Source organism: Odontesthes bonariensis, chromosome 11 (genome assembly GCF_027942865.1).
Source record: "Odontesthes bonariensis isolate fOdoBon6 chromosome 11, fOdoBon6.hap1, whole genome shotgun sequence".
NCBI classification, from domain to species: Eukaryota; Metazoa; Chordata; class Actinopteri; order Atheriniformes; family Atherinopsidae; genus Odontesthes; species Odontesthes bonariensis.
Window position 1 is genome coordinate 27,548,862 of NC_134516.1, and position 61,837 is coordinate 27,610,698.

Sequence of the window (61,837 nt, forward strand, 5' to 3'; positions counted from 1 at the left end):
TTTTGTCTCTGGGTATCCCTATACTAGCGCTGTCAAATGATTGAATATTCCTTCTAAAACGATGTATACAGACCTCTGTATTAGCACATGTCAATGACACGCATGTTGCCAGGCAATGGCAGCTTTACATCAATAACTGACAGTTTTCAAAAGTGTTTCATAAAACACATTCTGGTGTGCCAGTCAGGTATCCCTCCTGACAAATAGGATCATTTAATTGCAATACTTTTCCTTATATTATACGGCCACATAAGGAGCAAACACACAAAGGTGTTGACCTTTAATTGGTTAAATGACACAAAAGAACAAGTCCTTAGAGAGGAAAAAAAAAACGTCTTTACGTGTCCTAAGGAGGTACAGGCTCTTGCACAACTCTCTTCCACTCCACAGCAAGAGCTGCAGAACAACAACAAAAAAACCATCAGGCTACATAAGCCACACACCTTCATATTTACAGAGAAGAGAAATATATAAACACTTGCAGTGTAGAATTCAGATGATAGGTATGGAAATATGAGATGGTTCCTCCGTTTCTGTGCTGGATGAACATCATTTTCAAAATAAATACAGAGCGTAATAAATATCACTTATGAAAGTTGAAAGATGTCGCCATATGCAACGGACCTACTGGAGTTTCAGTGGTGAGGGATTGAACAGCCTCAGCGCTGTGCCAAAAATCAGAGTTTTTATCTGGAATGTCCGCTTGTGACAGTAAGTATGTTTGTCCGCCTCGCGCGTCAAAAGTAAACTGCCATTTAAAAAGAAAAATGAGGCGTCAACTTGAACACGGACCACTCAGGTGAGTACACGACCATGTTTGGGGCGTGTTCGTAATGGCAATAAAAAAAAAAGAAAACAATAAGAGAAACGAAAACTGGGCAACATAGCTCCAGAACTGAGCGGGTTGTCACAACGGGACAAACCGACTTCACTACTTGTATAGGTAGTTTATTCAAGTTTAAACATTTAACAATTTGTTTCATGTTATGCCAAGTCCATTTGGGTGAACATTTTCAAGAATTAACCTCATGTTGCTGATGGTCGAATGATAAGCTAACTGTAGCTTGTATGCAACTTTGTCTCAAGGCTCAAATTTTTCCATCAACTGACCAAAATCTGAAGTATTTCCAGGCGGGGCTTTATATATTTTGGGGGTTAAAATCACTTTCTTTGCACCTGTGGTCGAGTTAGGCCCTGAACTTTCTGCCATCTTCATGTGAATCAACTTTCAGCAGTGACGCTTTACCAGACAGTGTGACCTGTCCCTGACCCCGTCATGCAGTGTGCCGACTCAAGGCAGACGGCGGCTGCGCAGATGTTTTTCCACATTCGAATATTCATTTTCACCTTTGTCTTTTTTTTTTTTTTTTTAAACCTATTCAAATTTAGAATATTCTTTGACCACCCTACCCAGTACCACTCTTCTGTGCTTTAATAGGCAACTTGTTGCCTTTCCACTCTGTAATGGCAGGTTCTGCAGTTGTGCCAGAACATGCCTATTGATGTTGCATCCTCTGAATTTACAACTTCTAAATGGGAAGTCAAATTTCCTTGTTGGTATCCTGGTAAGCTTTATCAAGTGCTTGTACAGTTGGAAGTGTACATGGTTTACTGAGTAAACGTGAGATCTTTCATTTGCTATTCTGCTCTAACTCACTGAGCAAAGTATTGGTAGAACTAACGGTGCTCTCCCAGTACCCAGCTCCTTATCTAGCTTTCAAATTTCTATCCAGCAGTTTTTGCTCATAAATGGTCCAGGAAAGATGTTGGCGCAACTCTAAGCGAGAGGATGTGTTGCTAATGCATTTAACAAAAATAAATTTGATTTGAAGACTGGTTTGTCTATGAAAATATAAAAACAATCTTTTGAATTTTAATCCTCCATAGATTCCTCAATTGGCCTATTGGCCTTGTTTTAATGTGCTCTTTTCATGTCTTGTACACGGTTTGTTTTTATTGCTGAGTTAATATTTTACTGTTTTCTGCAAATGCTTTTATTGGTGTGGTCATTTTCCAATCCTTGTATTTTGTTTCATTCCATGTTTGTCCTTTTTAATTGCTATATCAAACATTGAGTTACATTTTGCTTGAAAAATGCTCTAAAGTCACAAGCCCTGCAAATCCCTGAGATGCTCAGAAAATCTTAAATTGGACATATATGGTAAAATAACTTGTTTTTCGAGCATGATTTGGTTGTATGAAGTCTTCAGAGCTTTATGTGAGAAGAATCTTAAATTTTATTCTGAATTTAACAGGGAGCCAATCAAGCTAAGTGTCAAGTGTGACGGTGGTTTAAGCTGGCTGCGTTGCCAGGTTTAACAGAGCCCCCTTTAGGAAACACCATTAAGCCTTAATACTGTGGAGTATTCGCTGTATGTTATTTGAAAAAATTTGTTACCATATTGTTATAAGCTACTATGCGAGTGTGAGCCACCAATTAAAGCTTGAGGAGCCGCATAATGAGTATCTCTGCTTTAGCCTATCCCTGCTGCCAATTGAAAGAGTCAGGGTACACCCTGGACAGCTCTCCAGTCCACTCTGCAAAAGCTCTAATAATTTCCACACTTCCATTCACTGAGACTCTGCTAGAACTGTTTGGAGACCTTTTCTAGAGGGCCGTATCGGAGAGCCTACTGTGGGAGAAAACTTTGAAAGTTTCATTGTGACAACTATTGCAAGTATAATAGCAAGTGATCTGAATCGAAGGAGTTAAAAAATATTTTGCAAATTGATCATGTAGCTTTGCACGAGGGAATTTGAAAAGGCATCTTCCACATGTGGTAGAATCATGAAAACAAAAGCAGAGGAGATATTCAAGTCTTGTGTAGGATGAAAACCAACATGGGAAGATGTGATGCCACGTTAAGGACCGAGTCTGTATGAAGCACAGTGGCCGCACACACACACACAGGGCAAGTCGAGACAGTTGGTTAAGAGGGATGTATGGCTCTGATGAGGCACACAGAAGACACCAAGTGTTGCCAAGCAGAGGGGCAAGGCTACGTAGCATAGGCTAATGAGTCACATGCAATTAAAGCTTTCTAAAGGCCAGCGAGTGCAGATTTAACTGAAACACCTTCATGGTGCAAGGTCAAGCAGGGCCACTGTATTGAGCTTCATCAAGTTATTTTGGTCTGGGTTTGTGCAATGCAACCATGAGGAGAAGGAAACATGTAGTGGTGGAATTTAAAGCAGAAGTATTCAGTTTGCCCTTCAAAAGCAGAGTCAGCCTCAGTGGGTGTGGTGAAGACTCAAAGCCTCTATGAAGTGAAAACAAACCTTGAGTTAAAGTATTCAATACACAGACCATATATTATTGGTCAAGTTTATTTTGCCAGAGTTCAGCCACATGTTGGAATCTCCATGGAAGTGTCCATGAGAGTCACCTGCAGAAAACAGAAGGGGTCAGTATTGATACAAGAGTCTCAATACTTCAGACACTAGTCCAGCTTTACCTTAGTACAACTTCTGCCCTTTAGACCCAGTCTTGGCATCAGCGTGGTCAAAAGCATCCTGGGAGTATTTGGCGTACGAACTGGAGTCGCGGGCTCGTTGGTAGCCATTGCTGGACTGGACGACGTGGGATGAAGGGTATACAGTGCGCATCTCAGATGTGTCCTTAGGGACCTGGTCGGAGGTCCAGGCAGACTGTGGGAAAGAACTGTCGATCTTCAAGTTCATTAGGGCAGCAAGGAAACGAGCAAAGTCTGCGTCCTGCGCAGTAAAGCCAGCATTAGACCCAGAGGAGCCGCTGCCGGAGCCAGACCCAGAGGAGCCGCTGCCGTAGCCAGAGCCAGACCCAGAGGAGCCGCTGCCGTAGCCAGAGACAGAGGAGCCGCTGCCGGAGCCAGACCCAGAGGAGCCGCTGCCGGAGCCAGACCCAGAGGAGCCGCTGCCGGAGCCAGAGACAGAGGAGCCGCTGCCGTAGCCAGACCCAGAGGAGCCGCTGCCGTAGCCAGAGACAGAGGAGCCGCTGCCGGAGCCAGACCCAGAGGAGCCGCTGCCGGAGCCAGACCCAGAGGAGCCGCTGCCGTAGCCAGAGACAGAGGAGCCGCTGCCATAGCCAGACCCAGAGGAGCCGCTGCCAGACGTGCTACTACCAGAGCCAGAGGAGCCACTGTTTTGACCTGAGCCCAGAAATTAGTTGAAGCAAAGTATGACAGCATGGTTAGTCATGCTGTCAGTAGCCTCTGTATCACTGCCAATATGTTTAGTAAACAATATACAAAGCTAAAGGAGTATTTGCAGTTCAAGTGGGTCATTAAACCTGAAGTCTAATATATTGTAAGATTTGGTGCTGCATGATTAATATAGTTGCAGACCCTCTTCCCTCTCATTCCTACCAACATCATGGGTTGAGCATGTCCAGACTAAACAACTTCCCATGTTGGCTGCCTTTATATAAACTGCACCTAAATGTTGATATACTTGCTTTTCTGGGGGGGATAACATGTTCCAATGCTGAAGAGCAGGACACAAAGCCAGGAAATCCTGTTTGGATTTCAAAAGAAAAGAAAGAAACTTTAGTATATAGGAGAACAAAAACCTAAACCATTAAACATGAAGACTCACCTGAAGAAAACCTTACACAACATGTTGAACAAGACAAAACAGAAGAAACACAATTCAGATAAAACTGGTCCAAAACAGCAATCTAGTGACTGCTGTTGAGAGAAGATTTGTGCTGTAACTCATCTGAGGCTGCAGCTGACTTTATATTGGTGCTCTACCTGCTCTAATTACACTCATAAACCTCACCTGGGACCCAGTCAGATCGTGCTGCATTCAATTCAGCTCTGAAAATGAACACTTCTGACATTTAAAAAGGTTTGTTGCAACATGTGAGGAATGAACATGGGATGTTTTAAAGAAGGTGAACTACTCTTGGTCAGATACGGTGTTAAACATCTGGACCAAAGTCCTGCAGATCACTGTGGGCCCCTAATCTCTGGCTGGGGAGTGTGAGGGGAGTGACAGAGATTTGGTCTGAAGGACTCCAGGTTATAACCTCGGTTCTAATACGTCACAAAGTCGTCACAGCCATGAAATTGGGGTCCAACACATCACTTGTCCACTTCACTAGTGGGAGCTGCTAGTTGGGTTTCAAGGGGAAAAAAGTGAGCTCAGCGTGACATAAGACTGGAGTCTTAGTAAGTTAAGCTGCTGAGTTCTGGAAATAACTCTAACATAATGTTGACTCCTTGGCAGGAATAAGGAGCTGTAGCGTTACCGGGTATTTATATACCTATTAAATATAAGGATTTATGAGATGTTCTTACAATCTCAAATAAACCTAACCTCGAATTCAGGGCACCACCTACCTAGGTTTTGACTTAATTTAAGTCACAGTCAGGTAGGAAAACTGTTCGAAATCTTACGATCCTGGTGTTAAATTAATATTCAATTAATATTCAGTCTCATATCTCGCTACTTTCGTGAAGTTCTCGTTTGGTTGGACAGACATTACGTAAAGAAAGCATACGACACAATCTGTGATTATAACATATATATAGATATATGAGCTGTTTATTACAAATATATGATCTTAGACATGAACCTTTAAACAAACAGGAGATGCATTGAATATGGGTGATTATATAAAACACTTAGTGAATGGAAAATAAAATATGGGGAATGGGGAAATACTGGATGTATTCAAATAGTTTGGGTTGGCTGACTATTTGAAGCTAAATACTGACATTTCGGATTAATTTATCATTCTGTGAAAGCCTCGAGACATCCATCAAACCCACTTTAAGGTGAAAACGGGTCGGTCTTACTGTGCTTAGCCGGTTCGGACCACGGCAGCGGCCACGTGGGTCCGAGGGGATTTCTCTTCCGCTCTCTGGGCCTTCCTGGCTGTGGTGGCTGACTTTAGCGGACTTCTCAGTTGCTTCTTTCACCGGGAAACCGAAACGATGGTGCCGAGGACTGGGGTTAGATGGTCGAATCTTCTTAGTGTCAGTGGGTCCGTTGCTTCTCTGATGAAGTGAACTTAAGTTCACAGAAGATTAATAAAAGGTTGCTTGGAGTTGGCTTCTTGGTAGGAAAAGGTGATGATGGCGTGAAACAGCGGAGGTTAGGACGTGCGACGTAGAAGGACGTGGATGGCGAGGGACGAACAAAAACACGTAAAACGTGCATCTTCAGAGTATTTCAATCTGTTTCTTTGTTCGGGTCTTTCTTTCTCGTCTCCGGGGTCTCACTGGGTTCTGGAGGGTCTCCTCCGGTCGTCCGCTGCATCGTTATCCACACGTCCTTCCGCTCTCTCCTGAGATTATGGGAAAACTCCCAAACTCCGGCGAGCTCTTCTCTTCTGCTTAAACCATCTCTAAAAGTCTCTGAGCAGCTGTTCTCTGCTCAAATGTCCTTCTGAAACTCTGGGTTGGAACTCTTCTGGAACAAGAGGCAAGAAGCAAGAGAGCAGACGCCTCAAGCGAGCCAGCAAACGAGAGAACTAGAGAGAGACAGAGAGCGTGTGTTTTCCGCGGGTTCCGGGTTTTGACTCTCGGAGGCGGGGCTTACACTACTTTTTCAGCCAATGACATGCTTGAACTGTGTGCATGTCTCTGTAAGGTGATCTGTGCTATAGGGGGATTTCTGGATGAGACAAAGAACTCTGTGTTTCTCCATTACTCCCATCTCATAGAACATTTGTCTCGGTGATTCTGAAAACACCACATCTTGTTAAGATATGCAGATTAAAGATATAACATAGACTTGTAATATAAAGACATCAAAATAACACACATGATAAAGACAATTATGACTTTCAAAATTCAGATGAATATCTATGAAATCGTGACATATGAATAGTGAGTCACACAATGCTAATTTCTGTGTTAACAATGGGGACACTAAACAAATACCAAATAGATACCGAAGGGACATCGTTAAAAGTTAAATTGTTGCATATACATTGTCCATTTTACTGAGTCCTCTGGGATTTAAATGTTCAACTAATCAACACTGCAGACCACTAGGGGGCAATGTGGTTCCATCAGGCAGGTTGGGCATTTTCCACCAAAATCAGTTCTTTGTCAATATTTAAGCCAGAATCGTACAAATTGTCTCTATATGCGTCTTGTGATCAAGCTGGAAACCTGAAAGAAATTGTACACGGTTATCAAACACATTTAATATAGTTTTAAGATTCGACTAAAAGTGAGTCTTCTCAGTTCGTGTGTAGCCATCTGGTCGGTTTGCTGGTGAAAAGGGGTGTTAAAGTGTCAACTTTCGAGTTATGGTCTAGATAAGATAGTAAGTGTCCCACTTTTCCAAGAGTGAGTTCTTTGTTCATTCGAGTTTTCCAATTTTAATGGCAAGTGTCTGTTGGAGTTCGACTCCCCAAAAGCTCTTAAGAGAGTTGTAAATTAGGCAGTTTCTGTCTCTTTTTCCTTTGTGGAAAGAAAATGAAGATCTGGTTTATATCCACATACGTAAACATCCCCCACAGGAATGTTGGTTTTGTCAAAGTTTGAAAAACTCTTAATCCACACGGCACTGTGACTGCTACAGAGCTCTGCAGCTCTCTCATCCAGAGGATCTAGAAGCATGGATGTGTTTGGAACATAGCAGAGGGTGTATTCTTCCTAAAGTCACGCTAACTGCCTTCTGCGCACTCTGAGATGTTTAAAGCTCAGATTAATATCCGAGCTGAGATGTAGAAACGTGAGACAACATGATGCAGAGCTGCTCTTTTATTAAGTGATATGGAGGAGATCTTAGATTTATTTCAGATGAACTTGATTAAACAGGACATAACGGAGGTTAAATGTTTAAAGCACCTTGTGCCATCATTTTGTTCATATCTGGAAGTGTTTCTCAAATGTGTCTTGATGATTTCTGTGGATTTCCATCATTCCTCCTGAAAACTTGTTGCCTTGTGAGAACAACCAAAGACTCCCACAGACTCCCTGTGACACAGCAAACTTCCAACATGGGAAATGTGACATTTGAGCACTTTATAGTCTGTAGGCGACTGTTTTCTGTTCTTTGTACTGTGGAGGCTTTACCAGCCATCAGTGAGGTGGAACTGTACTGAAAATACACTGAAGTTAAAGCTACATTTTTAACTCATTTAAAAGGGAAAATGTGTCTATTTGAATAATGCTCTTTTTTAATATGGGTCTAAGTTTTTTTTACTGTAAAATGTTGACTCAGTCTCCACGAGGTGTATGACAAATTACCAAAAACGAGCCAACGAGATGCTGCGGCGAAGCTTGGCATTCCTCAGGCTACCTTGTGTAGTCTAATTAAGCAACGAGAGACAGTCATGAATGCTAACGACGGAGAAAAAAAACGACTGCGCCCAGGAAAAAGCACCTGCGGTCGAGGCCGCCCTGGTGAAGTGGATTGATAATGCCCGGTCTCGCAACGCCCCGCTGAGCGAACCCTTGGTCAGGGAGAAGGCCGAGGCATTAGCAGCAAGCCTCGGAGAGGATGGTTTCAAAGTTTCTGTCAGCTGGTTTGAGCAATTTAAAAAGAGGGAGAACATTGTGTTTAAGAAGCTGCACGGGGAGGCTGCTGAGGCTGACACCGTGTCACGCGATGAGTGGTTCGAGCAACAATGAGTCAGGATGAGACAGGAGTACAGTAATACAAATTCGGTTTTAGTAATCAACCGCTTATAGTGTTCAAATGGGCTCTGGACCAACGTGATCACTATAAGCGATCACAATAAGTTTCCACTGTATTTGGTTTACTGAGTTAGACTTGACACAAATTTCAAGCATTTTCAAGCACTTCACAAAAAATTCAAGCATTTTCACAACCTTGAAAACACTCGATTGAAATTCAAGCATTTTCAAGGAATTCAAGCACCCGTGGGAACCCTGTGACTGACACACCTGAACTTCATATTTATATATGAAAATAAGAATATTTATATCCCCAGGTTGTTTTAATTCTGAAAACTAACATTTGTTACAGTAGTTCACATCATCTGTCCTCATAATTACTTTCATAAAATCCAACAAAGACCAGACTTTATCATGTTCATATTTAAACTGCAACCTGCAGGTTAACAATGTGAGTGACTTAAAGTGTGGGAACAAGTCCACAGAAGTTTTTCTTTTAATTATATGTCAGTATATGTCGACTATGTGCAAGTAGTCCCCACAGGCAGTGTCCTTGCTGTAGGGACAACCAGGTAAGACAGCTGATTCTCACATATAGATGGAACATTTGATGTTGCATTAGGCCCAGTATTAATCAGACATGTTTGTTCATGTTCCAGACAGGATAGTGAATGCTTTTGTGCACAGTCCACTGTGTGGTTGTACAGCTCACGACTTATCTGAATATTTTCCAACACCTGGCTCGCCTTCCTGCATCCAAATGAAGAACAAAATAGATGTTTGATCTGTAAAATCTGATGTAATGAACAGAATCCATGAGAGTTGTTTGATTTATTCATTTATTCTAACCCTCCCTGGGCTCTGGGGAGGACTCATCCCTCCATCAGACCTGTTGCCACTGATTTTCAGTCCACTTCTTGTGTCCTTTGGCATAGCTCAGCCTTTTCTCCCCGTTTCCCCTCCTTAAGAACGGCTTCTTGACAGCCACCCTTCCATGGAGACCATTTCTGATGAGGCTTCACTGAACAGCTGAAGGTCCAGATGCATCTCTGGGAATCACCTGTTTTCTGCAAAAATGCCATTTCATGCATGTTAAACTGTTATTTTATAGATGCAACCAAAGAAATGGGAACAGATGACAAATGCTTCCCATCCCTGAATTTTAGCTTGAGCAGCTACTGATGATGCAGCCCTTTTGGCCACCTGGTACCTGCTTCAGGTCAACCTCCTGAACCCAACACAAAAGGCCTTTTTCTTCAGCTTTAATTTTTCCCTACATGCTAATATTCACAAGCAGGTCCTATGCTGCTTTCATGATAGGCAATGATGACCTTCTGGCCACAACTCTGCTATTGAAGCCGAGAGGCTCCTTTCAGTTTCTATGACCAAACCTCAATAGTAATGTATAGATTTAACAAAAATACTCGGCTTTGGGTTTCAGATGTCATGAACAGGGTCCTCCACTCGATGTTTGCCCCCACCACCTGATCCAACTTACTTCCAGGTAGTGAGTAAGTGACAACATTGAGCCAATAAATTTTGTTCCAAAGTCACTAGATGCAAGTAGCTGCCACATCTTTTGATTTGTGCAGCACAAGCTTCATTACAAGTATTCAAAGTAACAGACCTTTGCAACCCCAGAAGATAGTTATGAAGCCATCCTTGGTCACTGACTTGCAGAAACTACTGTCCAGGTTTCACATGGCCCCAGCATCTGATGGGTCTGCCCTTACCCAGAGCTGTAGGGTGAGGATTGCTACAGAGTGTAAAGGTTTCCCCCTCAGCACAATATGCAGCAGTGGAATCTTCTGATAGAGCTCAAGGCCACACCTTTACCCACTGCTGTCAGAGAGCTGCAGTTGGCTTTTCAGCCAGTTTTAGTTGGGAATGCATGCCAAGCTGAAGCCGTCAAGACCCTCACAAGCTCACCTTTGAGCAGAAACTGTCCTTAAGTTAATGCAAACGCCTTATTTTTAGGATTAAGTCATGTCAACCTGTCAGGCCCTCAATTATCCCCTCCAACCCACAACTGGATGACCCAGAGACAGCTAGGAGCCATTTGATGGAGCAACAAGGTATTCAAGTTAAAGCCATTTATTCAAGCGGTAGCAGCAGCGATGCCTCTAGAATATGCAGATCTGCAAGACAAAGAAAGTCAGTCACCTACCAGCAGCTACAGAGAGCACACATGCAGAGTAAAATGAGCCTCACCAGAAAGATCCTCAGAAGCCGCTCTGAACTGGAACCTTGTGCTGAGATGTTTTGCCGTGGTCTGGCTCAGATTCTGTTGGGGTGTAGCGGAACTGGCTGAACAGCACACGCTTCTGGTTGTAGCGGGACCGAGATTTGTAAGCGTAGACTTGATCCTCGTCGGTCACAGGAGTGAAGACTGGCTCGTCCTCGCCGCTGGTGTCAGATGAAAGGCTCCAGCTCCCATCTTCAAACTGGTAATTGCTGCCAGGAGCTCCAGACTGACCTCCCTGAGCGCCATGCTGCTGTGCTGCAGAACCACTGGTTCCAGCTGCTTTCTGATACGTTGGCTTAGATAGAGCTTGCCCATAAACTGAATACATGGGTGAGGAAACGGAGAATTAAGATCAGCCTTCCATTTACACAGTCAATTTAAACTGCTTTTAGTTGCTGAGCTTTGATTGGGATCAGCTTACCGCTTTGTGCAGGAATGCAGGTGATGCTTCCAATCAGCACACAAGAAATCCACAAAACCCTGCAGAAACAGGGACATCTCATATGAAGTTTTGAGTACATTTAGAGACCAGTGGGGTCCAACCACCACCTCCCCTCAACATGCACAGTCCTGTTGAGCTTAATTGCATATTCATAGTGTAATGCTGCCACCAAATGAGGTTCTGCTTGCCTCAGACATTTAAGGCAGCAGAGGTTCAGTGCCACCACTTAGAAGCACTGGGATAGACTAGAAGTTACTCACCTCATTCTGCTGCAATATAATTAAAGCTTGCCTGGGACCTGCTGCTGCCAAACTGCACTAACACAAAGTTCAGAGCCCTGTGACACTAACCTGAAGCTGCAGGAGCTGCTTTCATATGATCCTCAGTGCAGAGGGAACTGATTGCTCAGCGGTAACAGCTGCTGCTGAAAGATGCGAGGCTGCAGTTAACTGGCAACAATGGACTAACATATGGAGCATCTCAGTGTTATGTCCATAAATTGATAATAATCAGGAACTCTTGTGAGTATTATGTATTTTATTTACATGTATAAATATTAAATTATAAAAATAAATGATCAAATATTCTGAACTGCTGATATTCGTGATAATAATAACAATAACAATGGTAGCTGCTCTCAACACGTGAAATCTCTCTCATAGTTCATCATTAGTCGGCTAATTGATGAATAAACATCCTGCTGCTGAATATGTGTATAAAAGATAAATAAATCAGAAGGAAACATGCAGAAGAAAGTCTTCTAACAGCTGTCTCTCTGTGTTTATTGGCATACAGCACGGTTAGTGAGATCCAGATCCATGTGGGCACTCAGGACGGATTTAAATAGCGACTCTGAATGGACGGTAAACCCGCACTGAAGGCCCAGTGAGCCAAAGCACGGCCGCCACTGATAAATATATTTGAAACCTGTCAATATGCTAACTTTGCGTGTTTCCCTCTATAACTGATGTTATATGTAAAACAGAGCACATGGTCAATTAGCTTTTTAAAAATCTTTATTTTAAAGAAAACCATCAAGTTTTTCTGGAAGAGATTTAAATAAGTTCTGAATATGCACTGAAGAGAGGTTACATTTGAGTCTATTTTCTTTGTACAAAACTTAAAACAAAAACCTAAAGTCTGCACACTGAGGAAAACTGGTTTTGAGGATATTTATGAAATTTCCTCCTAATAACCAACTTGGGTCGGTGTCCCCAGTGGAACATTTTATGTGTAGTCTGCAGGTTTCATGTTTTCAGCTGGAGATGGATGCTTTTTGTTCTGTATGTTACATATTTTTATCTTGATCAGGACATTCAGAACGCTTGCATGCACAGGTAAGTCCAGCTTCAGTTCCAGGTGTACTCGTCCATTTAACTGGACCACCATGTTGTCCCAGCGTACATGCACGGGATAGACTGTGTAGGAAACCTTCATGGCATTCTGCTGCCTCTAACTTTCTCTGTGGGACATCACGCTGCATGTAAGTGCAGCTGAAATCGCTGCCAACATGTTGTCTTTAAGTCACCTGAAGGGGGATTTTCTCAGATGAGGCTGCGGTTACAAAATCAGGATTTTATTAGAGCAGAGCGACAGTCTGGACATGCTTTAAGTGACCACGAGTTGACACGTAGTCTTAATGGGCTGATTTTCAGTTTAGCCGTCTGACAGAAGAAACAGAAAAATATGTGGATGAGAGCTAACCTGGAAAACCAGCGCCAACTGCTGGACGGCAAAATGTTTTGCCTGCGGTTGGGTCTGGCCTCGATCCACTTGTCATTTTGAAAATACTGCCCTGAATCTGGCAGATGGCAACTAAACCAATCACAACGCAGAGATGTGTTTTGAATCAACGCGGGCGGGCCAGAGGGTTCTGGTGCGGGGTTTTGAGGGAGTGACGACAGAGCAGTGCGACGTTGGGCAGTGGAAGCGAACATAGACAAGCGAAAGCACAACAAGAAAGATGGCGGCGGCAATGGAACAGTGCTCGTTTGATTCAGCCTTGGCACACAGCCATTATAACGAACAGCCTTGCCACTCTGTATTAAGCCCCATTGTACCGGCTTTTTGGCTGCAGTTCCACCAGAATTCCACTGGGAGCGTCGGTGGAGACCAGAATGAATGGGGCCCTATGGAGCTAGATGCTACAAATGGTCAGTTTCACCTAAGTCTCCTCAAGAGCTCTCAGATTTGAATGTAGTTTCTGAGAGCTCAACATGGGTTTCAAGTAAAAAATCTACTGAACGAGTACATATATCGCTTTGATTTCTTACTGGTTGGCTTCTTGTTGTCCACAACGCGCTAGCATTGTGCTAATGACAGCTGGTCGACCCGCTATGTATGACGTCATATACACTTCAAATCGTTTTTTTAAGCAAATGAGTGGCTCTAAAAATCTAAAACTCAGCCTTGGGTATTTTCTAAACACCCTTTTTTGAAAACAACATTCGAATTACTAGAGAAAAAATTATATCTTGAGATAAGGGCACGAAAGGGCGTATAGCTCCATAGGACTCCATTCATTCTGGTCTCCAAAATTGGGCGCCCCACGTGGAAAGAGGGTGGAACTGCAACCAAAATCGCCTCGTTGGAAACCGGAAATGCACCGTGAGTGGCGTATCTGTCCTATTATAGAATCTGTGCTTGGCATCAGTTTTGGAAGAGTCCCCTCCCACCAAAGCTTTCTGTCGCGCTTACTACGTCACAGTCAGTTGCGCTGATTGGTCAGAGCGTTGGCCTATAGGCACAGACGCGGTTTGAAAGACAACGGGTTGTGCTAATCAACAATGTTCCGTTGTATCCATTGATCTGTGCCAGACTAAATTAGACATCCAATCCATTTAGGCTGGTTTATCAGGCTAGATGAGAGCAGCTTTATTGGGAATTTGGCTGGAAATATACACTCATTCTTTCCTGTTTTTACTAAAAGATGCAGAAATATTAAACTCTGTAACATGTGTTTAGTGCACCAACCCATGCCAACTCAATTAGCATATATACAGTTATAGGAATAGTTTACTGAATGTCCCATCTTGTAGACAGCCTCAGTGTTGCATTTCCAGTCCAGTCTGCTGTCCAGGGGAACCCTCAGGTATCTGTAATCCTCAACCACCTCTTCACCGAGGATGGAGACGCTGTTCAGCTGACTGCTGCTCCTCCTAAAATCCACAATCATCTCTTTTGTTTGTATCCAGATGAGGCGATAGTTTATTTTCCTATAGATGTGATAGTTTCATGTAGATGTGCTGAGGTGTGACAGGGAAGCTGTTGGTACATGGAGGATGTGAGGTCTGTAGCAGGAGGCAGCAGCATGCTGAGTTTGTCTGAACTCTTCCATCTGTCTGATCCCACATTATCCCAAAGCCTGTGAGCTTTTCCATTCCTGACCACACATCCCTCACACTGTTCTGCTGCAGATAGTTTCCCACCGACTTGCTCTCTTCCTTTTTTCTTCACACTCCTCCTTAACTCCCTGTTTCCCTCCATGAAGGCCTTCGTCTTTATGCTCAGTGGCTGCAACACAAGTTCACATCAACCAGGCGTTTGTTCAGAAAACAGCGTCACAGCTTTGGACTCAGGAAGTGTTTCAGATGTCAGCTGTCACTCAGACACACTCTCATAGGGCCTGGATAGCTCAGTTGGTAGAGCATCAGACTTTTAATCTGAGGGTCCAGCGTTCAAGTCCCTGTTCAGGTGTAGAAATGTAATCTACCACTTAACCTGTACTTCCCTCTATGCCTGCACTCTGTTTCTACACTGTCACCTCTGACAGAGCCTGGCTGATGCTTTCCCTTCTATGTAGCTTTGCTGTTAGCTGCATCGTTATATCCTCATTTGTAAGTTATATAAACTATAGAATAATTCTATAGAAACTATAGAAATCACCTTAAATACACCAGCTGCAGAGTGTTGATCACATTCACTGAAACTACAACAGGTTAAGAGCATTTATCATGAATAGTTCTGCTTTATATCAGGGCTTCTTTTCACTTCAATTCAATTCAATTCATTTTTATTTATATAGCGCCAAATACAACAAATGTCATCTCAAGGCACTTAGATAGTAAGTCCAATTCAAGCCAATTGGAATTCAATTAATTAATAATAATCATAATTAATAAAATAATCCAATTCGTTCATATAGAGCCAATTCAAAAACAATTTCCTAGCTAAGAAAACCAACAGATTGCACTGAAAACTTTTTGTTTTTCGGTCCAATCTCCCGGCCTGAGCGTGCCTGAGGCGACTGTGGAAAGGAACGACTCCCTTTTAACAGGAAGAAACCTCTGGCAGAACCAGACTCAGGAAGGGTGGCCATCTGCCTCGACCAGCTGGGGTTTGAGAAGACAGAAAAGGGGGGGGGGGAGGGGGAGGGGGAGGGGGGCAGGGGGCCACCACGACGGCGGCACTGTAACACCATTCAAAGGATATCTGTTGGAACAGGGAAACACGAGTTAATGACCATAATAATATCACATATACATAAAGAGAGTAAAGTGAGGAAAGGTGTGTCAGATGAGGCCCCCCAGCAGTCTAGGCCTATAGCAGCTTAACTATGGGATGTTTCAGGATCACCTGAGCCATCCCTAACTATAAGCTTTATCAAAAAGGAAAGTTTTAAGCCTGGTCTTAAAAGTGGAAAGGGTGTCTGCTTTCCGGACATTTACTGGCAGCTTATTCCACAAGAGAGGGGCCTGATAACTGAAGGCTCTGCCTCCCATTCTACTTTTAGAAACTCTGGGAACCTCAAGTAAACCTGCAGTTTGGGAACGAAGTGCTCTGTTAGAAAAATATCTTACAATGAGATCTTTAAGATATGATGGAGCTCGGTCATTAAGAGCTTTATATGTAAGGAGAAGAATCTTAAATTCTATTCTGAATTTAACAGGGAGCCAATGAAGAGAAGCTAAAACTGGATAAATATGATCTCTCCTGTTAGTTCTCCTCAAAACTCTGGCTGCAGCATTTTGGATCAGCTGGAGGCTTTTCAGAGAATATGTGGGACAGCCCAATAATAAAGAATTACAGTAGTCCAATCTTGAAGTAACAAATGCATGAATTAGTTTTTCTGCATCACTCTGAGACAGGATGTTCCTGATTTTAACAATATTACGAAGGTGAAAGAAGGCAGTCCTAGAAACCTGTTTTATATGCGAGTCAAATGATAAGTTCTGGTCAAAAATAACTCCAAGGTTCCTCACTGTAGAACTAGAAGCCAAGGAAATACCATCTAGAGTAACTATATAGCTAGACAATTTCTCCCTGAAACGCTCAGGTCCAAAGATAACGACTTCAGTTTTGTCTGAATTTAGCAGCAGACAGTTCTGAGTCATCCAGGTCTTTATGTCTTTAAGACATGCTTGTAGTCTGACCAACCTATTGGTTTCATCTGGTTTTATAGATAAGTACAGCTGAGTATCATCAGCATAGCAATGGAAATTTATGCCATGCTGTCTAATAATATTACCTAATGGAAGCATGTATAAAGTAAAAAGAATCGGTCCAAGCACAGAACCCTGGGGAACTCCATGACTTACTCTGGTGTGTGAGGAAGATTCTTCATTTACAAGAAAAAACTTAAATCTATCAGATAAATATGATTTAAACCAGCCTAATGCAGTTCCTTTAATCCCAATAACATGTTCAAGTCTGTGTAATAAGATACTGTGATCGACCGTATCAAATGCAGCACTGAGATCCAACAGGACAAGCGCAGACACAAGTCCGCTATCAGAGGCTAAGAGGAGATCATTGGTAACTTTCAGCAGTGCTGTTTCTGTGCTATGATGCACTCTGAATCCTGACTGAAACTCTTCAAACAGATTATTTCTGTGGAAATGATCACAAAGCTGAGCTGCAACTATTTTTTCAAGAACTTTAGACATAAAAGGGAGATTGGATATAGGTCTATAATGAGCCAACACTTCTGAATCAAGAGTAGGTTTTTTAAGTAAAGGTTTAATTACAGCAACCTTAAAAGTCTGAGGTACATATCCTGTCAACAAAGACAGATTGATCAAATCCAATATGGAAGTGTCAATTAATGGGAAAACCTCCTTGAACAGTCTGGTTGGGATTGGGTCTAAAACACAAGTTAATGGTTTAGAAGAGACTATTGCTGTTGTTAGTTCAGAGAGATCAACTGGGCAGAAGCCGTCTAAATACAAATCAGGTTCTAAAGATACTTCTAAAGCTGCTGTACTTGATGATACATCACTGATAATAGTGGGAAGGACTCCATCAATCTTCTCTCTGATAGAAACAATTTTATTAATAAAGAAGCTCATGAAATCATCACTGCTGAGAGTTAAAGGAATAACTGGCTCAGCAGAGCTCGGACTCTTAGTCAGACTGGCTACAGTGCTGAAAAGAAACCTGGGATTATTCTTATTCTCTTCTATCAATGATGAATAATAAGCAGTTCTAGCTTTACGAAGGGCTTTCTTATACATTGTTAAACTATCTTTCCAGACTAACTGAGACTCTTCTAAATTAGAGGAACGCCACTGTCTCTCCAGCTTTCTTGCAGTCTGCTTTAAAGCACGCAGCTGTGAATTATACCAAGGAGCCAACCTCTTCTGACTGATTACCTTCCTTTTCAGAGGGGCAACATTGTCCAGTGCTGTACGCATTGAAACTATAGTGCTGTCAACAAGAGAGTCAAGTGTTGCTGGAGTAAAGTCTAGGTAGTCGTCCTCTGTCATATCTGCACATGGCAGTGAAGAAAAGGATGATAGAATTAATTCTTTAAATCTGGTTACAGCATCCTCTGATAGACACCTTCTATACGTAAATTTCTTCTCAGAAACTGTATAGTCAAGTAATGTAAACTCAAAGGTTATCAGAAAATGGTCAGATAAGACAGGGTTATGAGGGAACACTGTTAACTGTTCACTCTCAATGCCATAAGTCAGCACAAGATCAAGGGTGTGATTAAGGCAGTGAGTCGGTCAGTGAACACTCTGAGAAAATCCAATAGAGTCTAATATAGAATTAAAGTTCATATTCAGGCTGTCATTTTCAACATCTACATGAATATTAAAGTCACCCACTACAATGACTTTATCTGTACTCAGCACTAACTGGGATAAAAACTCTGAGAATTCAGACAGAAACTCAGAATAAGGGCCAGGTGGACGATACACAACAACAAACACAAGAGGTTTCTGGGATTTCCACTTTGGGTGGGAAAAACTGAGAATCAGAGATTCAAAAGAGCTCAAACTAATCTTGGGTCTGGGACTGATTAGTAACCCTGATCTGAAAATAGCTGCCACTCCTCCTCCTCTGCCTGTGGTTCGAGGAACGTGAACATTTAAACAGTCACAGGGAGTTGCTTCATTAATGCTAACATGATCCTCCTGCTGCAGCCAGGTTTCTGTAAAGGCTGATTCATACTCGGCGCGACCTCGCTCATACTAGCTGGTCGCAAATGGCGCAAACGGTCACGTGTCCCAAAATTCCGCCACGCCCCCCTTCGCAAGCTAGAAAATCCTCGCGCGGCGCAAGGGCGCGCACACAACTTTTTTTCTGACTTCGCGCGCTCAACCGGAAACAGCTGACCAAGAAAAAGAAAAAATGAACACTGCAGAGACCGCGGTGACCGAGAGGGTGCGCCTCTACAAACATCTGTACGACACGTCTATGAAGTTACACTGGGACAACGTTTGACAAAGTTCGTCTTGTTGCAAAGGACGAACATCCCACCTTCTCTTCTGTTTTTGCCGCAGCCGCTTAGCTCTGAGATACATATACAGTTCTACACCCAGAGTAAATTCATTCCGCATCAGATGTGCCAGCCTCTGCTGACGTGACACCACAGGTGGCATTGTGTATGCTTTCTTCCTATGCTTTTCAGCTTGTTTCCTCAACAGTGACGCTCGCTGGTCTGGACAGAACTGCAAATGTGACGCATACTCGGCGCAAACTGCGCTTATGAGCTGAAGGAACTGTGAAGGGGCTGGCGCTTTCGATGACGTCATTAATGGTTCTCGAGCCAGAACAGTTGCGCGTTTGCGCCGAGTATGAATCAGCCTTAAGACACAATATATCAATATGATGATCACAAATCAACTCATTCACTAACAGAGACTTCGAAAGGAGAGATCTGATATTCAGCAAACCGCATTTAATAGTTTGATGTTTTTGTTCAGTTAAAGTTTTTGTTTTAATAATTTCTTTTTGCACAAGAGGATTTGCTCCTTTTGTGTTAATCGATTGGGTGGGTAGCAGCAGGTGGGAAGCTGCAGAGAAGTGTGTAAGACTACAACTCTGCATCCTGGTCTGAGCCCTGGGTTGTCATGTTTTAGGGTGGCAAATAAATTCATCCATATTTCTAGAAATGAGAGCTGCTCCTTCCAAAGTGGGATGGATGCCGTCTCTCCTCATCAGACCAGGATTTCTCCAGAAAGATTGTCAATTATCTATGTAGCCCACGTTGTTTGCTGGACACCATCTAGACAACCAGCGATTGTAGGACGACATGCGGCTAAACATGTCATCGCTGGTCAGATTTGGCAGGGGTCCAGAGAAAACTACGGAGTCCGACATTGTTTTGGCAAAATCACACACCGATGCAACATTAATTTTAGTGACCTCCGATTGGCGTAACCGGGTGTCATTAACGCCAACGTGAATAACTATTTTACCATATTTACGTTTATCCTTAGCCAGCAGTTTTAAATAGGATTCTATGTCGCCCGCTCTGGCCCCTGGAATGCATTTAACTATGGCCGCTGGTGCCTCTAATGCCACGTTTCTGACTATGGAGCTGCCAGTTACCAGGGTTTTGTCCTCAGCGGGTGTGTCGCTGAGTGGGGAAAATCTGTTTGAAGCGTGGACAGGTCGATGGTGAACAACGGGCTTGACTTTAGAGCTATGCCTCTTCCTGACAGTCACCCAGCCACTTTGTAATCCTGGCTGCTCAGGTTCTGCTAGGGGGAGGCTAATGGAGCTAGCTACGCTAGGTGGCTCCACACTGGCTAAAGGGACCGGGCTCGCTATCGGTTGATTTTCAACAGTGCAGAGCCGAGCTTCCAATTCAGATAACCTCGCCTCCAAAACTACAAAAAGACAACATTTGTTACATGTACCATTATCACTAAAGGAGGCAGAGGAGTAACTAAACATCTGACACACGGAGCAGGTGAAAGCAGGAGAAGGAGGAAGAGAACCGGTAGCCATGCTACGCTAGAGAACCAGACACACCGCTAAAAAGTGAGAATAAAGATTAAAGATCTGTAGGAGTGTGTTAGAACAGAACGGTAAGCTATAGAGTTTAACTATGCAAAATTGTGTAAGTTATAGATCGAAATAAAGTGATTATCAGTACTCCAAGCGGAGCAAGAAATTCCACAGTGCACGAGCAAGGTAACAGGAAGTGATGCAACACGTCTTACCGCAAAGCGTCACAGCGTCAGCAAAGCCTTCAAAGAATTACATTCTTTAGAATGAAAATTGAATGAATCTTATCATTAAGAGCTTATGTGTTTACTTATTTCATAGAATCCTGGAACAATATGAGGAAAATAAATAAATAATGGTGTAAAGGTGTAATATTAACTGATTGGCAAATTATGCAAAAAATAACAAAAAATAATTAAAAATTATTACAATAAATTATGCTACCTAGACAAATATACCTCAGTCCTATGGACTTTTATGGTACTTATGGACATAACGGGGGGAAATTGCAGAGTCACTTTGGTTATTTGGCAGACCAAATAACCCCTCGACTCTGCGTTGTGTTTATTTAAGGAAGACAATGAGTTTCTGGACGATTGGACATTTTATTTCCTGCGTGGGAACATAACAGGTTTGCATCAGTGCAATCAGTTCAGCTTCGCACAGCACACTCTGATGCAGCTTTCACAGACTGGAAATTGCACTACAGTGGAAACCGCTTATAGTGATCACGTTGGTCCAGAGCCAATTTGAACACTATAAGCGGTTGATTACTAAAACCGAATTTGTATTATTTTATTTTTTTTGCTATTTTATATTTTACTCCCTTGATTCCTTTCTGGACGTCTGCTTCTGCCCTATGCTTCTGCCTCGCTAGCTAACGTAACGAGTTGACACCGGGCAGCAAGCCGAGATGCAGCGGCGAAGCTTGGCATTCCTCAGGCTACCTTGTGTAGTCTAATTAAGCAACGAGAGACAGTCATGAATGCTAACGACGGAGAAAGAAAACGACGGCGCCCGGGAAAAGCACCTGAGGAATGCCAAGCTTCGCCGCAGCATCTCGTTGGCTCGTTTTTGGTAATTTGTCATACGCCTCGAGGAGACTATGTTTTTCATTCAGAGAAAATGACTTCCTTTTTCCAGCCATGATTCGCATGATTTGCTGTCCGGGGTCAACTCGTTACGTTAGCTAGCGAGGCAGAAGCAGACGTCCAGAAAGGAATCAAGGGAGTAAAAAATGAAATAGCTACACGTAGTTTTAAAATTATTTTTGCACGTTTACATTCATAAAATGGCCAAAAATGAACATTATGGATTTCTTGATTACTATAAACAAATTATTTAAACAGCATTTGTATAGAAATGATTCTGTCCCAAGCCTTTTGATCTATATAAGCGGTTTATTACTATATCCGTGACCACTATAAGCGGTTTCCACTGTACCTAAAAAAAATGTCAGGAGCCGCCACTGTTCAACTCTAAGAGCTTGAATTAGAGAAACTAGACATTTATTACAGAAATACTACAAAGTCATTGAAAAGTTTTGATCCTTTATTTAAATAATTGGATTTATCTATCACTTTCACAAATTCTACGTTACAGGTTCTTAAAGCCTAAATTTTCCTCCAATACTGGAACAATCCAACTACTATACAACTCTCCAGAGTCTCCAGTACAACATAAAAGTATAACATAAAAGAATGGTAAAATGGATAATATCAAATTAAACATTTTGAATTTATATTTTCTTTATTTATTATCATTGTGTTGAATAATTGATTGCATTTTTATTTGATCACAAACTTTCAATCCAAAGCAAGTGTTGTCAACTTTTAAAGTCCACATTGTTTGTAAAGGATAATTTCGGTTCTCTTTTCCAACATCCTGGAAGAATGGCAGCTTCCATCTTTAAAGGACTGGAAGTGGAAGAAGGTTCCAAGGAATCATTTAGAAGAGTTTCAAACAGAAACTGACTGAATCCATGAATCTGAAAAGCTGTTTCTGAGTGAAAGAGACAGACATGTACATGTGACAGACATGACAGACATGTACAGAGACAGACAGACATGTTCAACACAGAGACACTGAGGAAAAAGACTTGAACCAGACAACAAATCCGGGATGCAGAGGTTCTTCAGTGAATGTGGTGCTGAAGGTGTGGAGGTGGATCAGTGTGTCAGAGGAGACTCTGTAGAAGGACAGAGTGCCAGCAGGACGGTCCACATACACTGCTGCTCTGTTACAGACAGAGGAGGAGGAGGAGGAGGAGGAGGAGGAGGAGGAGGAGATGATTGTTTCTTTCTTATTGTGACAGACGGAGTAACCTCCATCAGAGCACCTCAGACTCCAGGACTGATCATTCGATCCAAACACACAGTTATCACTGTCTCTTTTCCTTCTGACTCCTCTGTAACTCACTGATATATAAACTTCTCCTCTCCACTCGACCTCCCAGTAACAGCGACCAATCAGAACATTGCTACACAGCAGCTGAGGCCACCAGTCAAATCTGTCTGGATGATCAGGATATGACTGAACCTCCTTCAGATGGGTCACCTTCCTGTTGTTGTCAGACAGTTTCAGTTCTCTGTGCACTGTGTTTGTGTCGATTGTGAGTTGACAGGAATCTGATGGAAAGAACAAACACAATCCAGCTGCAGTTATTGATCCATCATCTGTTCACTTTGATCAAGGAGTGATGTGACAGTGTGAAGATGGTTGGATGTCATGAATCAGATGAAGAACACACTTACACTTCCTCAGACCTGGTGTCAACCATCGTTCTCCAGCAGGCTCCACCCTGAAAGGGGGGCAGAGCAGCACACATTGACATTACATGGCTCTCACACACACCAAGGGCATAAGTTTGCAAAGGGACCATAGGGACAAGTCACAACCAAAGTTTTGGGAAGACAGAGTTGTCCCTACCAATATTTTGGATATATTCTAATATAACATATTTTTTTTACATAATGCATTAAATATAATATTTTTCACAAAGTCATTCGTAGTATTAAGCATTTATAAAAAACTACTTTTCCAACGGGCCCTCTCATCGCAATGTTCAGTGTGACTTGCATGGCAACAAGGTTAGATATGCTGCCTAAAATTTCATTGGCTAAAGGTCAGTCCCTCTCGTCACCGCTCCCAACAAGGAGACGCGCTGTGTGGCAGAGTTGCTCTAAGACGCTGGATTGATTGGTAAAATATCAGACTGGCTGTTGCAAACAGGCTTGATGCCACAAAATCATGAAAGTAAATCCTCACATTAATATTTTGTTTGGTCTCAAAAGTTTTGCTCGTATTTCTGTTTTATAAATAGAAAATGTAAGTAGTAGTTAACTACACACTCTATGCTAGCCTTCAAGGCTAACGTAAACCCTCATTCTACTATGGAAAAGTGTTATTAAGGCGTTATGGTGTAAATGTAAAGGCCTCGGTATGCTACTCCGTAGCTATCGGCCAATCCGACTCCGTGGTCACGCAGAGGCTATTAAACCTTTCGAAGTTCTCCATCGGGATGTCGGATATGCAAAGCAATTCACCTCCCGATCAGTAGGTGTCGCTACGCAAGACGACCTAATCTCGTGACGTCTATCGTGAAAGTCGTTGATTAATTGTTTACCTTCCGGATCCGTTCCACTGCTCACAGTGAACGATGGCGACCGAGAGAGGAAGACTTTTGTTGGAGTTGGAGCTTATTGATATTGAAATGCAAATAATTTTGACCAAATGTTGACCGGCACACAGTAAAATGAAGGAAATTGTGTTGTTAGCCGACCAATCACAACCCTTGCGGTCTCCGCGAGTCTCCGTCTCCTTGACGGATAGTTAGGAATTTTGGCCAACGCACGTAAGCAACAGAGAGCGTCTCCGGGAGGGTTTCCGATGTTCCTGGACGACTGTAAATCGCTAGGAGGCTAGTTTTTTATTTTTTATTAGCATTTTTTTTTAAGCAGGAGATGTTTTTTTCGCTCTATTTTTTAATTATAAAGTTGAATTATGAGTTGGTTTCATAAAGCCTAAATCTTGGCTATTTCTGTAATATTCAAAAGTTTTTTCTAATAAGTTTGAAAAGTGTAATGCATATAGTCATCATAAAAGGTCTACATTTTATTCATTGGTGCATTATTTTGAAACTCAGAGATCCAGTACAGATGTGCAGGTTGTGGAAACAGCAGCTGGACCGTCAGTGCTTCAATTGATCAAGTATTTTCTTGTTCAGCATAATTCAGTGACTATTTTCTTGACACGTCCACTGGGATGGAGCACAGTTGAAAATGACTCTTTTCATTTAATCTTGACTGAATGTAACAAAGTGTGTGAGATCTCATCTACTCACCACTTTTCCCTGACACATCTTATCCATTAACCTTTGTTTTACATGTGCTCATGTTGTTTTAGTTTAGCACTGCCACTGTAACTTTGCCATATTTACTATCCCAGGTTTGCTTGTGTTGGCATTTTATTATAGTTTTTATCTAAACATTTAAGTGGGATTAGAACAAATATGCAGTCATGAGTTAATGATGTCTCTGATGTCTCTCAATAGATCCAAATTTTTGGATTAGTCATCAATCCACACAAATGTCACATCGCCAAGACTGAGGTGGAGTACCTTGGTTATGTAATTGTACACATCCACCCTCAAGTAAGTAATATCAATACTTTAAGAATCATACAAATCCTCAACAAAAGGCACCTCAGGACAATTTACAGGGGAAATTAATGTTAACAGTTTTAGTAGTCAAATATAACAGTTCAGTGTTTTCAATATAGATGTTCCTACTTTCAAGATATTTTCAAGTGGTGAGAAAGTTTGGTTCTGTATCTGTGCAAGACATAGTAACAATATGCTGCAGCAGGCCTCTCCATACTTGGGTTTTTGTGGATCATTCATTGCAGCCGTCAGCAGCTTCACTCCTGAGTCTCCTGGATGGTTGTAGCTCAGGTCCAGGTCTCTTAGATGGGAGGGGTTGGAGGTCACAGCTTCAGCCAGAGAGGCACAGCCTTCCTCTGTGATCAGACAGCCTGACACGCTGCAGACACACAGAACGACATACATGGCTGAAACTCTGAAGCTGTTTTCACATGAGATACACAGCATTAACAGCTTCATCAATCTGTTAAAGGGACAGTGTTAAACCATTCACACATGGGTCACTTTTATATTCATGTTCCTCATGAATATTTCAGATATGGCTGTTAAAGTGACAGACAGAGCCCTGGTTCAATATATATTTGATATTTGCACAAAATTAAACAGTACACCCCATCCTTTCTAACCTTCGTAGGGTCTCCTATGGCAAATTAGTCTCAGGGGAGGGATCAGACGAAGGGCGATTCAAAGACCTCAATGGAACAGTTAAAGTTAATTCAGAGGTTTGAGACATGGAATCAGAATGGTACATGTTCAGGACCTACATTGCAGATGCAGCTTCCAAGAGCTATTACCTTAAGGCTGTTGGTGCCTGTTGTGGCTGTAACCGGAAGACCCGTGGATGCAAGTGTTGAGGGCACCCATCAAGCTGAAGAAGAGGGTCTTTCGGGCTTGGTTGTCCTGGGGGTACTGAGTGGCTAAAAGGGCTGCAGCATTGGTGGTTGCTGAAGCTAAAACTCGGATGTGGAAATAATTTGGAGAGACTACGGAGAAGAATTCCATCACATCTGAAAGATCTATTTGGATATTTTTCCAACAGAGCACTTTGCTCTCAGAGTTTCTAAAAGTAGAATCGGAGGCAGAGCCTTCAGTTATCAGGCCCCTCTCAGTGGAACCAGCACAGGACACCAACTTATTCAGTTGCCACTAGATTCATGGAAGAAGATTAATTGAAAGGAGTTTAGAGTTACTGAAGAGTTACTGTTTGTGATGGACAATCCATGGCTTGCATAGTCCAAAAACAAGACACAAATGGGGTTCAGATCAGGGATGCCGTTCCTCCCAATCACATCACTCCAACTTATGCCATGTCATTGCCAACATGGGCATTAGTCTTGGAGCCGCAGTGAGGCGACCCTCTCGCTCACCGGGGGGGGGACTCAAGCGTATAGGCGTTCAGCCGGTGGCGTGTGAGTATCCCACAGCCGCCTGATGCCTCTCTCCATGGGAACTATTAGAGAGTCCAGACCTTCTGCAGGGGTTTGGTTCCAGAGCCAAAGCTCTGTGTGGAGGTGAGCCCAACTATATCTAGTTGGTACCGCTCCATCTCACACACCAGCTCAAGCTCTTTTGCTGCCAACGAGGTGACATTCTACATCCCTAGAGCCAGTTTGCCGGGGATTGGCACACCCAGTTCCCCGCCTTCGCCTGCTGCCCAGATCAAATTGCACCTTACCTCAAATTTCCTCCGTGCGAGTGGTAGGTCCACGTGGAGGTGGCTTCCTGATTCTTCTTTGGGCTAAGCCCGACCGAACCCCAGGAGCCAAGGCTCGGCCACCAGTTTTCCTCTGGTGCCACTCCATCAAGGTCTTTGAATCACTTAGTCTAACCCCTCCCCTGGGACCAAATTCCCATGGGAGGCTCTACCAGGGGCTAACACCCCTGACAACATAGTTCTCAGGATCATAGGGCTACTCAAACTCATCCATGTTAAGGTGGTCTTCAGAGCGGACAAGAAATTTTGTTCAATAAAAAGTTAGATGGATTACCAGAGCCCTGTTTTCACCCTGAGGACATGACACAAAATCTATCAAAAATCATTGAATGACTCCAGTGGAACTTAAATGATTGGTTTGAAAGTGAAAAAATAATTACAATATATATTCAAAAACATTTCCCAAGTAGAAAACAATTGCTACGGTTTTGGGGAGGGAAATTCATTGGTTCAGCTATATTAAGCAGCAGGACAGCTAATTATTCACTGATGTAAACCAAAATTACAATATTCATAAGTTGTACAATTTGATGATGAAGTCTGACCTGAGAGATTTCAGTTTACAACGTGTACTCTTTAGTCCAACAGACAGCTGCTTCACTCCTGAATCCTGCAGGTCATTGTTACTCAGGTCCAGTTCTGCCAGACTGGAGAACTGGGAGCTGAGAACTGAGGACAGAGCTTCACAGCTTCTCTCTGAGAGGTTACAGTCACTCAATCTGCATAAACAATCATAATCAGAGAATGGTAAACATATGGTCCAAACATTTGCTATTATTTAAACATTTATTCAGCACGTTTGATCAGTCACATGCCCCTTCTCCAGTAGGATCAACCATACTGCAGCTCCTGTCATCTAACCCACCCCACCTCCAACTCAACAATCTTCTCAACAACAGTCGGCTTTAAACCCCCTCTGCTACCCATTTAATCCAGCTGACACACACACAGAGTGAAGAAATGGTCAGAGGAGGCTGAAATGCTAGCTAAGCTATGATCATGCCTGGACAATGTTTCTCAACCCAGAAATGACATCAAGACAACACTAAAATGCCCAATTACTGACAGGCTGCTGAAAGGTAAATGGTTTAATGTGTTTCTATTTTATTCTGTCTGGATATTTTTCTCATTTAAACTTTATTTTCATCTTTTATAACACCATCAGCTGGTATAATGTAGAATCAGACAGTCGCAAAGCATCCTAACCTGAGAGATTCCAGTTCACAGTGTGGACTCTTTAATCCAACGCACAGCTGCTTCACTCCTGAATCTCTACAGTCGTTCTTACTCAGGTCCAGCTCTTTCAGATCGGAAGACGGGGAGATGAGAATTGCAGACAAAGTTTTAAAGCTTCTCTCTGACAGCTTACAGCCACTCAGCCTGAACAAATAATAACAAAGTGACAAGTAATATATTATTTATTTCTCCTGTTAAAAAGATAGCTGTGTTTTTGAATTGTGGTAACTTACAGAGCTTTGTTTGAGGCTTTGACCACTGGCAGCAGCCTCAGAAGAGCCTCCTCTGAAGCAGAGTATTTCTTCAGGTCAAACACATCCAGATCTTTTCCTGATGACAGTAAGATGAAGACCAGAGCTGACCACTGAGCAGGAGACAGTTTATCTGTGGAGAGACTTCCTGAACTCAGGTGACGTTGGATCTCCTCCACCAGAGAACGATCATTCAGTTCATTCAGACAGTGGAACAGATTGATGCTTCTCTCTGCAGACACATTCTCACTGATCTTCTTCTTGATGTAATCGACTGTTTCCTGATTGGTCTGTGAGCTACTTCCTGTCTGTGTCAGCAGGCCTCGTAGGAGCCTCTGATTGGTCTGCAGTGAAAGACCCAGGAGGAAGCGGAGGAACAGGTCCAGGTGTCCATTTGGACTCTCTAAGGCCTTGTTCACAGCACTCTGGTGGAGCTGTATTAGTTTTGGTTTCATAAGAAATAAAGGTCTCTTGGATCGTTCATCTTCTTCCATCAGGTTGACTCCAGAGTTGATGAAGGTCAGATGCACATGAAGAGCAGCCAGAAACTCCTGAACACTCAGATGGATGAAGCAGAACACCTTCTCCTGGTGCAGCCCTCTCTCCTCTCTAAAGATCTGTGTGAACACTCCTGAGTACACTGAGGCTGCTGAGATATCGATGCCACACTCTGTCAGGTCTGATTCATAGAAGATCAGGTTTCCTTTCTGCAGCTGCTCAAAAGCCAGTTTTCCCAGAGACTCAATCATCTTCCTGCTCTCTGGACTCCAGTGTGGATCTGTCTCAGCTCCTCCATCATACTTGACCTTCTTCAATTTGTCCTGAACCACCAGGAAGTGGATGTACATCTCAGTCAGGGTGTTGGGCAGCTCTGCTCCCTCTCTGGTTTCCAACACATCCTCCAGAACTGTAGCAGTGATCCAGCAGAAGACTGGGATGTGGCACATGATGTGGAGGCTTCGGGAAGTCTGGATGTGGGAGATGATCCTGCTGGCCTGCTTCTTATCTCTGAATCTCTTCCTGAAGTACTCCTCCTTCTGTGGGTCAGTGAACCCTCTGACCTCTGTCACCATGCCAACACAGCTAGAAGGGATCTGATTGGCTGCTGCAGGTCGTGTGGTTATCCAGAGGCGAGCAGAGGGAAGCAGCTTCCCCCTGATGAGGCTTGTCAGCAGCACATCCACTGAGGTGGGCTCTGTAGCATCAGTCAGGGGCTCCTTGCTGTGGAAGTCCAGAGGAAGTCGACACTCATCCAGACCGTCAAAGATGAACACAACCTGGAACTGTTCAAAGCTGCAGATTCCTGCTTCTTTGGTTTCAGTAAAGAAGTGATGAACAAGTTCCACCAAGCTGAACTTTCTCTCTTTCAGCACATTCAGCTCTCTGAAAGTGAATGGAAACATGAGCTGGATGTCCTGGTTGGCTTTGCCTTCAGCCCAGTCCAGAGTGAACTTCTGTGTTAAGACTGTTTTCCCAATGCCAGCCACTCCCTTTGTCATCACTGTTCTGATTGGTTCATCTCTTCCAGGTGGGACTTTAAAGATGTCTTCATGTCTGATGGTTGTTTCTGCTCTGCCTGCTTTCCTGGATGCTGTTTCAATCTGTCTGACCTCATGTTCATCATTGACCTCTCCGGTCCCTCCCTCTGTGATGTAGAGTTCTGTGTAGATCTGATTCAGAAGGGTTGGCTTTCCTGCTTTAGGAATCCCCTCAAACACACACTGGAACTTCTTCTTCAGAGCAGATTTAAGTTTACGTCCACAAAGTTCTGAATGAGGACAGTAAATAATATAAGTCAATAAACATGTAAACCCTGTAAAGAGTGAGTATCTGAACATCTGCTGTTCTGTGTGCTGAGACATCAGTAAATGTGTCCTTTATCCAGCAGGTTAAATCTTTAGAGGAATCCTCTTACTGCTCTGCAGACGGTCAGCCAGCTCCTCCTGCTTCATTCTCCTCAGGAAGTGAACTGTGATCTTCACTAATGCCTCTCTGCTGCTCCTCTGCTCTTCATCCTCACCTTCCCTCGGACTCTCTAAGCATTCTGGGTAATCTGGACTCAGAACCTTCTGGATCTTCTTCAGCTCCTCCTTCACAAAAGTGAGCATGTTGTTCTCCAGCAGCTGGAACAGAAAACTATATGAATGAGCCAATCAGACTGAAACCATGGAGCCAAACATCAGATCCATGTTGGACACACTGACAACCCACTGGTCTACAAAGTGCAGCATGGAGAGGACTGTGAACAGAACAGGTGGAAAAGTAGTTGTTGTACATGTACAGACCATAAATATGGAGTCCAGCTGTGTTTGATGCTGCTGGGCAGACGGACCACTGGGACCCTCTGAGCTCTGCTGGTCCACTCTGTGGAGGAATCATGAAGAATGAGCTCACATTCTGTCTGTCCACACAGAGACCAACACAAGGTGAAGCTCCTATTAGTTAGATTGTTGATTACAACTCTGTCAAAGATGGTTCTCACAACTATTAACAGAGTGAAATATAATTTATGTCTGTATTTCAGTGGAGCTTCAGTAGCTTCCATTTTATTGTGTTGGTTTATCAGCCTGACTAATTAAGTTCTTCCATCTTTTATTGACCTTTTTAATGCTGCAGACAACCAAGATACTCTCACAAGTTGTCATCAGTCATTCAAAATGTGCATGACTTTCTTATTTTGTTTTAAATAGAGCTTGAATATGTCACTAGATTTAGACAATTCCACAGGACCATTGTTAATATAACCATATTTTAATGCATTAGACAATATTCTGATATGGTAAAAGAGCACAGTCGCTGTGGGTACACCCACTATGTTGTCATGTCTTACATGTGATGGACACAACAGGTCCAGCAGTAAAACCCATTCATCCCTCTCTCCAACGACTCTCTCCAGCTCCTCCTGGGGATCCTGGAGGTGTCCCCTGGCCAGATGGAATATATAATCCCTCCAGTTTGTTCTGAGTCCCCCTTGTTGTTAGGTCTGCTAACAACAATAGCTTCTTCTAAATCATCAACTTGAATTTTAGACCCAATCCCAACCAGACTGTTCACGATTTCCCTCTTAACCAACACTTCCATATTGGATTTGATCTGTCTGTCTTTGTTGACAGGATATGTACCTCGGAGTTTTGACAACATGCTGAAGGATGCAAATCTTTTACAATTTTCTGGACTGACTGGGAGGCAGAACAGGCCTTTGTGTAACAGCAACATATTTAAGGCTCACCAGTGATCAACCTTCCTTCCAGTTGAAGAACACATGAACAAAGGCCCTGGGGTGGAGCTGGTCGGTGTCTGATTGTATAAGACTAACTGTAGTGAGCACAGATGTGTTGCGTTGTGAAGGTTTTACATATAAAGAGCTTTTGGGGGAAAATTCTCTAAATTAATCTGATGCAGCACTTTGTTATGATTTTAATAATCTTTCTTACCTCTGTGCTACCTGTTGGTATCCATATCTGTCAGATATGGGAGGATTCTTCATGGAGACCCCGCTGGGTTCAGCACTCTCCAGCTTCCTCCTGATTAAAAAACATAGATTATAATCTGCACTGCGCCCAGAACACAGTCAGGAGGTACGTTTACTTCATATATCTGAACAAGCAAATACCCAATCCTGTTTAAAACTCAGAAGGTGATCAACACAAAATGTCCCATGTTGAATTTAATCTAAACCATTTAAACTAAATATCTGGAACTAAAACTAATAAATAGATTTAAAATACACTGAGGACAGTATATGAACATAAATAATAAGCAAAGATCACAAACCCTCTGTCTTGTTTTGTAAAGTAACAGAAGAAGAGATCATTTCTATGGAAACAAACTAAGGTGAGGTGTTCCGGGCCTGTCCCACTGGGAGGAGGCCCCGGGGAAGACCCAGGACACGTTGGAGAGACTATGTTTCTCGGCTGGCCTGGGAACGCCTCGGGGTCCCCCCAGAAGAGCTGGAGGAAGTGGCCGGGGACAGGGACGTCTGGGTTTCTCTGCTGCCCCCGCGACCCGATCCCCGGAGAAGCGGAAGATGATGGATGGATGGAAACAAACTAAGTCCTACATCCATCAAACACATATGTTCAAATCCATCAAACTAGAGTCGGGGTTCCAGGTTTGGTGCCAAGTATTAGAACCTTTATATCTACAGACAGGAGAAGCTATCTTATTCAAACCTCTGTCTGCGGTTCTCTTTGCTGTCGAAGTGTGTGTTGTCATAAAAGGCCATCAGAAGAAAAGGTTGTGGAGGTCCAGAATTTTGTTAAGAACTCAAAATGAAGCCCGAATATCTTCAACTGAATCATACACGTATTAGTTTCATTACCGGGGTATCAGTTTATTAGCAAATGTGAATAAATGATCACAGCATCTACTGCTACAGACTGTACAACAGTTCATTTCCAGCACAAAGTGGACTCATTACTTAGATTTTCTTATGTATGACAGACAGAATTATATTTCATGATTATTATAATGAGCAAAGTTTAACCGTGGAAACAGTTGATGGAGGACTGGGAACATAATCTGTCTGTCCTCCTCCATCCAGCAGCACCTGCCACCTGAGTGGAAGTTCCTACCTACACTGTGTTAGAGCCAAAGCACAAAGGTGATCCCTGCTGGACCAGCTGCTGTCCTATAGACACTCAGAAACACCTCCTCCAACATCCATTCTAAATTTCTCTTACTTTTTTCGTAAGAAGGTCTCGTACGAACACGCCACGTCAGATTCAACAAACGCTCTTAACTTCGGAAAAAGTGTGTAAACGACCTTCGTAAATGATGAATCCCACTCCTGCGTATCTAAGTGCACGTGCACGAGGATAGTAGATTTGCATACTCCACGCCCAAAATGATACCATATTAGGAGCTGTGCTTCCTCGCTGCTGTGCCAGGAAGTGTTGAGTGTTGAGTCATGAGAATGGCATCAAGGCGCAAAAAGAACAACTTTACAGGCTCTGAGACTGAAGTTCTGCTTTCAGGGATCCAAAAAGGAAAATCTGTCATTTTTAGCAGTGTCAGCAGTGGAATTATGGGACCTGCTAAAGCGAAGAAATGGAAAGTTATTACGAGTGCTGTTAATTCTGTGTCACCTGTAGTTCGTAATGTCACCGAAATAAAAAAGAAATGGTTTGATATGAAAATAGCTTAAAAAAAACGTCTCGCCATGGGCAGGCGATCGATGACTGCAACTAAAGCCGTGCAATCAGTTGTTGCCTCATCATGGTGGCACTTTGATGGGGGGGTTAATGAGGGGGTCTTCTGGCACCACAGCTTCTGGTCTGCCTGGGCTGGTTCAGGTGGAGACCCTCGTTCATGGCAATATTGTGCAAATCTGACATGCCTTCTCTGGGCTACAGAGCAGTTTGCCCCCCAGCTGTATCGAGACACAACCACCTGGCCTTCAGCTCAGTGTGCTCCACGACAGCACGGGTGCTTTGATGCGTATGTGTCTCGTTCTTCCAATGAAAGAATCGATCTAACAATTGGCAGTCCAGCCACGGCATGAAAGTCCCTCTTAATTTGTACTTGTTGGACAGCGGTGTATGCGAATTTGATGTACCATGGGTGATAAACTGATGAGAGCTTTGATGACTAAGGGCAGCGCGCAGAGGACTGGGACACCCCCGATCTGTCTCCAATCTCCCTCTGAAAGGTTCTGTGGCCAAAAATCCAAAGATGGTGAGGTCCTGGACGTGTGGTGGAATTGGGTTTGATCGGGATGTTTTTCTCTGGAGTTGTGGCTCTAGCAAGCTGCATATTTGCAGCAGCATAGTCTTTGGGAATCTTAATCGCGATCTCAGCCATTCGTCTGTCTCCACACGCTCTCTTCAAGAGCCTGACATACTAAGGCATCCAAAAGTAGCAAGACAGCCGCTGGTTACGCTTCCCATTAACCTTGTTATATACAGATTCAAATTAACCTTCAATTAGTGCACAATTTAAGTCAAACAGAATAATGTCAGCATCATTATGGGGTATAATGTATATATTTATATCTGATTGCTTCAAAGTGATTAAATATACAATCCATTAGTCAAGCAAACTTGATTGGAATAACAGCGGATTATTTTACGAAACTCCTACGACAGGTCTGGATCACTCGTAAATCCTGTTCGTACCTGAAAGAAAACGTAAAATACGAAAAGATTGGTGACTTCGCAAATTCTCTTAAATCACTCGTACGTACGATTTAAGAACAAATCTGTGCGTACGAACGGTTCTTGCATGAGGCCCATTCTTTCCTCTTTGACTGCTGTGTTTGTGGGAAACATCCAACACACACCGCTTCACATATGAACACAGAAATGGATGTGAAGCAGAGCTGAGCTCACATTAAACACGTTGGAATAAAATCTGGTCTAACTGACTCTGTTACAACATTTACACTCAGCTCACCTCTTAAAGGATGGATGTTGGTCTGATTTGAAGTAAAGAGGAGGACCCATTGACTCATTGCTCTTAAAGGACACACAGCTGGGTCCAGGTTCTGGTTCAGGTTCAATGTGAAATTCAGCTGGAAAATTGGAAGAGATCCTGAAAGAAAAAAAAATAGTTTTAATAAAGTCAATATTTTCCATGAAATTCTACCAGAAAACAAAGTTGTTTTGATCAATTCTGTGAGACAAAAATATAATTACAGACTCGGTGGATCAATTTATTAGCAATTGTGAATAAAAGATTGCAACATGTACTGCTACAGACTGAAGAAAAGTTCATTTCCAGCACCATGGAGAAATGGATGTGAAACAGAGCTGAGCTCACATTAAACACATGTTGGAGGAAAAACTGTTCAAACTGACTCTGCTGCATTTTACTCTGTTACAACATTTACACTCAGCTCACCTCTGAAAGGATGGATGTTGGTCTGATTTGAAGTAAAGAGGAGGACCCATTGACTCATTGCTCTTAAAGGACACACAGCTGGGTTCAGGTTCAGGTTCAAGTTCTGGTTCTGGTTCTGGTTCTGGTTGGTTCCTGTGAATAAAGGTGGTTTGGTGATGTGAGTGCTGAGCTCTGACATGAAGAAGAGTCATGGACAGTTAGAGATGGTCCTCTCACCTCTGAGCTTTGCTCTGGCTCTCATGTTCCCCACACAGAGAGGTTTTAGTGTCCTCACACTGATCCATGCTGCTGAATTCACATCAACTCACACACACTTTCTACCTTCACCTGCAGAGGAAACACAAATCATTCATCTGCACATCAACTCGCATCCTCCTTTCCATCATTTGGGCTGTAAAAAGATCAGCTGCTGTACTTCCATCAGTCCACTAGAAGGAGGCATGGAGCAGCACAGACATCATGATCCTGATGATGATGATCAAAGTTGCTTTATTGTCAATTTCTTCACATGCCGAAACGAGAGGACGTTTCACACACTCTCACGGTGACATATAAAGTGCACAGGCACAACAGATAGGACAGGACATATCAATACAAAGTAAACATTCAGGGCACACAATTAAGTCATATACTAAGCTAAAACTAAAAGAGCCAATAAAAAATTAAGTTAGCAGCATAGTTATGGTTGTGGTAGTGCAAACCGGCAGTATGGAACATAATAAAGTGATAAAAAAGTTATAGTAGTGCAAACCGGCAGTATGGAACATAATAACAGCGATAAAAGGTGATAAAAGGGCAGGAGACAGTTTGTTGCAGAGTCCTGGGGGGGGGGGTTCAGCTTCCAGTCAGTCTGGAGGATATGAAGCTGTTCCTGAGTCTGGCAGTGCGGCAACGGAGGCTTCTGTATCTTCTTCCAGAGGGAAGGAGGCTGAACAGACCGTGTGCAGGGTGACTGGTGTCATTCGCAATTGAGATTGCTTTCCGGGTGAGGCGGGTGGTGTATGTGTCTTGCAGGGAGGGGAGTGGGAGTGGGACACCAATGATCTTTCCAGCTGTGTTCACAATGCGTTGCAGTGTTTTCATGCTGTATGCAATGCATAAAAAAATCCTAGGGGGCCCTACCGACCTAACCTGGTTCTCACGCAGATGGATGTTTCTCATCCATCTGGAATTTTGTCGGTTGCCTAGCTGTTCTCTGCTGTGAGTAGGCGGGGATTGTATTCAAAAACCTCTCGAACCTGATTGGAGAATTCAATGTGTGTGTCACGTACTACTTCGACCAATCATATCGAAAGCGGACGTGACGCGTTGGAGCGCGACCAGTCTTTCGGTCTGTGGTGGAAAATAAACATAACACAACAGCAGCGAGCAAAGCAGGAGCTAGCAGCAGCTAATCGTCCGGCAATGGCTGTGTTTGACTGTGTTCGTTGTCGCGCCGGATGCTACGTCATACCTGTTAACACCCCACCCCACGATTATGATTGGCCCGGTTATGGTGTAACCGAAGACTTCGGGCTCAACAAGGCGCTCCCAGACCCTCGTGCGAGCTCACGAAGTGTAACGAAGATGCACGAAGCACGAAGGGTCTGCGTGAGAGCCAGGCTACTACCGACCAGTGTTCGTCACCAAAACATCTGACACCAACGAAAAATGTATAAAATAAAACCTCTTTTTATTCCAAACATGAAAAACATTGTTATTTTTAAAATATACATGTAAAGAATAAATATAAATAAACTAAAAAAGACTACTAATAAAATAAGTATAAGTATGTTTTTTATTTTCCACTAGCCTTGAATTTCCGAGCGAACGTTGCCAACAATCGCAAACACTCTGAGGGGCTAGTTCTCCGCGAACATAGCCTACAGTGGAACTTGACGTGAGTTTGACGAAGTCAACAATGCAATTATGGAATTATAGAATGGCATGTTAACTTGACAATCTTTGACTAAATCATTTAAATTTAACTGTTCAAAGAAAACATGTTCACCACGAACGTTCGCCACTGTTTGAGACAGTTTATAAAGTAACTAGACAATCTTTGATTGAATGCACCTCAGCTCTCGGGGGCCCCCTAGTGGCTCGGGGCTCCAAGCAGTTGCCTGCCTTGCCTGTTGACAAGGTGCGCCTCTGACTGCTTGTGGTCTGTCACTGAGAAAGTCCAGTACCCAGTTGCAAAGGGAGGTGTTGATCCCCAGCTGGTCCAGTTTACAGATGAGTTGTTGTGGGATTATGGTATTGAACGCTGAGCTAAAGTCTATGAAAAGCATTCTCACATATGAGTCTGCTTTTTCCAGGTGGGTGAGGGCTGGGTGGAGAGCAGAACAGATTGCGTCCTCTGTGGAACGTTTGGCTCTGTATGCAAACTGAAAGGGGTCCAGGGTGGGGGGGAGGATGGACTTGATGTGATACATGACTAGGCGTTCAAAACACTTCATAATGATGGGGGTTAGTGCCACAGGGCGATAGTCATTGAAGCAGGATGGAGCCGGTTTCTTTGGAACGGGTATGATGGTGGAAGTCACTGCAGACTGACAGGAACCACCAGGGGGTGCTCACTGCTCTCTGTTAAATATTATTCACCCAGTGATGAGTCCACATGAGGCTCCAGACACACCTGAATTATGATCCTTCATAAAATAAGTTGAACATTCAAGTTAAACAGGGTCAGAGTCTAGTCCAACAGCTCTGTTTGGATGTCATAGTTTTTTAACAGCACATTCCAGGCAGAGTTCCTCTGTTGGAGGAGAAAACAGCAGCAGACTGAGTGGGAAACATTTCATGTTGCTAACAAGCTGCAGCTCCTCATCAGCACACTGATTGTTGCTGTTTACTCTCAGCTCACATGACTTGTGTCTCATCAGCAGAGGAAATCTCTCTCTGCTCGGAGACTTTGTTAAATGAATCAAAGTGTCACTTACTCAGCTTCTTCCATGAACTTCTTCCCTCTGCAGCTCTCTGCTGTCTGGACCAGGTCTGTGTAGAAGAAGAGGAAATCCTCTGCTCCTTCTCCGACATCAGTCCTCTGTGTCTGCAGGCTGCTGTCCCTCTGAAACTCTGCACACCGTAAAAGAGTCTTAAAGTGATCAGAGGTCAGCTGATGCAGCTTTATATGACGTTAATTCATCAATAAGTAACCTGCAGCAGCTTCCTGCAGCAGCTTCCTGCTGCCACTCTGAGGAAAGCTGACAACAAACAAGTCTCTTTGTTTGGAATCTGGACCTTTTATTTAAATTAAATGTTTGTTAAGCAGTTTCTCCGTTTCTTGTCTTTTATATCAAATCAAAAATGATATATTTACATTTCTTCAGTTCTGAGCGCCGGGTAATTTAATCATTTCCATGAATTATTAAACTTACTGAATATTTGTTCTTGGCAGACAATAGTTAATTAATAGTTTCCAGCGATTATCATAAGGTAGACTTGACATTTTTCTTGATTTACAGCAACTAATAAAAACTTTAGAAACATCTCAGTGAATGGGTAGGCATGTCCAGACTTGTGACTGGTTCTGTGTAAAAATATAAAGACGATATGCTGCAGCAGGCCTCTCCATACCTGAGTTTGTGTGGATCCTTCAGAGCAGCCGTCAGCAGCTTCTCTCCTGAGTCTCCTGGATGGTTGGAGCTCAGGTCCAGCTCTCTCAGGTGGGGGGGGTTGGAGGTCACAGCTTCAGCCAGAGAAGCACAGCCTTCCTCTGTGATCAGACAGCCTGACAGGCTGCACACACACACACACACACACACACACACACACACACAGAAACTCTGAGGCTGTTTTCACATGAGAAACACAACAGTAACAGCTTCATCAATCTGTTAAAGTGACAGCGCTAAGCCATTCACACTTGGGTGCCTTTTATATTCATGTTCCTCCTGATTCTTTCTGCTGCAATATATATTTGTTATTTGCACTAAATGAAACAGCACACCCCCTTCGTAGAATCCCCACCTTAACATGGTGGAGGGTTTATCTCAATGGGCCTCATGCAAGACCCACTCGTACGAACAGATTTGCTGTTAAGTGGTGCGTACGAGTTATTTAAGAGAACTTTACACATTCACCAGTTTTTCCGTATTTTGAGTTTTCTTTCAGGTACGAACAGAATTTACGATGATGCAGACCTGTTGCAGGAGTCACGTACTGTTGTTATTCAGATCAAGTTTGCTCGGACTAATGGATTATATTGTAAGGACCCAGAATAAGGTTAAAAGCACACAGCTGGCTTGTTTCCTCCTCTCCCTGTCAGTCACTGGACCGCAGGTCATGCCACTCAGGTGTGGGCTGGTGGTTGGTGCAGCAGGGTGGGCGTGGGCCAGTCTGTGTGCAGGTTTGGTGCTCTCCTGCGGGTTGGTTGCGGAGCAGTACTGAGAGTCACCCGTGTTCCTTGGCCAGAATGACTGAACTGGAAGTGTAAAGCTTAATAAAAGAGCAGTTTGGCAACCGCTGGTCTCAGAGCCTCCGCAAAGTCATTACAATACATTTAATTACTTTGAAGCAATCAGATATAGATATATACATTATACCCCATGATCATGCTGAGATTATTCTGTTTGACTTAAATGATGCACTGATGGAAGGTTCATTTGTCTCTGTATATAGTCCTCTGTGCCTGCAGGCTGCCGTCACTCTGAAACTCTGCACACCGTAAAAGAGTCTTAAAGTGATCAGAGGTCAGCTGCTGCAGCTTTATATGACGTTAATTCATCAATAAGTAACCTGCAGAGCAAACAGTTTAAACAGAGCTGAGGCCTTCAGGCCAATCACTGATCAGCAGCTGAACTTAAAAAACAGAAGAAAAGGATTAATCAGTTCATGTAGTTGGAACCAAAACTCTGGTGAAGAGAAGACTTCAGAGCAAACTGAAAAGTGTTTTTGTTTCCAGTTTGTGTGTGAGGGGAAAAGCTTTCAGTGTGCTGCATTCAGGACCAAAGCTGAGCCATCTCTGGTGATAAGTCATCTCTCTCAGTGGTCACTGCTGGTGCAGGAGTTACAGGTGAGATGGAAACACTTGATGTCAGAAAATCAGTTGAAGTTATTGGGACTTATAGAAGCTGCTGGACTGCAGGAAAACACTTTAAATGTTTCTGATAGCAAAGATCCAATCACAAGTGTTCAAAACAAGGTAATAAAAACAAGATTAATGATAAACCTTTATGGGCTGGATGGGAGTCAGGTGAAAGTTTGTGATTTATTGATCATTTTCAGGAGGAACTGATAAAAACATCATGTGGTTAACATGAGTGGATTTAGAAGTGATGTTGAATTATTTCCATTGCTGTGAGTAATATAAGGAATCCTGCTGTTGGTGAGAAAGTCCCCACCTGTTAGCTGCCCCGCCCCCATCAGGGGTGGAGCTCTGACTCATTCCAGGCAGCAGCTCACCTGTGTCTCAGTCTGTGGAGGAGAGTCCTCTCTTTGAACAAACTGTGAGTCTGAGCTTTGCCTTCAGTACCTTTCCTGTTTGTTTCTGCTCTGTAATGTTTGGGGAACATCTTCACTTCTTATTTCAGAACAAACTTTGATCACTCCTGAGTTTGAAGGTCAGTCTACATGATGTTTACATCGATTAGGTGGATTTAAACCGCTTTTATGTTTCTATTTCCTAAAAATCCAACTGTTTCCAACATTAAAGTCAGACACAACAGCTTCCTGCTGCTTGAATAAAATAAGTGTTACTTTATTGTTGTGTATAATCCACTTGGAAAAACATTTAGTCTTGTTTCCTCTTTTCAAATTTTCTTTTTGGTTTAGTTCAAGTAGTTTAAGAACAAACATTTAGAGTTTTGATCTGTTTTCTGAAACACCTCTTAATGGAGGTTAGTCATGGCACTGGGGTGTAACACAAACAAAGTAAGTAAACCTCAAGCAGTTGATGTCCATAGATAAAGTACATTTATTTTACATAGTGAAAGGGTAACATGACAAAAGTATAATCCCAAAACACAGTGAAGCTTTAATCTTCAGGGTCTCCGAGGCCAAAAACAAAACGCCCCCTCAAATTATGAAAACAAAATATCTCTGGCATAGACCAGCTTCCACTGTGAGAAAACAAAACACAAATTACTCATCAGTGACCTAAAGCAAACACCAAACTACTGTACACCTTTTCAAAGCACGATACACAATCAAGATCACACCAGATCAAGGCCCAGAGGAAAAAGGAAGGGGCCTGGCACATCTGAGGTGAAGCTCTTTATGGAGCAGCTGACGAGCTGTAACACCAAACACCTGTGGCAGCAAGGTAGGCCTGAAACACAGGAAAGGGTAAGAAGGGTGTCTCATGAAGAGAGCTCCCCCCCGGAGGTCAGGGACCGTAACACACCTCAAAGCTGAGGCAAGGCAAGGCAAGTTTATCTGTACAGCACAATTCAACTACAAGGCGATTCAAAGTGCTTTACAGAGACATTAAAATCAGAGAAATATAAAGCATGATTTAAATTTTAAACAAAAAGAAAGAAATAAGAACAATATAAAATCAGTAGTTAAAATGTGATTAAGTTTTGAGCTTTATTCAAACGCAGCTGAAAATAGGTGTGTCTTCAACCTGGACTTAAATACACTGAGTGTTTCAGCTGATCTGAGGCTTTCTGGGAGTTTGTTGCAGACATGTGGAGCATAGAAGCTGAACGCAGCTCCTCCATGTCTGGTTCTGACTCTGGGAACTGATGAAAGACCGGATCCAGATGACCTGAGGGGTCTGGAAGGTTCACACTGGGTCAGGAGGTCACTGATGTATTCTGGTCCTAGACCATTCAGAGCTTTATAGACCAGCATCAGAACTTTAAAGTCTATCCTCTGATTGACAGGCAGCCAGTGTAAAGACCTCAGAGCTGGACTGATGTGGTCCACGTTTTTGGTCTTAGTGAGGACTCGAGCAGCAGAGTTCTGAATAAGCTGCAGTTGTCTAACTGACTTTTTAGGTAGACCTGTAAAGATGCTGTTACAGTAATCAAGCCGACTAAAGATGAATGCAGATCTAACATCTCTCATTGTTTGCATTTCCTGTTAAATAAATCTTCTAAAAACTAAAGCGTAAGAGTTCAAAATGTTGAACTGACTGAAGCTTCCAGTCAGAGTGACTTGCACATCAATGTAAAAGTGCTCTCTGTCTTTATTGATGCAGCATCAGAAGGTGCGAGTTCACTACCACTTAATTCAACAAGCCACCACTGTCCCAGGTTTTGGATGAGGCCCGATCAGACCTTTAGTTGTGGAAAAACCTCGAGAATAAGGGGTTGTTGTTGCAGGGTCAGAGCTTCTCTGCTGTCCTTGAGTAAGCTGCTGCACACATGCATTGGGAGGAAGACATCTATAAGGAGGGGACTGTTATTTTTCCATATTTTGCCAGCTACTACATTATATGTTTTAGTTTTCGTGTTGATTTTGTTCTGTTTCATCTTGAATTTGTTTACTTTTGCACATCAGTCAGTTTGCTTCCCGTTTCATTTGGTTTGCTCAGTCCCTTCTGCCTTTTATTTAGTTTTTATCTGCTTTTGCTTCACTCCTGGTTACTGTTACTGACTGTATTAGTCATCACCTCCCTCAGCACATGTATGACCACCTGGCCTCAGTTTGGCTCTTCCACCACATAAATGCTGAACAACACTCCCTGTTTGCCTGTTGAACTTGACTCTTTCATCTTTAGCCTCAAGGCCTCTGAACTGCTTGAAAGTCAAATTTCTTGCCATCATTTGTTTCACAAATGTTTACAATAGACTGAATTACAGGTTAAAATTACTGGACGTTATCCAACAAAAAGAATGTCACAATACTGATCTTGTAAGAGGTTTCCTTTTATACACCAGCCTGCCTCTTGGATATTACCCAGATACATCTCCAGCAGCAGAAATGGTTGTATATGCAACTCAAGTTGGCAACTTTATTGATACGCCATGTTTCACACCTGCAGGCCGTTTGAAGTGCTTAACATAAGGCGTTAAGAGAAAAGAGCCTAAAGCTTTCAAATGGCAGCAAAATGATGAAAGCCATCATATAACCCAGTAAAAAGAATATCTCCCTCCTTCTCTGGGAGCACAGATCTAACATGTTTTATTACATCCATGTGTGATATGCAGCTTTGATGCTGAAAGCAGAGCCGTGACTGCCACCTCTACAGTGGGGGAATGTGGTGGCCTCTGCAGGGAGAGTCCAGGGAATCAGAGCTGAAGCACAGAGGAAAGGGAGCAGTAAGAACCTACAAGGTGTATTTGCTCAAACTGTCAAGCAAAGACAACTTTCTGCTTAAGGTTACAGAGTTCTGCTTTAATGTTACAGTGGGTTCAGTTTAGTGTCATGATACCAGACTCCAGGGCCCAAAAGCCAACGAGTTTGAAGATGATTTATTACCTGATTTCTTTCCACAGTTCAGTAAACAAGGAAAGCCAGATTTAAGAGTTCATTCCTCTTGAAGCAGACGGAGACAGGAGCTGGAGACTGAGGCAGGTACAGGTAGGCTACCGAGCGTTTCCAGGTGGATGTTGAATGGAGCAGTCGCTGAAGTGAGTGCTCATCAAACACAGCTCCAATGCAGTCCCCAGGTCAGAGCCAGCCTTCTTTAGCAGTTTGCTCAGTTTCTTTGAGTCGCTGGCTCAGATGCTGCTGCCACAGCAGATGCTGCTGAAGAAAGATGGCACTCTGCACCACAGACTTATAAGAGATATGCAACAGGTAAACTCCCAGGTGTTCCTCAGCCACCTCTTCTCCTGGGATGGAGACGCTGTTTGGCTTATTGGTGCTCCTCCTAAAATCAGCAGCTGAGGTGATTATTCCCACACCAGGCCACAAAGTGGCTGCCCAGCTCCCTGCTTCTTGTCCTTCCTTCCCTGGTTACCTGTCAGATTTTATTACTCATTTTAAAAGCTTTGAATAGTTGGACGGTTGCCTCTGTCTAAGATCTGTGAACTCCTTACTCCCCTGATTGCTGCTCACACGGCCCACTGTTTAATATAACTGAGCTGTTCATTAGATGGAAATGAATCCCTGCATACTCCTAAAAATCACTTTATTTTGAGGCTTTTTCTTCTAATTAAAACCCCACTTTCATAATTACTCGGGACTCTTTGTAAAAAGCAAATAAAGCCAGAAAGATATGATCTTAGAACTATTAAAAAGTTCTATCTAATTAGAAATAGTGCAAGTTCGGTGCCATCTGTTGGTTTCCTTAGCGAGGAAATAGTTTTTGAATTGCTCTGTATGAATGAATTGGATTCATTCTGAATTGAATTAATTGGATTATAATTACAATGGATTAAACTCCAATTGGTCTGAATTGGACTTTATTACTGAAGTGCCCTGAGATGACATTTGTTGTAATTGTAATAGTTTATTTTGGCAACATTTTAAACAAACTGACATTATTCTGCCTTGGGAAACACTGCTGGTGGAAAACATGATACTGGCTGCTGAAAAACTGGCAGAAGTGGACCTTCCAACGTGACAGTGACAGGAAGTAATCAGCTGAAGTCGTCCAGAGATTAACAGAGAACACAAATCAACATTCTGGAATCCGGACTTCAGTTCCATCCAGAATCTGTGGTTGGAACCACAGACCAGAAGAGACAGAACAGAAGCCTTCACAAAGTTGTGATGTCATCACTGTAGTGACATCACAATCGATGTCATCTCTGATCTTGTTTGACATCACAAAGTTTCTACAGGCCAGACATTTTCACTGCTTTTTCACAGCTGGTCAGGAGTTTATCTGAAGAAACACGTCCAGTTTTTGAAGCAGATTTGAAAGTCACAGCAAACGGTTTTCACATCGCCTAAAAAACACTTAATTACTATCTTAAATAATCATTTTAACAAGCACTTAGAAACAACGCTTACTTACTATCTTAAAAAGTCATTTTGATTTTAAGTACTTACAAACAACGAGCAAAATGTTTGCTTTATTCTTTCATCAGTTTTATGAACTATGTGGCGCTGTGGCTTAGTTGGTCAAAGTGCCTGTCTTGTAAACAGGAGATCCTGGGTTCAAATCCCAGCAGTGCCTGTAGGCCTTCAGAGCAAGCTGTGACTTATCATATAAAACAGCTTATTATCAGCTTTCTACTAAATCCTTTTCACTGGTCCACTTAATGAAAGTGCGTATAAATAGCACACAGCTTTTAAAGTCTCATTTATGCCTATTTTATACTTTCAGAGTGTAATTTTCCTCCTTTCACATATCAAATGGTTAGGGTACAGTACGGTGGATATTCTCCTCCTGTCACACTACATAACATCAAAATGAACGTATAAACCGTGAAATAGTCAGAGTTAAAGTAAAAGCTGAGGGCAGGACGTCATTTCCTTGAAATATGTAACGGAAAATAATACGCAAAAGCATAAAAAAGCCTTGTAAAAACACAGTAAATGACTTGGCGTGTAATAAGTACACCGCTTCATGAGATCTGGCTGTAACTGGTGAAAGTGACTTCCTCATGAACACCAGGGTCTGAGTTGAAAACCCAACAATATCTGCAAAATATGATGAAGTTTTGAACCAACTGGAGGCACTTCTACTCATGGCTTTAACTATCCTGCTTCCTGCTTCTGAAGAGTGCAGACGTGTCTCTGCTTCCTCCTGCTGCTTATCGCTTTATTTACTTTGAAATCATTTTACTTTCCACAAGTCTGGGATATAATTTTATTATTTTTTTTTTAAGTGAACCCAGACTTTTTTAATCAATTTTATTTTTTTTAGAATTTATCTGATGATTCAGCGACTACAATCCTTTCCACATGCCCTCTGAAAGCTGTCGGATATATCAACAAGAAATGTGTGCGCTACAAGAAAGGATTTTTGCCTTAGAAACTGAAATTGGACTTCATGAAACACTCCCAATGGAATCCAGTATTAAGAAGTAGTGATGGGAAGTTCAGCTCTTTTCCGACAGCTTTTGACTCCCCGACGGCTCTTTATTCAGGATCTTTTGTATTCTATATTTTACCTAAACTTTGCAAAAAGTCATGGTTCATGTGCTGAAAACCCTTTTGCTTTCAGTGTTTTTATGAGATAAGAGAGATAAGATCATAATTGCCTAATTCTGTGCATTCATTCTGTGACAAAACCACTCTTACATTTGTTTATTTCTATTAAACTTTTTCATAGCAATTATTAACAATAAACATCAAACAAATCCAAAGAACAGAACCAAGAGATCTCTCTGTCCCCCGGTCCGGTTCGGCACTATTATCATATCATGTTAAATATTGTAACAAAAATAAATAAATAAAAATGAGGAGTTAATGGGCGTCAAGGGGAGCTTTACATTCATAAAGCTTCCCTTGGCTTAGCAAATGTGTTTAGCATAAACGGTATTCAGATTACAATTCTGCTGCCATAATGCTGGACAGGACAAGGGGAAAAAAAATGTCCTCAATTAAACTTTTTTATTGGACAAATGAACAAAAAAAAATTTGCCCCGCCCCCCTCTCTGTTTACATATCCTTAATTCTCATGTGAATGCCGCATGCTGGTCACCATGCTGGCCAATCAGAACAAAGCTCTGTGTAACCAGAGCTGGGACTGAGTACTGAAAGTGAAAACTAAGCAGCGAATGGAAAAAAACTGGGAACTCTTCTGATTCACTACAAAGAGCCGGCTCTCAGAGCTGATGCTTGTGCGCATGACCCATCACTAGTAAGGAGTCCACATTTACTTCCAAAGGAAAGGGTGAAAAAACTGCTACTTACAACTTAAAGCTAAATGATACTGTATATTTTCCAAGACTCTGTAAAGACACTTAAAATGGACTTGGTGGGGCGGTCGGTGGTGTAGTGGGTTAAGCAGCCGCCCCATGTACAGAGGCTATAGTCCTCGCTGCAGCTGGCCCCGGTTCCAGTTCCGCACCGAGAGGCCCTGTGCTGCGTGTCTTCCCTCTCTCTGCCCCCTGCTTCCTGTCTCTCCCCAACTGTCCTATCATTAAAGGCATAAAAAGCCCCCCCCCAAAAAAATGGACTTGGTGCTAAGCCAAAGAAACGTCAAACTGTTGAAATCAACGGAGGATATTTAACATCACCTGGAATAAAGTTAACAAACAGATTTTCACCACTGTCAGAGCCAAATGTGACTGAGTGTAACAGACAGAGAGACGGTACAAAGCAGCAGATGGACAGAGAAACTGTGCCGAGTGATACTCTTGTGCTTGGAGACGGAGCCATATCTAATATAAACATAAACAGAATGGTTACATGCAGCTATCCAAGTGCCGCTGTCTCTGACATCACAAGATTACTACCTGAGGTACTGGCAAAACACCAAGGGGGGAAACAGCTGACTGTGCATGTTGGTGCAGTGGACATCAGAGAGAATCAGTCTGAAATCTTAAAAAGAGACTTTGAGAAACTATTTGAGAGTCTTGACAAAGTGACGATACCAACATTCATCTAGTCCCCCTTCAAATTTGACTGTAATACAACAAAAACTGAGTATTTTGTACAGGTTATTCTAAGGATAGGACCAGGCATGCCAAAGCTGTGCCAAAGCTGTGCCAAAGCTGTGCCATTTGGAGAGCCTTGGGGAAAAAAGGCTGCCATTCCTGAACGCTTCAACATACAGTCATGATCTTGGGCTCTAATGAAAGGTTACACTTGGGACTGTCTTATCGCACATTCAGATCCTCTGTTGGAAATACTGACAAAGAGAAACGGAAGCACAAACACATTTTGTCTACAACCAGAGCTTTGTGCATGCAATAAAAGTCCAAACAAATAGTTTGTTCTAAATGCAATTAGTTTATATACATAAATAATGACATAGCAAACCACACTGAACAGTATTTACAATTTGTATTGACATTTTTTGCTGTTGGCAACATGCTAATCATTGTAGCGGTCTCTGCCTGGCACAAAGCATAGGGGCCCATCACACTTCACAGGAGTCTTGGGCCCAATCCCAATTCACCCCTTGGCCCTACCCCTTACCCCTTCCCCTCCGTTTTGCGCGTTCACGTGAAGAGGTAGTGTTGTCCCAATACTCTTCCAAAGCCCTTCCCCTTAGCCCTACCCCTCCGTTGTAGCCCTTGAAACGGAGGGGTTCGGCCAGGCAGACTCCGTTTGAAGGGGTATGATATATTTCCCAGAATACAACGCGACTACCGGGAGATCGCGAGTCTTTTAAAAATGGCAGAAGCAAGAGCACCACACAAATGTAAGTTCTTCTATTTTTTTTTGCCATAATTTAACTGTTTTAATCATTTTAGGTTGTGATAACTAGTGTATTGTGTGAGTTTAACATGGTGGTAATGTGTAGTTATTTTCTCTTATAAACGCACATGGGAAAAGTCGCTATTTTACATGGAGTAATCGGTCAATGCATGTGAAGGTGCTGTGAAAGAGTTGTTTTTTTTTAATTGTAACACGAGTATTTACAAGCAATGTAATTGGTTAACCATAGAGAAGTTCCTTTTGAGCGTCATTTCGCTACCTATTATCACAAGTATTCATATACGTGACTGATTCACAGGGACTCAAGCACAAACAAAGAGCCTGATCAGGTTTAGCGCCGAAAACGAAGATCTGTTTCTAAAGTCATCCCCATCCCCAAAAAGAAGTAGGAAGTCCAATCCCATAATGGATTACCTGATACAGGAGAGCCTGAAGGAGCAGAAGCGCCTCGAGGAGGGAGCAGAAAACGGAGCGCTTTTTAGCTCTGTTTGAGCGCATGATAGACAAACTTTACGGTGAGTTTATGCGCCATGCACCTATTGTACACACAGCCACCACTACCGCATTCTGAAACACCTTTTTTTAATTTTTTACAATGGATGAAAGTGCATGCTATAATGTCATATCGTGTCTTGTTCCACCAGAACATCACTGAGCCCATGCAGCACCTCCGCTGTTCCTGCTCCGGTCATCTCGTTCTTCATGATTGCACTGTTGCCCGTTTATATTCATACTGTTTATATTCATACTGTTTATTGTCCATATTTGCAGCAGACACTTTACAGCAGACACTTTAAGCTGTTATTTGCACGATTTCTGAAAATAAGCTGCCTTACCAGTCTGTAATGTGAGCCTAATAAAATAAATTAAGGACAAAAGGTTTGTGAGCATGATTATCACATCAACATCATATGAACGACTGGAACGGATATTGGTATGAAGAGATTTATTATACAAGGGATAACAAAAAAATTGGGGTACATGTTGTGGTCCAATGGGCAATGGTTTGTAGGATGACCCGTCTGCTGGAAAGAAAAACATGGAAAGATCAGGCTTTTATCCTCCCAAACCAACACAGTGATAGCACACACAATGCAGTGCATTTATTTAAGTCATCAAATCTGAACCTGGTACAAAGAAAACCGCTTCAGAAACGCATGAGCTGCATGTTTATCCCAAACGGAACGAGGCGAGTAACAAAGGCTAAACGTTAGCTTATGCTTTCAGCTAGGTTAGCCAGGTTAGGATACTACTCCAGTCAATAAATCAGCAAATCCAACGAGACAAGCAAATTGTTTCTATATTACACGAGATCACAAATGTACAGTTAGAAGCACTTTCAAACACACACAGACATTATCATATTCACACGCCGGCTCTGGAAGCTCCCAGCTGCTCACTCACAAGCGTTATTTGTTTTAATTTATAATTCTACATACCGTAACAAGATCCAGCAATGCTCCCAGATGTCGAAGACGCCTTTGCCTGATGGCACTCCGTCGATTCGACGCAGATATTTAAAAAAAATATCCGAATAGCCCAGGAGAGCGCGAACACCACAGCAGCAAGCATGTTTGTTTACTTCTGGCTAAAGCTGTCGCTTTTGGTTACGTAACAACTGACGGCGCGGACTAATTACGTTCGTGGGTGTGAAGTGCTGTCCCAATTCGAAGGGGTGACATTCTTAGCCCTTCGCCTACCCCTCCGTTTGAAGGGGCGAGGGGTAGGGGCGAGGGGTAGGCGAAGGGGTAGAAAATAGAATTGGGATTGGGCCTTGGTCTGGCAGTGTCTGCACCTCAAGCATCCAGCTGTGCTGCGTCTGATATGTGCACAGGTTTGTGATGACTGGCAAGAAATGGTCCAGATTCAGCTGTGGTGGTAGACCCTGTCTCTGCTAACTCCAAGGCTAAGGTCTCCCTGAATGCCTTCTGGTGCAAAGGAACCTCACCTCTGCTTCTGCCATGTTCTTTGTGCAAGATGCATTCACAAAAGCAATGTCCATGAAGTGGAACAAGAAAGTCTACTTCTGTGTTTTGTGCAGGACCTTCAAGTATCTTATCAGGCCTTCTGATAGGTATGTACCTAAAAGGACAGTTGGAAAAACAAAAAAGGAAAAATCGTATCAAAAAATGTCCTGCACACAAATGATTACATTTCAAAAGGCAGTTGTGTCGTTGTGGGCGAAAGAGTTATTGTAGACTAACTATTTTAGTTGAGCACATTTACTGGACTCTTGCCAACGTATCAGGACCATTGTTGTTGGAGTTGTATCTTCTCTTAGAATACTGTAAGGCTTTATAGGTGACTTTGACACTTTTTTGTATTTGCGACTGGTTTTACGTAAGTGTTTATTGTGTCCACAGTTCTGATTGTATCCTGGATACATCATTGGAATACAAGACCCTTAGCTTTCCAATGGTATATAACAGATTTAGGTACATATAAAGGGGGGCTGAGGAAAATCCCAGATTTGCCCTGAAGTATGCAACGTCCCGCCGGCAGGACATAAAAACATTAATTAATATGAACATGTGTGATCAAAAGGAGGGAGATGTGATGGAGAATGTAATTCTCTGCATGTGCTGGCTGTTGTTTTTCTGGCTCAGTCTTACAGGGAAAGGCTGCCTCACATATGATCAAACACATGTTTATCTGTAAACTATTGTGTTTACCCTGTCTGCTGGGGCACAATCTGTTCCTTTAGTTTGCAGCTGGGCAGCTTTAGAGGTCAAGTTAGTGACTGGAAAACTTATCTGTCCTGTGCAGGTCGTCCACTTTTGTGTAACACCCCATCTTTGAATGTATAAGCAGTCATAATGTTGAGACTTCTTCAGAGCTGCAGCCAGCGCTGTTTCTCTCCTTCATGAAGTCAAATTAAACTGAAACGAAGATATGAAAATAACAGGCAGGATTTGAACCAGCTGTTGCACCACTGGCAAGTTATGGTCTCTGTGAAACTCACCAAGCCACCTTCACACCTGAAGATGTTTCTGGAGTGTTTTTCAATTTATATTTTTAGTGTTTGGAGCTGAAACTTCACTGAGTCATAAGTTTAGATCCCAGAACCTCTGAGGTTGAAAACATTCACCAAACAGTCTGAGCTATTCTTCCAGATGCTCAGATGTGCTGTCCTGCAGCTCTTCTCTCTGGACTTTGACCTATAAAATACATAAACGCATCACCTTACATTCATGATTTTTGACCTTTTCCTGTTATTGAACTCAGTTAGGAACCTTTCTGTGCAGAAAAACTGTTCCACTGAACCCTTTGCTCTGATTTCTGCACAGGCAGCAGTTTCATTATGAATCAGTCGGGGTGTTGAAAGGAATGTTTACATGACATGGAACACAGAACCGTCTCCATTCACCTCAACAGTAAATATCATCTTCCCCCGTCCACACCAGCTCTGTGAAGAATGTTAGCTGCAGTTCTTCATTCACCATCCCGTCTTCTGTGTCACTAAGAACAGCCAATGAAGTTGCCATGGCGCCGCAAATGGCAGCCTCGGGACTTCGCTCTCTTGTACTTTGTCTGTTTTTGTGTGTTTATCACGTTTTCTGCGATAATTTATCAGTAACTTTTACAAGGGAAGAACTGCTAAGCATCAGGCCAAGCTCTTTTGGAACTTTTTCTCCTTTTTTTTCCGACCCAACAACTTTTTCCAAAATACTGATTGGAGGAGCTGCACTTCTCCACCGAATCTGTCGGAGACGCAAGCGGGGGAAGAGAGCTGGCGTGCTAGTGAAATTAAGGAAGCGGGGACTACGCACCTCGCTCCCAGCAATTCATCTCGCAAACGTGCGGTATCTAGCAAATAAGATGGATGAGCTGCTGCTTCTAAACCAAACCAACTCAGACTTACGGAGATCTGCTGCCCTGTGTTTCACCGAGACATGGCTCAGCGATAGAATCCCGGACAACGCACTCCAACTGCCTGGATTTCAACTCATCCGTTCAGATCGGAATACACGATTAGCAGGGAAAACGAAAGGTGGAGGAATATGCTTCTATTTAAACGAAGGTTGGTGCACAGATATCACAGTGCTGGGAAAAACATGCAGCCCACACTTAGAGACTCTCTTCATAAACTGCTGCCCTTCTATTCTCCATGAGAATTCTCGTCGTTTGTTATGGTCGGTGTTTACATCCCACCACAAGCTTGTGTAGTAGACGCGTTACAACAACTGGCTGATCGGATAACAGACATTGAGAAAAACCATCCGGACTCTCTCGCCATTATTGTTGGGGATTTTAACAGCGCCAATCTCAGTAAGGAACTCCCTAAATACAGACAGCATATCAAGATTCCCACCAGGGACAAAAACACTTTGGACCACTGTTACACCGTTTTAAAAGATGCCTACCGCGCCGTTTCACGGGCAGCTCTAGGACTCTCAGACCACTGTCTGCTTCACCTCATCCCAACCTATAAGCAGAAACTGAAAACTTCTAAACCCGTGGTAAAGACTGTTAAGAACTGGACAACGGAATCCAAGCTGGAGCTGCAGGCTTGCTTTGACTGCACCAACTGGAGTGTTTTTGTAGCCGCAGCTACAGACCTCAATGACCTCACTGACACTGTAACATCATATATCAGTTTTTGCAAGGACATCTGTGTGCAAACCAAGACCTTCTGCACTTACAATAACAACAAACCTTGGTTCACTCCTAATCTTAGGAAGCTACGCCAAGCCAAAGAGGAGGCCTACAGGAGTGGGGACCAGGATCTGTATAAGCAGGCCAGGAACAAACTGTCTAAGGAAATAAATGTGGCCAAAAGATCCTACAGTGAGAAGCTAAAAAATAATTTAGCTTCAAATGATCCTGCATCAGTTTGGAAAGGTCTGCAACAGGTCACCAACTACAAGAAACCATCCCCCCACCCTGATGATAATCTCAGACTGGCTGATGACCTGAACAACTTTTACTGCAGGTTTGAAAAGCACCCATTATCACACCCATCACGTACAATGGGTTTCCCCTCAACACCCAACCCCCTCCCCCCACCTGCATTGACGATTTGTGAGAAGGATGTGCGCAGTCTCTTTCAGAAACAAAAGATCAAGAAGGCTCCAGGACCTGATGGCGTATCACCCTCTTGTCTGCGCGTCTGTGCTGAACAGCTGGCGCCAATCTTCACGCAGATCTTCAACTGGTCCCTGAAACTATGTGAAGTGCCCTCTTGCTTCAAAAGCTCCACCATCATCCCAGTCCCCAAAAAATCCTCCATCTCAGGTTTGAATGACTACAGGCCTGTCGCCCTGACATCTGTGGTCATGAAATCCTTTGAAAGACTGATGCTGTCCCATCTGAAGGACATAACAGGACCCATGCTGGACCCTCTGCAGTTTGCCTACAGGGCAAACAGGTCGGCGGATGATGCCGTCAACATGGGACTGCAATTCATCCTGCAACATCTTGACTCCCAAGGGACGTACGCCAGGATCCTGTTTGTGGACTTCAGCTCGGCGTTCAACACCATCATGCCTGAACTCCTACACCAGAAGCTCACTCAGTTATCAGTGCCTGCCTCTACCTGTCAGTGGATCATCAGCTTCCTGTCAGACAGGCAGCAGCATGTCAGACTGGGGAGTACCTCATCAAAGACCCGGTCTATCAGTACAGGCGCCCCACAGGGGTGCGTCCTCTCCCCACTGCTCTTCTCCCTCTACACAAATGACTGCACCTCAAAGAGCCCATCTGTAAAACTCCTGAAGTTTGCGGATGACACCACTGTCATTGGTCTGATCCAGGATGGGGATGAGTCTGACTACAGACAGGAGGTGGAGCAGCTGGTCCAGTGGTGCAGTCAGAACCATCTGGAGCTTAACCCCAAGAAGACTGTGGAGATGAAAATGGACTTTAGGAGAAGCCCCCCCAACTCCACCCACTCACCATTCAGAACGAAACAGTGTCCAATGTGGATTCCTTTAGGTTCCTGGGATCAACCATCTCACAGGACCTAAAATGGTCTCCCCACATTGTCACTATCCAGAAAAAGGCCCAGCAGAGGTTATACTTCCTGAGACAGCTAAGGAAGTTTAATCTGCCTAAGGAGCTGCTGACCACTTTCTACTCGGCGATCATCCAGTCTGTCATCTGCACCTCCATCACTGTCTGGTTTGGGTCAGCCACCAAACGAGACAGGGCCAAACTGCAACGGACAATTAGGGCTGCAGAGAGGATTATTGGAACTGACCTCCCTTCCATACAGGACCTGTACCGGTCCAGGGCCAGGAAAAGGGCAGTAAAAATCTCTGCAGACCCCTCACATCCTGGTCACAAACTGTTCAATCCCCTCCCCTCTGGCAGACGATACAGGGCACTGCTTGCCAAAACCAGACGACACAAAGACAGCTTCTTCCCCCAAGCAGTCACTCTGTTGAACACCCAGGAATAGCATTCCCACCCATAGTTTCTATTTATTTATATTTATAATCAATTCAACTCTTACTGTTCTGCATTTTAATTTTTATTATTTCATGTTATTGTTGAGTGTTGTACTTTGTGAGTGAAGTTACCGGAGTCAAATTCCTTGTTTGTTTAGTCAAACCTGGCCAATAAAGCTGATTCTGATTCTGAAGAAGGAAAGGAAGTAAATCAGTTCCTCTATGTGTCCATTGAGTGTGATCCTGACCTTATCCAAACCAGTCAAACTTCTGCATAGTTCAGGTTAAGTTGAAGGTTTAGTCAGTGTTGATATTTATTTAGTCATTTACAAATCCTCTGAAAAGCAGATCATAAACCAACTGAAGTTTGGTGGATCAAAGCCTGCTGTTTAAAGCACAGAGCAACGTCACCTCCCAAACCCAACCCTGCCACTGGCTCTAAAGGAGAGGAGCCTGTTAGCAGAGGGCCCTGCTCAGAGTCCTGCTTTAGTGAACTACAGCAACCAAGTAAACCTGCCAGACTTCTGTTGGGATCAGACTGATCTATGAGGGCTTAAAGATTCAATAAAGAGAAACATGCAGCTGAACCTAAATAAAACTTGAACAGAGAACTTACAGGAGAGGTTTTTAATGCTTTTATGCATCAATCTTTACTTCACTGGCTCCCTCCATGGGATTCAAGAGAATCCCCTTTTCTCCCAAAAGATCCCCGGTGCTGCTCCTGAGCTGTTTCTGTAAGTTTATCACACCAGCTGGTGAAATGATATGAGTCCCTCTACAGTTGTTGTAGATATCAGCTGAGATTCAAACTAAAAGACACATTTTGTGTCTGAAACTGTGAGAGACTGTTCAAGTGGGACTGAAAGCAGATTCAGAGGGTTGTGATGTATGTGTTTCCACCCAAAAGATCTGATAACTGTCAGAGATGCAGCAGTGCTATGAAATCCACTTTAGAAGCTGCAGTTATTGGACACAATGAAAGCTGAGCATCTCTGTGGCTCAGAGGAAAACTGAGCAACAAATGTTGTCAGTCTAAAGCTGAAATACTAAAGAATACTGCTCCTTATGTGGAACAAACCAAACTCCAGAGAAGCTGGAAGCACCACTGCGACTGAACTTGTGACATCATCACAGTTTACGCAACTTCCTCCAACATCTATGTCTCTTGAGGCCTTTACAAAATATATTTCTGACACTGATTTTTCTGATGAAGTGCTTTGTTTTATTGCCACTTAAATGAAGCAAACAATGTCCTTGTTGTTTAAACTGCACCAGCGTTGATTTATCTCTGTAATGTCTTGTGTTCTGTTCTGGGTGTTCATTCATTACAGATTGTCCAAATAGTGAAATCTAAGTGAAAAGAAGCCCTGATATAAAGCAGAACTATTCATGATAAATGCTCTTAACCTGTTGTAGTTTCAGTGAATGTGATCAACACTCTGCAACTGGTGTATTTAAGGTGATTTCTATAGTTTATATAGAATTATTCTATAGTTTATATAACTTACAAATGAGGATATAACGATGCGGCTAACAGCAAAGCTAACAATAAGCTACATAGAAGGAAAAGCACCAGCCAGGCTCTGTCAGAGGTGACAGTGTAGTAGTGTTGCGCGGGTTTTTACGGCCCGCCCCAACCCGACCCATCACGCAGCCAACCCAGCCCGCCCGACCCGAAAGATTACACAATGATTTTTAACCCAACCCCACCCGACCCGCTTAAAAAAAAAATTAAATGAATAAGTATTTATTTATGCAGGCCTATTAAACACAAATGAACTGTCTGCGGCCGCGCAAGGGGGTGCGTAATGTCATAGGCTGCCAAAAGCTGCGCGCATTTACCCTTAATTTCCCTTGCATCAATACAGTTGCTACTCTAAAGTCTTGACCGCAGCACATCCATCTGACGATTATGGTTGTAATTCCACTTTTCATTGCCACATCAGACACCCAAGCTCTGGGCATGTCATATGAATTTAGAGAGAGAGAGCTTCACGTGAGTAGGCTGCCTGTTTGCTTGCATTCTGCGATCTTCAGCAATGAGGATATAACGATGCGGCTAACAGCAAAGCTAACAATAAGCTACATAGAAGGAAAAGCATCAGCCAGGCTCTGTCAGAGGTGACAGTGTAGAAACAGAGTGCAGCATAGAGAGAAGTACAGGTTAAGTGGTAGATTACATTTCTACACCTGAACAGGGACTTGAACCCTGGACCCTCAGATTAAAAGTCTGATGCTCTACCAACTGAGCTATCCAGGCCCTATGAGAGTGTGCCTGAGTGACAGCTGACATCTGAAACACTTCCTGAGTCCAAAGCTGTGACGCTGTTTTCTGAACAAACGCCTGGTTGATGTGAACTTGTGTTGCAGCCACTGAGCATAAAGAAGAAGGCCTTCATGGAGGGAAACAGGGAGTTAAGGAGGAGTGTGAAGAAAAAAGGAAGAGAGCAAGTCGGTGGGAAACTATCTGCAGCAGAACAGTGTGAGGGATGTGTGGTCAGGAATGGAAAAGCTCACAGGCTTTGGGATAATGTGGGATCAGACAGATGGAAGAGTTCAGACAAACTCAGCATGCTGCTGCCTCCTGCTACAGACCTCACATCCTCCATGTACCAACAGCTTCCCTGTCACACCTCAGCACATCTACACGAAACTATCAAATCTATAGAAAATAAACTATCGCCTCATCTGAATACAAACAAAAGAGATGATTGTGGATTTTAGGAGGAGCAGCAGTCAGCTGAACAGCGTCTCCATCCTCGTGAAGAGGTGGTTGAGGATTACAGATACCTGAGGGTTCACCTGGACAGCAGACTGGACTGGAAATGCAACACTGAGGCTGTCTACAAGATGGGACATTCAGTAAACTATTCCTATAACTGTATATATGCTAACTGAGTTGGCATGGGTTGGTGCACTAAACACATGTTACAGAGTTTAATATTTCTGCATCTTTTAGTAAAAACAGGAAAGAATGAGTGTATATTTCCAGCCAAATTCCCAATAAAGCTACTCTCATCCACATATTTTTCTGTTTCTTCTGTCAGACGGATAAACTGAAAATCAGCCCATTAAGACTACGTGTCAACTCGTGGTCACTTAAAGCATGTCCAGACTGTCGCTCTGCTCTAATAAAATCCTGATTTTGTAACCGCAGCCTCATGTGAGAAAATCCCCCTTCAGGTGACTTAAAGACAACATGTTGGCAGCGATTTCAGCTGCACTTACATGCAGCGTGATGTCCCACAGAGAAAGTTAGAGGCAGCAGAATGTCATGAAGGTTTCCTACACAGTCTATCCCGTGCATGTACGCTGGGACAACATGGTGGTCCAGTTAAATGGACGAGTACACCTGGAACTGAAGCTGGACTTACCTGTGCATGCAAGCGTTCTGAATGTCCTGATCAAGATAAAAATATGTAACATACAGAACAAAAAGCATCCATCTCCAGCTGAAAACATGAAACCTGCAGACTACAAATAAAATGTTCCACTGGGGACACCGACCCAAGTTGGTTATTAGGAGGAAATTTCATTAATATCCTCAAAACCAGTTTTCCTCAGTGTGCAGACTTCAGGTTTTTGTTTTAAGTTTTGTACAAAGAAAATAGACTCAAATGTAACCTCTCTTCTATGCATATTCAGAACTTATTTAAATCTCTTCCAGAAAAACTCTTGTTTTGATGGTTTTCTTTAAAATAAAGATTTTTAAAAAGCTCATTGACCATGTGCTCTGTTTTACATATAACATCAGTTATAGAGGTAAAGACGCAAAGTTAGCATATTGACAGGTTTCAAATATATTTGTCAGTGGCGGCCGTGCTTTGGCTCACTGGGCCTTCAGTGCGGGTTTACCGTCCATTCAGAGTCGCTATTTAAATCCGTCCTGAGTGCCCACATGGATCTGGATCTCACTAACCGTGCTGTACAGTACATAAAGAGAGTAAAGTGAGGAAAGGTGTGACAGATGAGGCCCCCCAGCAGTCTAGGCCTATAGCAGCTTAACTATGGGATGTTTCAGGATTACCTGAGCCATCCCTATTCAAGGTAAACACAAGAAACTTGTGCTAACGAAAAAATAAATAAAGGACCAGACTCAGTGAGTAATTCCCTATACTCCCTATATAGATCTGCTCCTCACACCACAACAATCATCTTTTTACAGCCACAAGCTACCTCAGCCTCTCACCAACTGCACACCAGTCACAGCGGGGTGGGGATGCAAACCCTGGTTCGGGTAGGGGGAGAAATAAAAAAGGTAAGATAGGCGGGAATGGGATTCAAACCCTGGTTCGGGTAGGGGTTAATGAAAGTATAGAAGGTGCCAGAGGTGGAGGCAGGACAAGACACACTAGCAGATACAGCAGACAAATTCACCTAAACAGTCCTATATTCACTAAAAATACCAGCAAAAACAAAGCCATACAACTCACTCTCACCAACTGCACACCAGTCACAGCGGGGTGGGGATGCAAACCCTGGTTCGGGTAGGGGGAGAAATAAAAGAGGTAAGATAAGCGGGAATGGGATTCAAACCCTGGTTCGGGTAGGGGGTAATGAAAGTATAGAGGGTGCCAGAGGTGGAGGCAGGACAAGACACACTAGCAGATACACTATCAGATTCAACAGACCTAACTATAAGCTTTATAAAAAAGGAAAGTTTTAAGCCTGGTCTTAAAAGTGGAAAGGGTGTCTGCTTCCCGGACATTTACTGGCAGCTTATTCCACAAGAGAGGGGCCTGATAACTGAAGGCTCTGCCTCCCATTCTACTTTTAGAAACTCTGGGAACCTCAAGTAAACCTGCAGTTTGGGAACGAAGTGCTCTGTTAGGAAAATATCTTACAATGAGATCTTTAAGATATGATGGAGCTCGGTCATTAAGAGCTTTATATGTAAGGAGAAGAATCTTAAATTCTATTCTGAATTTAACAGGGAGCCAATGAAGAGAAGCTAAAACTGGAGAAATATGATCTCTCCTGTTAGTTCTCATCAAAACTCTGGCTGCAGCATTTTGGATCAGCTGAAGGCTTTTCAGAGAATATGTGGGACAGCCCAATAATAAAGAATTACAGTAGTCCAATCTTTTTTTTTTTTTTTTTCAATTGTTTATTTATTGAATTTAAATTTTTTTTACACATACACAACACACTGAACACACAGATAGGCTGAGAGAGAGCAAATTAAGTACTACAAATATTAGGATGCATATACGTGAGTTGAGAGCACAAAAACATCTTAATAAACAAAAAATTTAAAATAATAAACATAAATACAATAACATAAATCAAGTGTATTATTGTTATCAGTGTTATCATAGAAAAAAGGTAAACACAAGTACAAGTCATGTGTTAGGTCAAGATGAGAAACAAAATCAAGGAGGTCAAGTGATAATCAGGGGTCCAAATGTTTGCTCAAAAAGATCCCCTTTACCTTTCAAGTGGTAGGTGTGATGTTCCAATTGCATTGTGTCATTCATAATTGTTTTAAACAGATTAATTGTAGGTGGGGTAGCTTGATTCCAGTTGAGCAATATGCATTTTTTGGCTACATAAACAATTATACCAATCCTTTTATTGGAGATGGAGTCTAGTGTACCATCTGAATCTGTACCAAAGAGGTACAATAGAGGTGAGAGTTTGAATTGAATTTGCATCAGTTTGATTGTCAGATCGTGTACTGCATTCCAGAAATGGTTTAATTTCTTGCAATTCCAAAATACGTGAATAAAGGAACCAGTAGATTTTTTACAGCGATGACATTTAGAGGACACAGTGGGATACATCTTGCTAAGACGAATTGGTGTTAAGTACATTCTATGCATGAATTTATAATTCTGCTCAATAATTTTGTTACAGGATAGAGAAACAAAGACATTATGACACATGTTGGTCCAAAGCTCATCATCAAGATCTTTTTCTAAATCTTTCTGCCACAGTAGTCCAATCTTGAAGTAACAAATGCATGGACTAGTTTTTCTGCATCACTCTGAGACAAGATGTTCCTGATTTTAACAATATTACGAAGATGAAAGAAGGCAGTCCTAGAAACCTGTTTTATATGCGAGTCAAATGATAAATTCTGGTCAAAAATAACTCCAAGGTTCCTCACTGTAGAACTAGAAGCCAATGAAATACCATCTAGAGTAACTATATAGCTAGACAATTTCTCCCTGAAACGCTCAGGTCCAAAGATAACGACTTCAGTTTTGTCTGAATTTAGAAGCAGACAGTTCTGAGTCATCCAGGTCTTTATGTCTTTAAGACATGCTTGTAGTCTGACCAACCTATTGGGTTCATCTGGTTTTATAGATAAGTACAGCTGAGTATTATCAGCATAGCAATGGAAATTTATGCCATGCTGTCTAATAATGTTACCTAATGGAAGCATGTATAAAGTGAAAAGACTTGGTCCAAGCACAGAACCCTGGGGAACTCCGTGACTTACTCTCGTGTGTGAGGAAGATTCTTCATTTACAAGAACAAACTGAAATCTATCAGATAAATATGACTTAAACCAGCCTAATGCAGTTCCTTTAATCCCAATAACATGTTCAAGTCTGTGTAATAAGATACTGTGATCGACCGTATCAAATGCAGCACTGAGATCCAACAGGACAAGCACAGACACAAGTCCGCTATCAGAGGCTAAGAGGAGATCATTGGTAACTTTCAGCAGTGCTGTTTCTGTGCTATGATGCACTCTGAATCCTGACTGAAACTCTTCAAACAGATTATTTCTGTGGAAATGATCACAAAGCTGAGCTGCAAATATTTTTTCAAGAACTTTAGACATAAAAGGGAGATTGGATATAGGTCCATAATGAGCCAACACTTCTGAATCAAGAGTAGGTTTTTTAAGTAAAGGTTTAATTACAGCAACCTTAAAAGTCTGAGGTACATATCCTGTCAACAAAGACAGATTGATCAAATCCAATATGGAAGTGTCAATTAATGGGAAAACCTCCTTGAACAGTCTGGTTGGGATTGGGTCTAAAACACAAGTTGATGGTTTAGAAGAGACTATTGCTGTTGTTAGTTCAGAGAGATCAACTGGGCAGAAGCCGTCTAAATATAAATCAGGTTCTAAAGATACTTCTAAAGCTGCTGTACTTGATGATACATCACTGATAATAGTGGGAAGGA

General features: G+C 42.8%; 1 protein-coding gene, 1 long non-coding RNA gene and 3 other non-coding genes across 5 annotated transcripts; 2 read left to right on the forward strand and 3 right to left on the reverse strand.

The window, feature by feature from the left end:
• The first annotated feature begins 14,889 nt into the window (after positions 1 to 14,889).
• Positions 14,890 to 14,962, forward strand: trnak-uuu (transfer RNA lysine (anticodon UUU)). Its single transcript has one exon. It is a non-coding gene; the product is annotated as a tRNA-Lys (tRNA).
• Positions 14,963 to 22,519: 7,557 nt separating this feature from the next.
• On the reverse strand, positions 22,520 to 35,186 carry LOC142391227 (NLR family CARD domain-containing protein 3-like). Its single transcript, XM_075477002.1, has 9 exons — positions 35,151 to 35,186; positions 30,596 to 30,674; positions 30,226 to 30,433; positions 28,293 to 30,078; positions 27,369 to 27,542; positions 25,327 to 25,488; positions 24,703 to 24,733; positions 23,203 to 23,242; positions 22,520 to 23,076 (listed from the first exon to the last, which is right to left on the reverse strand). The coding sequence occupies exons 2-9, from the start codon at positions 30,596 to 30,598 to the stop codon at positions 22,520 to 22,522; spliced, it is 2,961 nt and encodes a 986-aa protein (XP_075333117.1). The 5' UTR covers positions 30,599 to 30,674; positions 35,151 to 35,186.
• Positions 35,187 to 35,206: 20 nt separating this feature from the next.
• Positions 35,207 to 38,196, reverse strand: LOC142391427 (uncharacterized). The gene is made up of 3 exons (XR_012770559.1): positions 38,072 to 38,196; positions 35,367 to 35,477; positions 35,207 to 35,282 (listed from the first exon to the last, which is right to left on the reverse strand). It is a non-coding gene; the product is annotated as an uncharacterized LOC142391427 (long non-coding RNA).
• Positions 38,197 to 45,073: 6,877 nt separating this feature from the next.
• trnat-ugu (transfer RNA threonine (anticodon UGU)) lies at positions 45,074 to 45,147 on the forward strand. The gene has a single exon. It is a non-coding gene; the product is annotated as a tRNA-Thr (tRNA).
• An 11,734-nt stretch (positions 45,148 to 56,881) lies between these two features.
• On the reverse strand, positions 56,882 to 56,954 carry trnak-uuu (transfer RNA lysine (anticodon UUU)). The gene has a single exon. It is a non-coding gene; the product is annotated as a tRNA-Lys (tRNA).
• Positions 56,955 to 61,837: the final 4,883 nt, after the last annotated feature.

What these genes read in the sequence shown, in the direction of transcription:
- LOC142391227 (XM_075477002.1), bottom strand. An exon ending in AATGATCCACAAAAACCCAA is followed by an intron (nt 24,734 to 25,326) that starts GTATGGAGAGGC and finishes AAATGAAAAGAG; the next exon opens with TCATTTTCAACTGTGCTCCA. An exon ending in TGTGCTCCATCCCAGTGGAC is followed by an intron (nt 23,243 to 24,702) that starts GTGTCAAGAAAA and finishes TTCAGGGTGGAG; the next exon opens with CCTGCTGGAGAACGATGGTT.